This window comes from Corythoichthys intestinalis, chromosome 3 (assembly GCF_030265065.1).
Source record: "Corythoichthys intestinalis isolate RoL2023-P3 chromosome 3, ASM3026506v1, whole genome shotgun sequence".
Taxonomy (NCBI): domain Eukaryota; kingdom Metazoa; phylum Chordata; class Actinopteri; order Syngnathiformes; family Syngnathidae; genus Corythoichthys; species Corythoichthys intestinalis.
In genome coordinates this window covers 33,402,645-33,455,738 of record NC_080397.1, presented here as the reverse complement: position 1 = coordinate 33,455,738, position 53,094 = coordinate 33,402,645, and the positions used below count along the sequence as shown (strand labels likewise).

The window sequence follows — 53,094 nt, the reverse complement described above, 5'->3', positions numbered from 1 at the left end:
ATAAATACATAAATAAAAAACATTTTGAAAAGATTAGAGAGGCCTCTAATTGTCAGCATGGGTAAACCTCAACCATGAGAGACAGAATGTGGAAAAAAAACAGAAAATCATATTGTTTGATTTTTAAAGAATTTATTTCCAAATTAGAGTGGAAAATAAGTATTTGGTCACCTACAAACAAGCAAGATTTCTGGCTGTCAAAGAGGTCTAACTTCTTCTAACGAGGTCTAACGAGGTCTAACGAGGCTCCACTTGCTACCTGTATTAATGGCACCAGTTTTAACTCATTATCGGTAGAAAAGACACCTGTCCACAACCTCAGGCAGTCACACTCCAAACTCCTCTATGGCCAAGACCAAAGAGCTGTCGAAGGACACCAGAGACAAAATTGTAGACCTGCACCAGGCTGGGAAGACTGAATCTGCAATAGGTAAAACGCTTGGTGTAAAGAAATCAACTGTGGGAGCAATTATTAGAAAATGGAAGACATACAAGACCACTGATAATCTCCCTCGATCTGGGGCTCCATGCAAGATCTCACCCTGCGGCGTCAAAATGATAACAAGAACGGTGAGCAAAAATCCCAGTACCACACGGGGGGTCCTAGTAAATGACCTACAGAGAGCTGGGACCACAGTAACAAAGGCTACAATCAGTAACACAATGCGCCGCCAGGGACTCAAATCCTGCACTGCCAGAAGTGTCCACCTGCTGAAGAAAGTACACGTCCAGGCCCTTCTGCCGTTCGCTAGATAGCATTTGGGTGATCCAGAAGAGGACTGGGAGAATGTGTTATGGTTAGATGAAACCAAAATAGAACTTTTTGGTAGAAACACAGGTTCTCGTGTTTGGAGGAGAAAGAATACTGCATTGCATCCGAAGAACACCATTCCCACTGTGAAGGATGAGGGTGGAAACATCATGCTTTGGAGCTGCTTTTCTGCAAAAGGATCAGGACGACTGATCTGTGTAAAGGAAAGAATGAATGGGGCCATGTATCGAGAGATTTTGAGTGAAATTCTCCTTCCATCAGTAAGGGCATTGAAGATGAGATGTGGCTGGATCTTTCAGCACGACAATGATCCCAAACACACAGCCAGGGCAACAAAGGAGTGGTTTCGTAAGAAGCATTTCAAGGTCCTGGAGTGGCCTAGCCAGTCTCCAGATCTCAACCCCATAGAAAATCTATGGAGGGAGTTGAAAGTCCGTTTTGCCCAATGACAACCCCAAAACATCACTGCTCTAGAGGAGATCTGCATGGAGGAATGGGCCAAAATACCAGCAACAGTGTGTGAAAAGCTTGTGAAGAGTTACAGAAAACGTTTGGCCTCCGTTATTGCCAACAAAGAGTACATAACAAAGTATTGAGATGAACTTTTGGTATTGACCAAATACTTAACCATGATTTGCAAATAAATTCTGTAAAAATCAAACAATGTGATTTTCTGTTTTTTTTTTCTTCTTCTCCACATTCTGTCTTTCATGGTTGAGGTTTAGCCATGTTGACAATTACAGGCCTCTCTAATATTTTCAAGTGGGAGAACTTGCACAATTAGTAGTTGACTAAATACTTATTTACCCCACTGTACATGGACATCACATTTTGGGCCATGTGGGACAAAATATTAACATTTGGTATAAAAGTGTGGCCTTCATGTCTGAAAATCCCATGTCCGCCTATTTGAATGCAAGGTCTCAATAATAATATGTGTACTTTAAAAAAAAAAAAAAAAAATCTTAATCATAATTATATTTTTGTTTTGTCATTTTTATATAAGTATTTAATTACTAAATACATTTATAATTTAAAACAATGGTAATATAAACACAATTAATAAAATTAAAATGAATAAAAACAGACATACAGTGCCTTGCAAAAGTATTCGGCCCCCTTGAATCTTGCAACCTTTCGCCACATTTCAGGCTTCAAACATAAAGATATGAAATTTAATTTTTTTGTCAAGAATCAACAACAAGTGGGACACAATCGTGAAGTGGAACAACATTTATTGGATAATTTAAACTTTTTTAACAAATAAAAAACTGAAAAGTGGGGCGTGCAATATTATTCGGCCCCTTTACTTTCATTGCAGCGAACTCACTCCAGAAGTTCAGTGAGGATCTCTGAATGATCCAATGTTGTCCTAAATGACCGATGATGATAAATAGAATCCACCTGTGTGTAATCAAGTCTCCGTATAAATGCACCTGCTCTGTGATAGTCTCAGGGTTCTGTTTAAAGTGCAGAGAGCATTATGAAAACCAAGGAACACACCAGGAAGGTCCGAGATACTGTTGTGGAGAAGTTTAAAGCCGGATTTGGATACAGAAAGATTTCCCAAGCTTTAAACATCTCAAGGAGCACTGTGCAAGCCATCATATTGAAATGGAAGGAGCATCAGACCACTGCAAATCTACCAAGACCCGGCCGTCCTTCCAAACTTTCTTCTCAAACAAGGAGAAAACTGATCAGAGATGCAGCCAAGAGGCCCATGATCACTCTGGATGAACTGCAGAGATCTACAGCTGAGGTGGGAGAGTCTGTCCATAGGACAACAATCAGTTGTACACTGCACAAATCTGGCCTTTATGGAAGAGTGACAAGAAGAAAGCCATTTCTCAAAGATATCCATTAAAAGTCTCGTGTAAAGTTTGCCACAAGCCACCTGGGAGACACACCAAACATGTGGAAGAAGGTGCTCTGGTCAGATGAAACCAAAATTGAACTTTTTGGCCACAATGCAAAACGATATGTTTGGCGTAAAAGCAACACAGCTCATCACCCTGAACACACCATCCCCACTGTCAAATATGGTGGTGGCAGCATCATGGTTTGGGCCTGCTTTTCTTCAGCAGGGACAGGGAAGATGGTTAAAATTGACGGGAAGATGGATGCAGCCAAATACAGGAACATTCTGGAAGAAAACCTGTTGGTATCTGCACAAGACCTGAGACTGGGACGGAGATTTATCTTACAACAGGACAATGATCCAAAACATAAAGCCAAATCTACAATGGAATGGTTCAAAAATAAACGTATCCAGGTGTTAGAATGGCCAAGTCAAAGTCCAGACCTGAATCCAATCGAGAATCTGTGGAAAGAGCTGAAGACTGCTGTTCACAAACACTCTCCATCCAACCTCACTGAGCTCGAGCTGTTTTGCAAGGAAGAATGGGCAAGAATGTCAGTCTCTCGATGTGCAAAACTGATAGAAACATACCCCAAGCGACTTGCAGCTGTAATTGGAGCAAAAGGTGGCGCTACAAAGTATTAATGCAAGGGGGCCGAATAATATTGCACGCCCCACTTTTCAGTTTTTTATTTGTTAAAAAAATTTAAATTATCCAATAAATGTTGTTCCACTTCACGATTGTGTCCCACTTGTTGTTGATTCTTGACAAAAAAATTAAATTTCATATCTTTATGTTTGAAGCCTGAAATGTGGCGAAAGGTTGCAAGATTCAAGGGGGCCAAATACTTTTGCAAGGCACTGTACATTCTCGTATTGGCCACCAGTAACACTCTAAAGTTGTTATTTTATTTCATAACTCATTCACTAATATTTCTTTAGCTACGTGAACCCAGAACTTATTAATAAATAAATATTAGATTCCAATCTTTCATCAAAAAAGTAAGTTGCTACTCTTTTTTGTTCTTAGTTATGAGCAGTTGAACATCATAAACAATGTTGTATATAGGTCTTTGGTAGTGAATGAGTTAACTCCTTGCACTGACAACAATAGATGTCAGTTTCATTTAAACTGGGAGGACTGGCTGTGAATGCTGATCTTTCAATGCCATTGACTGCATCCATTTTGACTGGGAGAGGGTGACAGTGATCATTCGCGGCCAGTCTCTCCTTGTCAAAATGAATTGGATGTCTAACGCCGTTAATGGTAGCCAATGAGTTAAATCAGGGTTGAATTAGTCTTCTTTGTGGTCCGTGTGCAAAACTAAACTTTTTTAAAAGTAAACTTATTCGTTCATACACTATTTTTTTAGATGTTTTATTTCCCATTTGACATTGCTGCAAAGTAGCATCAGGGTGAGCTGTGTGTCAGACGTGACCTGTGCATCTGATGGAGGTTGTTTGTCATCGGCGAGTACCTGGAGCATTTTGGCATTTGTTGTAGGCCGAGGTTATTTAAAGCCTTTGGGGATTTAAACGACTGTCGCAGTGATGGTGTCAAGGATCACTTCAACTTGCCTCATGAAAAGGGCTGAAGTAAGGCGGCCAAGATTGTCCTCCACTCAGTCTTTGTACTGCGTGCACACAATATATCATAGCATGAGAGGTGCTCAGGGAAATGCTGGGACACATAATCAATCTTCTTTTCCTCTTTTTTTGGGAGGGGGTTGAACTCAGTTGAAAGAATATATTATGGATCACTTTAGTTCTCCTAATTACACATTTTATGGAATACTTTCCCATAATTTTTTCTGAACCTTTTTGAAAACTAACAGCCACAACAGTATGAACACTTGGATTGTGCAATTTAACAATACTATATGTAAATTTTGAGTTGTCCGATGTTATCGGGTCGGCTGAGAAAAGCATTTTAAAAATATTTCGGATAATATCGTAGTTAGTTTTTCATTAGTGGTTCTGGGTCAATAGACCCTACACACCTACGTCACAAAATGACGTGTCGCTGTATCCGGCCGCCATATTGTCCGTCATTTTTTAGCCCTATTCTCAATGGTTTCAATTAGTCGTGCAATTTATAGAGCAATTCATGGAAGCCCCGGTGTTATCTGACGCTGTAAACTCATTGGATGCGTTGCATAAAAGGCGTTATGTGGAAAAGCTTCAGTTTATCCATTCGCCAGATCCATATTTGATGCCTAAATCGATGTTTTTCGACCCGCTGTCTTCGCCGTCTCTGCCTGACATCTGCTACCCTGATATTTACAACTATCTTGTCCACAGAAAATCAGCCTATTCTCAGCTTGTATTCTCAGCTTATTTTCAGCTCCAAGAGCTTGGAGGTTTATGAATACTTCGTTGCTGGTTGGGTGAAACAGGTCCTCGTCCATGAAAATTCGGCAGGAATCTATCTTGTGCTCGGGAAGGTGAGTTACGAAATTTTCAATTCAAAATCTTTTGTTCTTGCTAACATCCACTGTCAAGTCTAATGTATTTCATGTCATTTGTCAATGGAGCTAGGGCTTTTAATGTTTATATGGTTTAGCGATAGCACTCTCCCTACATACATATATAAAATGTAATAAATATGAAGTGCGATAGCACTACTCCAGATTGTCCCTAGTTGAATTTATTTTTTGGCTTTTGGCCTCAATAGTGAAATTGTAAATTAACTGTATGACAACTGTCTTATTATCCCCTTATAATTATATATTTTCAGGTAGTTCATTCACAACGTCTAAGTGTATGTTGTCGGCGATTAGCCTAGCAATGATCTTAATTGTGGTTGTCAGCCCAAAACCTTCTAAATATATATTAAATGCATCTTACCAGATATAAAATGACTACTACATAATCTGTGGTAATCGTTTGGAGCCCAGTTTTCTCGTCGAATTGCAGCAGCCCATCATGTCTCCTCTCCGGGTCTCTCGGAATCCGGTAGAACTTCAAGTCTCTCCGTCTATCTTCTCTGTTATTGCAACCGACCGCCACACACACCTTCACCATTTTGATTACTAATGTTAACGAGCAGAAAAACACGCCATAATAGGAGGAATTTACGTGGCGGTAATGCATCAACAGTGACGAGTTGACGGACAATATGGCGCCGGGGCGTGGTTGTGACGTCATGTGAGTAGGGCCTATATGCATATGGCAGTACTGTCATGTCCACATATTGCCTGCCTGTATTTCAGATGTTTTTCGCCTCCTGCTAGTGCTTAGGTGTAATTACCTTTGTTGAGTTCCAGCACTTCTGCCGACGTTATCATATGTCGACGTGAGCTCATTGCGAACAGAGAGAAGTAATTGGACAAGCTAATTTCGGCCGACTGCTGTCTGTACCACAGCAGTTCTGTCATCTCATCACGTTGTTTGTGCCTTATACAAGCATGGTTTGTAAATTATATTGCTCCTTTTTTTTATATTCATGACTGTTGTGTAGTATGCTGGAGATGTGTACAGTGATGCCTCGTTTTGAGTGACCACGATGAGTGAAAAACCGCAAAGTAGCGAATACTTCTGCAGACACCCCCCCCACACACGAACAATTTTTTATAATTTATTTTTTTAAACCTGTCCTGTTCAGCTCTTTGGATACAGGATTTTTTTTTTTGCACGAACAGTACATACTGTATATATTCTTTTGTGTATACAGTGTAGTAGTTTGAAACATGTAAATTCAATCTTGATGTATGTAAACACAGTAATATGCAAGATGAATAAATGTACTCACCGCAAAGATGATCTTGAGAAATGATGAAAAAACTGCAGAATGATGGAGATGAAGGAGATAAAGATGATTTATTGAGAAGCTTCTGCATGAGGTGTACAGCGCACAAGGAACATTGTGATGAGGAGTTGTGACCGTTGTTTTTTCTTCTAAGCAAAGATGCATCCAGTTGACAGGCAGCAAGGATTTGTTTTTGTTCTTCAAAGCTCGAGGATTCGGGGACTTGTAAATTATGGTAGCATTCCCACACATGAGGAGGGTCACACCATCTTTGTGGGGTTTAAAGCCTGGCCTCTTCACTTCTTTCTTGAAAAGGAATGTCCTGGACGGCATCCTCTTCCAAAAAAGGCCAGTCTCATCCATGTTAAACACCTGCTCCGGGAGATAGCCACCTTCAATTATTCATTCATTCATTTTCCATGCCGCTTTTTCCTCACGAGGGTCGCGGAGGTGCTGGAGCCTATCCCAGCTAACTCGGGGCAGTAGGCAGGGGACACCCTGAACTGGTTGCCAGCCAATTGCAGGGCACAAGGAGACATACAACCATTCACGCGCACACTCATACCTACGGACAATTTAGAGTGTTCAATCAGCCTACCATGCATGTTTTTGGGATGTGGGAGGAAACCGGAGTTCCCGGAGGAAACCCACGCAGGCACGGGGAGAACATGCAAACTCCACACAGGAAGGCCGAAGCCCGGGATTGAACCCTTGATCTTAGAACTGTGAGGCAGACGTGCTAACCACTCAGCCACCGTGCCGCCTCCACCTTCAATTAATTTGGGAAATTGGTCCTCAACGTAACGAACAGCTACGTCATGGTCCGCCGAGGAGGCCTCCCAATACAACGTAACGCTGCGAAGGCCAAACCACTTTTTGGATTTTTCGAACCAGCCTTTGCTTGCAACAAAACCGCAATTTTCTTCACTCGAGGCACTGGTACTAGGCTGTGGTTCATCTTCGTTGTAGTCGTCATCACCGCCACCTTTGTTCAACTCTCTTTCAGGAACGAGGCCATCATACAGCGCTTTGGCTTTTGCCCGAATAAAGTTTGTGTCAAGACTTACCTTTTTCCGACAGTCCGATACCCACACTCTTAGTGCATTTTCCATTTTTACAATCCTCTTGTAGCGAGGTGTCACAACCAGTGTTGTTAATTTTACTTTAAAAAAGTAATTAATTACAGTTACAAATTACTTCTCCCAAAAAGTAATTGCGTTAGTAACTCAGTTACCTGAATTTAAGAGTAATTAGTTACTTGGCAAAGTAACTAGTGATAATTTTTATGTTTTGTTTTAAAAAAAAAAAAAAAAAAAGGTCACACAATGAGAAGTTTAAAGGGTTTTTGGGACAATTGACCCTAGCCCAATTCTTTACCCTCCACTTAACTAGACACAAGGGTATTGCAATAACTAGATAGTAACCTTTGCTATGTGTGGAAGTCATTTAAAGTTGTGAATCAACCGTTAAAGTTGTTAAAATTGCTCCCGCTATTGCATTAGTTCCCTTCTGTCTACTTTCGACATGTGTAAGTTTTAAAACTGTTTCATCATTTAAAGATAGATTTAAGTCAAGATTTTGCCGATTTAGGACCATTTTAGATTTTAAAAAAGTTTTTTTTTTTTAAATTGGTTCGCTAGGAAGGATCTCTACAACAGCGCCTTCCTGAGAGGTCTACTGCTTTAAGATGGCGGCTGTTTACTAACGCATGTAGTCCTTAAACATGTTGCCAATGCAGCCGTGTCTAACATTTGCATCTAGTTCTAGTAATATGTGATATCTACCGTATCATGTGGGCGTAGTTTGTAGGCTACAGTCAGGTATTATTTGAGCCACCTAGCATCGCGTTTGCAACGGCGTCTTCCCGACTCCTGCTCTGCTCTCTCGTCTCCGTGAGTCCGTCTCTCTGACTTTTTTTATTCAACCAACTTAGTAACGCATAGTAACGCACGCCTTTCCCGCCTCAGTAACGGTAACGGCGTTGCCAAGATGAGAAAAGTAATTAATTAGATTACTCACTACTGAAAGAAATAACGCCGTTAGTAACGCCGTTATATAGTAACGCCGTTATTAACAACACTGGTCACAACTTTCTTAGTGTTCATGGAAAGCAACACTGAGGGCGTCTTACGGATTTTCTTTTTTTACGAACGGTTGATTTGTTTAGTCCATAATGACGTGCAACAGACACATAGCTTTGGCCAGCTTTAAGCATGTCCAAATATTGAACTTTTATGGTGCACTATCATAATTTTTTTTTCTTCTTGGGTTTGCTAGAGCATTTAGCAGGTGAACGACGTTTTGGAGCCATTTTCAACAACGTGACAAGCACGAGAAGGTGAGCAAGAGTGGTCCCCTTCGATAGCAGCCAGGTTAAACGTCTCGGCCAATAAATTTGCGATATTCCCGAGTGATGCTGGCCAGTGAATAAGAGCGGTGGATTTTGAGTTGGACCGGCTCTCTTTGCCTTCTGCTAGCAAACGGGCAGCTTTTACGCCATATTTTATATATTATATATGTATATGCATATACACTCACCGGCCACTTTATTAGGTACACCTGTCCAACTGCTCGTTAACACTTAATCTCTAATCAGCCAATCACATGGTGGCAACTCAGAACATTTAGGCATGTAGACATGGTTTAAGACAATCTCCTGCAGTTCAAACCGAGCATCAGTATGGGGAAAGGTGAAAAAAAGGTGATTTGAGTGACTTTGAACTTGGCATGGTTGTTGGTGCCAGAAGGGCTGGTCTGAGTATTTTAGAAATGGCTGATGTACTGGGATTTTCATGCACAACCATCTCTAGGGTTTACAGAGAATGGTCCGAAAAAGAAAAAATATCCAGTGAGTGGCAGTTCTGTGGGCGGAAAAGCCTTGTTGATGCCAGAGGTCAGAGGAGAATGGCCAGACTGGTTCGAGCTGATAAAAAGGCAACAGTGACTCAAATAACCACCCGTTACAACCAAAGTAGGCAGAAGAGTATCTCTGAACGCACAGTATGTTGAACTTTGAGGCAGATGGGCTACAGCAGCAGAAGACCACGCCGGGTGCCACTCCTTTCAGCTAAGAACAGGAAACTGAGGCTACAATTTGGACAAGCTCATCGAAATTGGACAATAGAAGATTGGAAAAATGTTGCCTGGTCTGATGAGTCTCGATATCTGCTGCGACATTTGGATGGTAGGGTCAGAATTTGGTGTCAACAACATGAAAGCATGGATCCATCCTGCCTTGTATCAACGGTTCAGGCTGGTGGTGGTGGTGGAATGGTGTGGGGAATATTTTCTTGGCACTCTTTGGGCCCCTTGGTACCAATTGAGCATCGTTGGAATGCCACAGCCTACTTGAGTATTGTTGCTGACCATGTCCATCCCTTTATGACCACAATGTACCCAACCTCTGATGGCTACTTTTAGCAGGGTAATGCGCCATGTCATAAAGCTGGAATCATCTCAGACTGGTTTCTTGAACATGACAATGAGTTCACTGTACTCGAATGGCCTCTACAGTCAACAGATCTCAATCCAATAGAGCATCTTTGGGATGTGGTGGAACGGGAGATTCGCATCATGGATGTACAGCCGACAAATCTGCACCAACTGTGTGATGCCATCATGTCAATATGGACCAAACTCTCTGAGGAAGGCTTCCAGCACCTTGTTGAATCTATGCCACGAAGAATTGAGGCAGTTCTGAAGGCACATTAGGTTGTAGGCTCATCATCTGGCTCGTGAGGTTCCCTTTTCTCCGTAAAAAAAACCTGTCCAAAGACGTCTGTTTTTCAGTAATTTTAGTGTGGGTGCTAATTATTTCCGGGAACAAATGTGATGGGCGACGACCTACGTCATACGTTATTATCTAAGCGCACATAGACATAAAACAAAATGTACTGCTAACAGTCCAATCAATGCATTTCTATGATGATCTCCCATTATGTAGTTGTATATCTAGAGTAGACAGGGATATTGTTGTGTTAAGCGGCACAGGCCAAAGTCAATCCGCCAGAAAGCAGTCGTTAATAAATTATTTATCATTTCTGCGCGGCCCGGTAACTAAATGCCAGTCCGCTGCCCGGTTGTTGGGGACCCCTGTTTGAAAGTACTTACAGTGGCTGCTTCTGGCCGAAAAAAACTTCTAATATCCTTTTCTTCAAAGGTGGTGGCGGAGGCGGCATGTTGTTGACATATATTTCTGTCTGGGCTGTGTGAGTGTGAGCGTGTGTCAAGTCGTCAGCCAGTCAAATGTGCGTTTGAGGGGTAAAAAAATGGACCGGCGCATTCACCAAGTGAAAAGGGGTAAATGTAAGTTTGAACTTAATGAAAATAATTCACTTAATAATGGGGGTTTCAATTCTATTTTTATAACATATGGGAAGATGATCTAAAAGACCCATACAACTGAAGTCATTATATCATGCATATAAGGTTGCTTCAAAGTTGGTGGGGACAATTTAAGCATCCTGAAAAGTTGGTACTGTTATGTCCCTACCGCCCCTATGCAAACCTGTGCCCTTGGTTGGAACTTGTGAGACCAAAATATAAACATTCTGTGACATTTTCAAGTGACAAAAACATTGTAACCTTCAGATGAAAGCACTGTTGCATTTATAACATTATTTGAGTCATTCAGCATGAATAGAAGTGAAGCACTGTTGCGTTTTAATAACATGGCACCTGGCCTTATATTGCTTCCTATGTTTCTTGTGTGCATCTTCTGCTGAATGTAGTGTTTCCACCTGTTGTTCGCCCTGCTTAGCACACCTGAGTGTCTTGCCCATGTGTTCCTCGTTATATCGTCACGTTACATTTAACTTGCGTTCCAAATTGATTCTGATTTCCAGCTGCGCAACTTTGATTATTGTACCTTCTGCCATCAAATGCCAATGAGAGATGATCAAAGCTACTTCTGATTATGAAGTAATGAATTTCAGACCAATAATATTGCCACACTATCTTGGTTGAGAATTGCTGCTGTGTCGCCTTGCTGATATTTTACAGTTATGACTCACGCAATAACGTGATAACACCTTTGCCATCTGCGACCTCACTGCTACATGCAGCTGAATGCAGAGTGTTCCATCAAGACACATCTTCAAATATAAGAGTGAAGCCATACATTTTGCGTTGATAATTTTACATAAAGACAAATTAACATGATTACATATGATGTCTATTGAAAACGTGGTAACAATTCCATCGCAAATATGAGTGTAATAAATAAAGTAGTGGTGTGCTGGAGCAGGTAAGATTACCCGGGCAATGCTTCATTGAATTATACACTTTATGACACGTTTAACCTCTAAAAAATGTCACGTTTTGTAACATACGTCTCCTTGGAATCCAAATATGGTTGTTAGTCTTATTTTATGTCTATGCAAGCTTTGTCAGAAAGGACTATCTGAAGTTGGGTGTAATGAGACTCGAGATTGTTTTATGTCCATATCTAGAAAGAATTCGGGGATTTAAGCATTTATTTACATGAATTTTCACCAGAAAAGCTCTGTTTACATCAGGCGGCCGCTAGTTACATTCACTAACAGACTAGCATTGTACTTTGACATATTTACGTCAAATAAATGCTAACTGCACAGTTTTTTTTTGCTTTTAACCAAGAATCGAGACTGTTTTAAGTCCGTATCTTTAAAGAATTCAGGGATTTAAGCATTTATTCACAAGAATTTTCACCGGGAAAGCTCAGATTACATCAGGCGGCTGCTAGCTACATTAACTAACAGACTAGCATTGTACTCCGACATATTTACATAAAATAAAATGAAGTTTGGCAATAGCTAGCTAACAAATGGAAAGCTTCTTTTACATGATTGTAAATATTTATTCCATGTTATCTCTTCTTGTTTAACAGTTTCTCTGACTGACATGCTTGTGTTAAAACCCATAAAACAAATTCTTACTCTGCAGATTACAAAATCTTATCTGACTTCGCGTTTTGAGTTTGAGCAACGTTGAGCTGCCACATAAATAACACTCAAGACAAACTTTGCTGGAAAGCAATTTCAAGTCACCCCCGACATAAGGCTCTCAGGGGGGAATGATTTCTCCTTCAATCAAGACAAGAGCAGAAAAAAACAATAACAAAAGTGAGTGACAGTCGAGTGACAGTAGGAAGCAAGGGCTAGACATCTTAAAATGGGGGAAACTGCTCATTAGAGGGATATAATTTCCCTGCTGTTCTTCTCAAAGTCTAATATTGATTCTCTGGTGACTTGTCGCCCATGTCTCAAGTGTCAAGTGAACACCTACAGAGCTGCTGGCGCTAACTCCTCGTGGCTGCACTGATGCTGTGCTTGCCGACAGTTTCCACTTGAGACAGCCATGTGCAGGGACAGTGCAAAAAAGATGTTAATCTGCACAAGTAAGAGACACATGAATAAAATGAGGTTGAAAATAGAATGATTTGTTACCATTAGTGAAATCTGGACACAAATTGGGATCGTGGGGACGTTTGGATGGGAACGAGATGCATTAGAGACAGCTGCACGTGGAAAGATCTCATTTTTCCGTGTAACCTGCTGGAGGCTAATCATCAGACATTTTGCACACAATGACAAATGGCAGGCAGAAATCTGTTTGCCCTGTCACAATGTACATGTAGAAATTCTTAATCTAATACCCACCACAATACATTCAAGACAATGTAATATTTTGTCAGCTGTGACTCGCACATATTGCAGACGAAATATCACACATAACCATCTTCCCTGTATGAATTTTATATTTCATACAGAAGAGTTAAGCTAGGTGGCTTTGTGGTTTAGCCAATCTGCATCAAAGTTTTTCAATTCAAGATTCAAGTACTGTATCCATCCATCCATCCATCCATCCATCCATCCATCCATCCATCCATCCATCCATCCATCCATCCATCCATCCATCCATCCATCCATCCATCCATCCATCCATCCATCCATCCATCCATCCATCCATCCATCATATACTGCTTAAACTGGGGTTGAGTCGCGGGAGCAGCAGCTTTAGCAGGGAAGCCCAGAATTCCTTCTCCCCAGCCACTTCAACTAGCTCCTTCGGCGGGATCCCAAGGCGTTCCCAGGCCAGCCTAGAGATAATCTCACCAGCGTGTCCTAGGTCATCCCCGGGGCCTCCTGCCAGTGGGACATGCCTGGAACTCCTCTCCAGGGAGACGTCCGGGAGGCATCCGAACCAGATGCCCGAACCACATCAACTGGCTCCTCTCAACGCGGAGGAGTAGTGGCTCGACACAGAGTCCCTCCCGTATGAACAAGCTTCTCACCCTATCTCTCAGGGAGGGCCCGGTCACCCTGCAGAGGAAACTCATTTCGGCTGCTTGCATCTTATTCATTCGGGTATGACCCACAGCTCGTGATCATAGGTGAGGGTAGGAACATAGATCGACTGGTAAATCGAGAGCTTTTCCTTTCAGCTCAGCTCTTTCTTCACCACTACGGACCGGTGATGAGTCAGCATCACTGCAGACGCTGCACCAATCCCCTTGTCGATCTCCCGCTCCCTCCTACCCTCACTCGTAAACAAGACCCCAAGATACTTGAACTCTTTCAATCGGGGCAGGACCTCATCCCCGACCCGGAGAGGGCACGCCACCCTTTTCCAACTGAGGACCATGGTCTTGGATTTGGAGGTGCTGATCTTCATCCCAACCGCTTCACACTAGGCTGCAAACCTCTCCAACTAGAGTTGGTGGTTTGGCTTGTTGAAGCCAACAGCACCACATCATCTGCATAAGGCAGAGATGCAATGCTGAGGCCACCAAAACGGACCCTCCTCAACGCTTTGACTGCGCCTAGAAATTCTGTCCATAGAAATTATGAACAGAATCGGTGACAAAGGGCAACCTTGGCGGAGTCCAACCCTCACTGGGAACAAATTCAACTTACTGCTGGCAATGCGGAACAAACTCTGACACCGGTCGTACAGGGATCGAACAGTCCTTACCAAGGGGCTCAATACCCCATACTCCCGGAGCACCCCCCACAGGACTACCCGAGGCACACGGTCGAACGGCTTCTCCAAATCCCAAAAAACATGTACACTGGTTGAGCGAACTCCCATGCACCCTCGAGGATCCTGCAAAGGGTGTAGAGCTGGTCCACTGTTCCACGGCCGGGACCTGCCCACACTGCTCCTCCTGAATCAGAGACGGTTCAGCTTTTTACAGTAAAAGTCATTTTCGAACATTTTTAACTGTATCATGGATAAGATGGATGGCAAATGGGACTCTACCCTGATTGAAGTGTGTTACCTGTGTAGTTTTCTATTGGATTGCAAGTGAATTCTTTCTGCGAGTGATACGTTTTGAAAACACGTAATGTACCTCAGGCAACTTGTGCAGCTTGTTCGCCGGCAAAAGTTGACCTCCTTGCCTGGTTCTTGATTGATTTAAAAAAAAAAAAATCCTATTGCCTTTGCATCCCCTCTGGATATCTGAAAGACTACGATGACCTCCAGCTTTGGTGCACCATGTGAGCGTGTTGGCGTTCACTGAGTGAATGTTTCATTTAGGTGGGAATAAGGTATACATATCTAAGCATTTTGTAATGAAGAATTCCCAGGGAAAGCTTGTCTGCTGACTGAAATATACCTGAAATAAGCAGGAGTGTCGAGTCCACATCTGGGTGATGTGTCAGAGTCAGTACACGCATTGCCAACACCCACCGATAAACACTTCCACAAACGGTCGGAGTAAAGCGTTGAAATTTGAAATATTGAATATTCAAATTGGATCCAATTAGATGAATATTAATGAGTATCAACATTTCTGCAGGAAAAGAAACAACTAGAAAAAAATAGCTTTAAAATGAAATTCTTGGCACTTTCAATCCAAATTGTTGTGCAAAACAGCTAAACGCCATCCAAGCTTATAAAAAAAAAATTTAAAAAGTGTTTAAAAAAACATAACTGATTTACCTTGGTTTTGAATGGATGATACATTTTTACATTCTTGTTCTAGAATTTATTGTCATTTAGCTTTTGGAGTAAGTTATTTGGTATGCAATGTATTGACATTTTTTTTCCTTCTGAGAGTCCTAGGTAGCTCAAGCTCACCTTTGACCCGATGGAAAATTGATGAATGGTAAATACTTCTTAAAAGCACCTTTCAGATCAGGGACACTGCATAAATCACGACAATAAGCATGTCAGTGGGGAATGTAAACCTTGAATAGACAAGAGAAGGGCAAGTAGTTTGAAAGAAATGAGATCAAATGAAAACTTGTGCATAAGGAGATAGTACGACTTCAACTAGGTTGGCGGCTGTGCCTGTCTGTTATTCTTAGGCAAAGTCATATACACAAATATGAAAAGGGGGTTATCTGGTGCCTCGACGCAACTGGCGCCTCCCTCCTTCCCACAAAACGTAGACATCTTGCTTTGTCTCAGCAACGTGATCCTACTATATCAGTGTGAGAGAGAAAGGGACAGGAACAAGGTGACCTTTCGTCACACACTAGCGCAAAATTGATTAATTTTAGTATTTTTCACACTATAAGTCGCAACCGAGTATTTGTCGCCCCAGCCAAAAATGTGTAAATGGAGAACAATATACTAAATTCATTGGAGTCTAAGTAACATTTTTAGGGTTAGGGTCATCCGAGACCAAGAACAAACATTATAAATTTCAGCGATCCCTTGTTTTTCGCGGTTAATGGGGACCAGAACTCGCCCCAATAAGTGAAACACCGCAAAGTAGGATCTCATTCCAAATTTCTATCAAATATTTTAAAGCAACATTAGGTAACTTTTTAAACTTTCTAAAATATTTTCATAACATTTGCGATAATATGTCGACTGTCAAAAAGCTGAATGACACCTCTTTTATATCTTGAGGTCTGTATCGCTTTCACTGCCACTAATTCACTTTGAGGAGGGTGGCAGGAACCCTGCCACACACACACAAAAAAAAACTACGGCTTACGTCACTACCCACTTTCCCCATTCATTATAAAGACAGAAGTCGATGCAAACGCTTTCGCATGAATTCTTCAAAGATGGCAGAGCAACAAAAGAGACAAAAAGTTTGTCTGAGGAGGAAAAAAGGGAGGCTACCAGGATATACACTCAGGATATACACTCGCTGGCCTGACACCCCCAAGGTTAGATGGGGTTAGCCACACGGTTGCTACCCGTCATATGCTATCATTTAGCCACAACTGGATTTATTACCTTATTACTACTGATCCTTCATACAACTGCTGGAAACAGACATGTTGTTTATTCCACTAGCAGGCGACCGGGAGAATGATTTTTGATTGATTGATGATTTTACGACACTGTGCGGGTGTGCGCTGGTCCTTATAGCAAACGCAGTCTTCCTTAAGCCAAAACACTACCGTTTTTGTCCACCTGTGTTGCTATGATTGACCAAAACTGAAAAGTTAACAAGTGTTGCTTTAAACTCTTCATCTTAAGTATCACATGTGAACAACTCCACTAACTCTGGAAGTAGAGGGCACACCTAGAGTGCCCTTCTCGTAGCTGCCAGTGTCAAAACAAATCAAGACAAAACATATATATATGTAAGATGCACCTGAGTATAAGTTGCAGGATAAGCCGAACTATGAAACAAAGTGTGACTTACGGTCAGGAAATACATTATACAGTGGGACAAATAAGTATTTAGTCAACCACTAACTGTGCAATTTCTCCCACTTGAAAATATTAGAGAGGCCTGTAATTGTCAACATGGGTAAACCTCAACCATGAGAGACAGAATGTGGAAAAAAAAACAGAAAATCACATTGTTTGATTTTTAAAGAATTTATTTGCAAATCATGGTGGAAAATAAGTATTTGGTCAATATCAAAAGCTCATCTCAATACTCTGTTATGTACCCTTTGTTGGCAATAACGGAGGCCAAACGTTTTCTGTAACTCTTCACAAGTTTTTCACACACTGTTGCTGGTATTTTGGCCCATTCCTCCATGCAGATCTCCTCTAGAGCAGTGATGTTTTGGGGTTGTCGTTGGGCAACACGGACTTTCAACTCCCTCCACAGATATTCTATGGGGTTGAGATCTGGAGACTGGCTAGGCCACTCCAGGACCTTGAAATGCTTCTTACGAAGCCACTCCTTTGTTGTCCTGGCTGTGTGTTTGGGATCATTGTCATGCTGAAAGACCCAGCCGTCTCATCTTCAATGCCCTTGCTGATGGAAGGAGATTTTCACTCAAAATCTCTCGATACATGGCCCCGTTCATTCTTTCCTTTACACAGATCAGTCGTCCTGGTCCCTTTGCAGAAAAACAGCCCCTAGGCATTATGTTTCCACCCCCATGCTTCACAGTAGGTATGGTGTTCTTCGGATGCAATTCAGTATTCTTTCTCCTCCAAACACGAGAACCTGTATTTCTACCAAAAAGTTCTATTTTGGTTTCATCTGACCATGACCATTCTCCCAGTCCTCTTCTGGATCTTCCATATGCTCTCTAGCGAGCCGCAGACGGGCCTGGACGTGCACTTTCTTCAGCAGGGGGACACGTCTGGCAGTGCAGGAGTTGAGTCCTTGGCAGCGCATTGTGTTACTGAGAGTAGCCTTTGTTACTGTGGTCCCAGCTCTCTGTAGGTCATTCACTAGGTCGCCTCGTGTGGTTCTGGGATTTTTGCTCACCGTTCTTGTTATCACTTTGACGCCATGGGGTGAGATCTTGCATGGAGCCCCAGATCGAGGGAGATTATCAGTGGTCTTGTATGTCTTCCATTTTCTAATAATTGCTACCACAGTTGATTTCGTTACACCAAGCGTTTTACCTATTGCAGATTCAGTCTTCCCAGCCTGGTGCAGGTCTACAGTTTTGTCTCTGGTGTCCTTCGACAGCTCTTTGGTCTTGACCATAATGGAGTTTGGAGTGTGACTGAGATTGTGGACAGGTGTCTTTTGTACCGATAATGAGTTAAAACAGGTGCCATTGATACAGGTAACGAGTGGAGCCTCGTTAGACCTCGTTAGAAGAAGTTAGACCTCTTTGACAGCCAGAAATCTTGCTTGTTTGTTGGTGACCAAATACTTACTTTCCACTGTAATTTGGAAATAAATTCTTTAAAAATCAAACAATGTGATTTTCTGTTTTTTTTCCGCATTCTGTCTCTCATGGTTGAGGTTTACTCATGTTGACAATTACAGGCCTCTCTAATCTTTTCAAGTAGGAGAACTTGCACAATTGGTGGTTGACTAAATACTTAATTGACCCACTGTATGATGGGAAAATTAAAAGTCACAGTTCAGAATCAATAGATTGTACTGTACATACCATTTTATATTGAATTTAATATAAACAAAAGAATCTGAAACTGTACAGTGTAAACAAACTCAAGCTAAAATGAAGTACATACAGAGTATATTGACAAGACGGAGGACGAGGATTAATGATGATTAAAAGAGGCCTAAGGTGGAGCGTTTAATCGAATGAACCATGGAAAAGATCAGGGCTCTATTGTGGTAAATGGCATAAAACCTGAGTGGCGTGACGCAGCACTAGAGGCCAGTGTGAGTTGGAAACTTGGAATAGTGGAATAGTTGGAATAGTGCCTGAATCTGATATTCCAGTGGAACTAAGTCTGTCAATATGACACGAGATTGTATTGATGGCTGCACACAAACTGATGAAGGAGGGTGGTTCGTTGTCAAGAGAAAGTGAATGATCAAAATTAACCATCTTTTTTTGCTTCTCTTCAAATATCAGGTCTGCATTAAAACTGCATGAATAAAGATTAAGAAATACTGTCACGCAGTGTGAGAAATAACGTAATTCCATTCCACTTGTTGCACAGATGTTATCGTGTTAGTATGTGGGAAACCATTTTCTGGAAACTATTCCGGCAGCAGCCAGACTTCTGATGATTTTGTGATATCAGACACCTAACGTGAGTTTTCACACCCTTATCGGCCATGAGTGTGAAGTGGATATTGGATTTGAATATTTTAATATTTGTTATTACTCTGTTGTGGATAAAAAAATGAATAAATGTAGTCAAATAACCGATTTGACAACACATGAAAGTAGTTTTTGCAGTGCTTTGTGGGAGTGCAGTAATGAGAACAACATTTAAGATCCTTGAAGCGGACCTTGTGTGCAAATTTCTAATCATTCAATGTCCCCATGGCTCTGCGTGCGCGCGCGTGTCGGGAGAGGAGGGGGGCGCGCCTGGTTGCGCGTGTGCGAGTGTGCGCCACGGAGGAATTGATTATGTAACATGTTCCCAATCACATCGTCGTCAGAGTGCGAGGATGTGAGTGAGGTCGCTTTAAGGAGTATCTGAGCTGCTTTCAATCTCCAGCAGCAGGACACCTCCTCCTACCTTTTTCTCAGACATCACCACTAACTCTCTGGCATTGTGGCTCACCTGGCGACTCCAAGTCATCACGAGAGACTACATCCTGGTAAGAAACAAGAGATCAGTTCTAATGAATTGACTGATATTTATACAACCTTATAACTCTCCATAGTAAAAGTAGAACTGCATTTGTTTTTAATGAACAACTCCTTGTTGGGTAAAAATCTTGTTACTTTGTTATTGGCAAAATTTCAGCCCAGAAGCTGCAGGAAATATTTCAAAGAAAATATTTACTCAAATATATTCTTTCAGGTGAACTGAAATTTTTCCTCAGTCTCTTCTCTCTTACCATACTTTTTGGTATGCTTGGAGGAAAGTGCTGCACTTCAGCGTATATTTTTCCAGTGTCCCCCTTAATGGAGAGTTGTTTTCTGGGGGCAGCCAGAAAAGTCTCCAAGCTGCCTGAGATATCTACCCGACACAAACAGAAAAAATGTTGACTACAATCTACAAACACCCTTAACCAGGCAGGGATGGTGGGCAGGACACGCACCCGCTCTCGAGTGCACACAGATTGCCACTTTCACACTTTTCATCCTGTCATCTTGCTCTTCCGCCACTGCTGTGTCCCATTTGTCCATGAGCAAGTCCAGACCGATATCTGTTGTTGTTTTTGTTGCGTGTGTGTGGGTGCCATGACTTCTTAAATGATGGATGTCTTTTCTCAAGAGATTTAATATAGAATTTACACAAAAAAGTATTGTTCTAAATTGTAATCTTCGTAATGTGCCAATTTAGTCTGTTATCTTGCAATTATAGATTGATTGACTGACAGTCAGACAAATAGTTGACCTTAATGTGCCTTCCAAACTTGTTCCAAAACTGCAAAGCTATTTGTAATTGATTAGAATTGGCAAAATTATACATTTTTTTCTCTCTCTCCATCTTGATTCAAGATCAAAATTTGAGAAGATTGCCACAGAAACCATGAGACATGTTTGCCTTTCAAAAGTCCTTATTTTTTGATACCATGTGAAAATTTGCATCACCAGCCTGCTGCCTGGTGCATTGATTTTAGCAGATCGAATCTGTAATATGGAGAAAACTGGTCGAAATCAGATAACTTCAAGATTTTTATAATGTGTGTTTGTTTGTGCTGTTTTCTCAATACGTGTGTTGAACCTGCATGCTAAAACAAGTTCCAAAACAAATTTTAATCATTGAAGTAAAAGTTTCTAAGGTAAGAATTTTATCATAAATCATTTATAAAATATCACAATCAACTGAATAAAATGTCCAGTTTGCATCTAGAGGCATAGGCAGAGTTTGACTTTTGTGGTGGGGGGGGAGGCAAAAATGTTGATGACCCCAAAACGCAATCTCAGCAATAAAATTTATTTACAAGATATATCCTCGGATAGTAGCTTAGCCATGCTCGTACATACAGGCATCCCAGCAGTGTATGTGTGCGTGCGTGTGTGAGCGCGTTTTTCTGTCTTACCTAGTGGAGAAGTAGACGCCGCATCCATTTTGACTGAATATTACATCCAGGAACATTTATAATAATACGTTGAAAATGAGTGTTTTTTTGTTTCCCACCATTTTTTAGGGTTAACGTCTTTAGTGGAGCTAACTGAAACTCCATTTTGGTGGTGCTCTCCGGCGTTTCATGGTCCACATCTTCATTCCTTGATTCTCGCTCAGTAGTTGTTAATGCTTTTGAAAGCTTAGGTTTGAAAAAAATACGTATATCCATCTCGCCTTCTCTGCCCTTAGGTGTTTTTTTGGGGGGCCAAGCAAAGCAAATGACCAGCTCTCAGGTGCCAGTCACATGATCTGTTTGAAAAATAACTTTAACCCATTATAATTTTTTTTTGTTCATTTCATTCATTTTTATTGTTTGTTTTATTGCTTTACAACAGGGGTCCCCAAACGTTTTCCTGTGAGGGCCACATAACTTTTCCCTTCTCTGATGAGGGGCCGGGGTCAGTTTGTAACAGAAAAAGTGTGACGATTGCAGGAGTGCCTACATGTAAAAAATTATTGTTTTTCAGATAGCCGCAATCAAATAACCCTTTCTGGATTCTTCATGGGACAAAAGTAAATGAAATAAAAATAACCCTCTCTGGGTTCTTCACAGAAAAAGCCAGGAAATAAATAACACAAGTAAAAAAAAAAAAAAAATTGTTCAGGGGGCCGGACCAAATGTGGAGGCGGGCCGTATCTGCCCCGCGGGCCTTAGTTTGGGGACCCCTGCTTTACAACTTTTATAGACATTTTACCAGCAAAGTCTTAATTTTGAAAATTCATATTTTGGAAAGTCAATTATATGCAATGACATTTTCTGCCATCGGGGGGGGGGCTAAGCTCCCTGCCCCCCCTCATAATCTTCGCGTATGTCTACAGGGCATAATACTGTACATCATTTTGACACTCGTTGTCCACCACCTGGTCTAAAACACCTCCAAGCGCCAATCGACATTTGCACTAGTCACAAAAATAGAGCTCAAAGTGTCCGTATAATCAGTCAAATTTTCTGATTGAGGTCTGAAATCTACTTATATTTATTTGCAACGCATTAAACCTGTAGTTGAGGAAAATAGTTTTAAACATTTTAAATATCTCAGAGTTACTTAGAAACTGATCGTGTCCGAATAGCAAGGGCGTAGGTTTGCATAGGGACGGTAGGGACATAACACTACCAAATTATCAGGATTCTTTAGTTATCCCCACCAACTTTTAAGCAACCTTATTTGCATTATATCAGTGGTTCCCAAACCGGTCCTCAAGGACCCCTGTGGGTCCTGGTTTTTGTTCCCACCGATCGAGCACAGACCGTTTAACCAATGAGGTTTCTGCTAAAACAAGCAGCACCTGACAACAATCAACTGATTACACTTGTAAAACACCAGATTGGTACACATGTGTCGTCCTGTTTTGTTGGAAAGAAATCCAGCACCCACAGCGGCCTGTGGAATAGTTGGGGAACTCCTGCATTATATAATGACTTCAGTTATATAGGTCATTTAGATTGTCTTCCTATATGTTGTAAGGATAGAATGGATCCTACCATTATTAAGTGAATTACAGTACTTTTATTATGTTCTGACTTACACTGACCCCTTTTCACTTGCTGAATGTGCCAGTCCATTTTTCCCCCCCTTAAACGCATGTTTGATTGGCTGATGACTAGACCCCCCCGCCACACACACACACACACAGCACATTTGATTTGCTGTTGACTTGAACCCCCCCCCCCACACACACACACACACGCATTTACAGCCCAACAGAAATATGACACGCCGCCTCTCCTGCCCCTTTCAAAGACGAGGATATTAGTTTTTTTTCCCGCCAGAAGCAGCCACTGTAAGTAATGTAAAAACACAATGTTGTGGCGGTGGGGAACACCCCACTAATTTTGCTACTGCTACAGTGCTTCAAGTTGAGTTTACTCACATAGATTTCCTGAAATAAGAAAAACAGCTAGCTGAAAATAAGCTTAACAGAATTATTTTAAGCAAAAAGTTTCTATGTTTAATCTTAAAAGAAAAACTTGTTTGTTAGAAATGTTCTTAATTCAAGAATATTGTTCAAAACATTATTTGAAAGAAATCTTTTCTTGATTTAGGTGAAAAATGACCAACTTTTAGATGTATGGGCTCAATACGAACAAATACTATTTGTTAAATAGTAATATTTATTTATAGTAAGTGAAAAAATCTGAAGCATTTATCTGTTAACTAGCCTTCAACACTCAAAAAAAGATGGAAAAAATTATTTGACTAGATTTAACAAAAATTATGAGATTAAGATGTTATAAATTTGCAGTGTGAAAGTTAGTATAGGTCTATCCAGATTTATTTTGCATTAATCATTTAGCCTATCAATTAATTAGGTTCATATTGGGAAGAAATGTAGCCCTGACCCCCATTCACCCAGCAAAAAGTGTACATGCAGGTCATAGTGTCATATCGTCCCTTCCAATATTAAAAGCAAACCTACGCCCCTGCCGAATAGCTGCAAAATTTGCCCTACTTGAAAAGATTAGAGAGGCCTGTAATTGTCAACATGGGCAAATCTCAACCATGAGAGACAGAATGTGGAAAAAAAAAAAAACTGAAAATCACATTTTTTGATTCTTAAAGAATTTATTTCCAAATTAGAGTGGAAAATAAGTATTTGGTCACCTACAAACAACCAAGATTTCTGGCTGTCAAAGAGGTCTAACTTCTTCTAACGAGGTCTAACGTGGTCTAACGAGGCTTCACTCGTTACCGGTATTAATGGCACCTGTTTTAAGTCATTATCGGTATAAGAGACACCTGTCCACATCCTCAGTCAGTCACACTCCAAACTCCACTATGGCCAAGACCAAAGAGCTGTTGAAGGACACCAGAGACAAAATTGTAGCCCTGTACCAGGCTGGGAAGACTGAGTCTGCAATAGGTAAAACGCTTTTTGTAAAGAAATCAATTGTGGGAGCAATTATTAGAAAATGGAAGACATACAAGACCACTGATAATCTCCCTTGATCTGGGGCTCCATGCAAGATCTCACCCCGTGCCGTCAAAATGATAACAAGACCGGTGAGCAAAAATCCCAGAACCACACGGGGGGACCTAGTGAATGACCTACAGAGAGCTAGTACCACAGTAACAAAGGCTACTGTCAGTAACACAATGTGCCGCCAGGGACTCAAACCCTGCACTGCCAGACGTGTCCCCCTGCTGAAGAAAGTACACGTCCAGGCCCGTCTGCGGTTCATTAGAGAGCATTTGGATGATCCAGAATAGGACTGGGGGAATGTGTTATGGTCAGATGAAACCAAAATAGAACGTTTTGGTAGAAACATAGGTTCTCGTGTTTGGAGGAGAAAGAATACTGAATTGCATCCTAAGAACACCATACCCACTGTGAAGCATGGGGGTGGGAACATCATGCTTTGGGGCAGTTTTTCTGCAAAGGGACCAGGACGACTGATCTGTGTAAAGAAAAGAATGAATGGGGCCATGTATCGAGAGATTTTGAGTGAAAATCTCCTTCCATCAGCAAGGGCATTGAAGATGAGATGTGGCTGGGTCTTTCAGCATGACAATGATCCCAAACACACAACCAGGGCAACAAAAGAGTGGCTTCGTAAGAAGCATTTCAAGGTCCTAGAGTGGCCTAGCCAGTCTCCAGATCTCAATCTCATAGAAAATCTGTGGAGGGAGTTGTAAGTCTGTGTTGCCCAATGACAGCCCTAAAACGTCACTGCTCTAGAGGAGATCTGCGTGGAGGAATGGGTCAAAATACCAGTAACAGTGTGTGAAAAGCTTGTGAAGAGTTACAGAAAACGTTTGGCCTTCGTTATTGCCAACAAATGGTACATAACAAAGTATTGAGATGAACTTTTGGTATTGACCAAATACTTATTTTCCACCATGATTTGCAAATAAATTCTTTAAAAATCAAACAATGTGATTTTCTGTTTTTTTTCTTCCACATTCTGTCTCTCATGGTTGAGGTTTACCCATGTTGACAATTACAGGCCTCTCTAATATTTTCAAGTGGGAGAAATTGCACAATTAGTGGTTGACTAAATACTTATTTGCCCCACTGTAATTTATTTTAATACAATAAGTAGGTTTGGTCAAGTTGAGCTCTTCACTTGATTGAAATATTGCAAAAAATGAAACAGCTTTGTAAAGGGGCCCTAAATCCATATCATTGCCGTGGCTGTCCTTGTAATCCCCACAGACTAAACAGTGTACAACAATAGGACATAACAGAGATAGCCACGAGCAATTTATGTCCCACCTGTCAAGGACAATCTGCGTTCAGGGCGCTTTAAATATAAAAGGTGACGTATTTATTCATCTCAGGTAGATTTAATTTGGTTTACATAGATGATGCGAGCCACACTTTTTGCAGAACTGAGCGGTGGACAAAACAGACTTATTCAGCAGTGAAATTAATATGTACACACACATACAAGCACGCACGCACTTCCATTGTTTTGTTCCATTTTGTTTGTATAATAGACTCTTTTCCAAGCAGCCATTTTGGCAAACATGCACGTTAATGACATTAAAGAACGTTCTGTGTTTATTTGCAGAGCGCTAATGAACATGATTAACCATAGATGTATTTACTACCCGCTTTAAAAGAGCTGGCATGAAAAAACAATGAAAGTATACCTTTTCAATTCTGTCCTTTTCAGCCCTTTTTAGAATTATCGACTGAGTGATGAGGAAAAGTTCATGATATCAATGCCCATTTTTGAATCTTTGTTCCTTCAAAGAGCACATTCTCCCACTCCTGAAGATTGAAGCGGTGAGACATGGTGATTGTCTCAGAGCAGTCATTATCTCCATCATTATGGTGGAAATCACATGCTATTTTAGAAGAGCTATAAAATCCTGATCTGCACAGTTGACTGGGTGATGTGCTACTGCCAGGCAGCATCATAATGAAGACAAATCTGCCGAATGAGTGACATTCCGCGTACATGCAAATGAAAACAAGCTATTCTAGAACTATCATTCTCAGCGGGTGGAGTGATATTTTAATATCTTGGAAGAAGATTCCCATTTAATGATGAAAACTTTTCTTTTTGCCCAGGTAGAAAATGAAGACTACTGCACAGAGGAAAACAGAGAAAGGCTCTAGAGACCTCAGTGCATTCTAAAAATATCCATGTTAACTGGGAAGGCTGGCAGTGAATGAGTTTTGAAGCCAACATAATGGAGCAACCAGCCAACACCAATTACAACCAAGGCTTGTGGAAAGAGATTCCGTGGGATTTCACCGAGGACTGCTCGCTCTCGTTAGGCAGCACCACCTTCCTCATCGTAGCCTACAGTGCAGTTCTGGCACTAGGTCTCGTCGGCAACACCTGCCTGGTATTCGTCATCGCCAGGCACAAGGAGATGCGCAATGTCACCAACATTCTCATAGCCAATCTGTCCTTCTCTGACATCCTGATGTGTATCGTGTGTCTACCAGTCACGATTATCTACACGCTGATGGACCGCTGGATCCTAGGAGAGACTCTTTGCAAGCTCACGCCTTTCTTCCAGTGTATATCAGTCACTGTGTCCATCTTCTCGCTGGTCCTCATCGCATTGGAGCGCTACCAGCTCATTGTTCACCCCACCGGATGGAAGCCCATGGCCAGGCAGTCATATCTAGCGGTAGCGTTCACCTGGATTACCGCCTGTTTAATATCCGCGCCTTTCATCAAGTACAGCATCCTCACGTTTCCTCTCGATAACCTCACTGTCCCATTCACAATCAATGAAAAATTAGTTTGCATGGAGCTGTGGCCGTCAGCTGAAGCGCGCCTGGCTTATACCACCTCTTTGCTCATCTTTCAATACCTGCTCCCCCTTTTTCTCATCATGCTGTGCTATCTGCACATCTATCTGCGGCTGCGCAGGAGGAAGGACATGGTGGATCGCGGCAGAAACACCACACAAAAGAATATCAAAGGCGCCACGAGGATCAACGTCTTGTTGGTTTCCATAGTGGTGGCGTTCGCTCTCTCCTGGCTCCCTCTCAATATCTTCAACACGGTGTTTGACTGGAACTACGAGGCCATCCCAAAATGCCGACACGACGTCATCTTCTCCTTCTGCCACCTCATCGCCATGGCCTCCACATGTATCAACCCGATCATCTATGGGTTCCTCAACAATAACTTCCAGAAGCAGCTCAAATCCACCCTGTTGCACTGTCGCTGCTGGGGTGTCACAGAGCGATATGAAAGTGTGCCGCTCTCCACTGTTAGCACAGAGGTCACTAAGGGGTCAGTCCTCAGTAATGGCTCCAACAGCATCAATACTTAAAGTGAAGCCTTTTGCTGACAAACAAAGGAACTCTTCCTCAGTTCCCGTTTGACTCTTTCAAGGCTTATTTTTTTGTTCAATGCAAAAGCATGGTTGACATTTAAAGAAAGCCCGACAATAACCGTCCACAGGGAAGTAAAGTCACGTCCCCGGAATGACTGCTGCCCTAATTGTTATGGTTCCTGACAAAAAGGAAGTGACAAAATGAAAGAATAAGGGTGGGAGTGACTTGAAGTAATAAAGGATGACTCCAAGACACACTTGACATAAAAACATAGTGCATCTGCACCCTGTGGGAACATAACATATTATTTAGAGCCATGTTTTAATGCTCAAGTCATTGTACTTTGATATTTTGCAGCTCGCTTTACAAACTGTAATTCTGTATGTCGGAAACCTCAAATGACGTGACAAGAAATAGGTGGGTGTATTGCAAATGCTGACAGTATTGATGACTAAAATAGTGTGACCGGTGATGTGTTGATGATTATTGACAGTGTGGGCTATTAACAAAGTTGAAAGGGAGATTATGACATTATGTTTTGGCTCTGGGCATTTACAGTTTGTGCAGTATCATTATGTGTTATTACACAAATTCACAAACATTATAATAAACCTCGCAAGCAAAGACATTCTTTATTGTTGCATTGATTTCTTAAAGGGATCCATCGATAGAAAGACTTGTAGTACTTAAAAGATAAACTTTATGAGTTAAAATAATTTGATATTGAAACCCCTCTTGATGTTTTCGTTTTTATACAATTTTTAAAATTAGTTTAACTGGTAGGTCGCCTTGTTGTTGTTAGGTTACGCTGCCGGTATTCCAGAGTATGACTCTAGCGACATAAACATGTCATCTGTTCAATTCTTTCAATTTGAACCCGAGAGGACCATTAATGAGCGTGACAGCACTGTCGATTTTTCACAAAACGAGCAGCTAAAGCAAAATGAACAGGAAAGACGGGATGAGACGAGAGTATGACAAAACCCGTGTTCTGCCAAAATGTGCTACACCGGCAAAACATTCTACAAGAGGCAAATCTGACAGCCGGAGTACTACCGTGCGCTTTCAGCTTGATTTGTTTAGATGCATACCGATAGAACATACTAAAGATGCCTTAAGAAAATACTCAAACATAGTTATATCAAATAAGGGTGGTTTAAATATGCTACGTGACTAATGTGGTCAACAGATCAACAATCTGCTTTAAAGCTACCACAAGAAAACATAATGCTTAAATGTATGAGAGGGAAACACATGCAAAAACTATTTTGAGGCAATGAAAAAGAATAAAAGACTCAATAAAAACACAAATAGTATATACTCGCTGCTTTTAAGTGATCACCTTTCCACATAGAAGGAATTGCAGTAACCCGGTAGTGTTCGTCTAGTGAAAGTAACAAATTACGTCATCACCCCGAGCGTCCATTGCGTGCATAAAACATGGCGACCTCCGTAGGTCAAAACATGAACTAAATATTATAGCTTTTTAAATCAATGGCAATATTTTATGTTATTCTAATGAAATATTTTAGTAAAAGATATCAATTGAGGCTTATTAGAGCCTACAAGTCTTTAAGTCCAAGGTTCCCTTTAAAAATACATTGTCCCATGCAACAATCAAGTGCCCCTAAAAAGGAAAGACAAAGAAAAATGGGCATTTTAGGCCAAGCTATGATTCCGAAGCTGTATATAAGCCTGCTAAATGAATGTATGGCCTCTATATCATATGAGTTTAATTTATTGTGAGTTTGACCAAAAAAACAACAAAAAAAGCATTGTGTAGCACAGCAGTAAACATGTTATTTTTGCTTGTGGATTGAATTAAAACATTTACTGTTATCTTGAGTGATGCATTCATTTATAAATTTGCAATGCCATATCATTTATATGGCATAGCTAGATGTTCTTTTATTTATTGCATTGTTTTTCAATGTCCAGCTAAAATCGATCCATTACAGCATCTACCTGCTAATCAGTCCTTTATTGAAGGCAAACTAATACAGCCAGCCCTGAATGAGTATTTTCAACCATCTCTAGAGATTAAACCTGAGCTGTTTGCTTCATTCCATATGTCAGCAGTATGAACATGATATCGAGACACGTTGTACTATTGCACGGCATTGTTTACAGTTGTAAATACATTGGTGTTTACAAGAGTGCCATTTCTATCAAACCGAGCAATTTACATCCATAGAAAAAAATAATGTATAAGTACAGTCTCTTGGAAATTTATCTGATTGCTTATTTTAAGAAATACAATTTAAACTATATTTACAGTGGGAAAATGCTATTGTTCTCACGTCCTGAAATGAGACTTTACTATTAACTAAATTAATCACAATGCTTTAGAAACAGTGTATGTTTATATTTTTGTTACACAGCTTATACTATGTAAACTTTATTTTTCTTATTAAAGAAAAATACCTTAACACTCACACTCACTGTAAGTCATATCACAGTGATGGACAAAATGATTTTCTAGGAATTGTGTAGAAAGGTTCATTTGAAAATATAATCACTGTAGCCCATCTCTTTATTTACTATCAGTCAATCACACATAATCTTGCTTTTAAAAAGAGTCGTGACCCCTTTCCGAGCACAGTAACTTCGCTGAAAATCCATGTGGTACAAAGGAAGCTATTGCCTACATGCAGACCCTCAGCAAGCCATGGCAAGGCCAATTGGTAAGTGAATTCAATTATTTTCCTGTGTAACTGATGAGAGGGCATTAGAGTAAAAGTATAAAACCTATTAAATATTTCTGGTTGCATCACTCTGTGCTAACATGAAACTAGCATAAATGCTAGGTGGCTATATTTCATCTAATTGCCAATTAAATGTTAAAAACTCATTGCTGTTTCTTTCAGTCCTGATACTAAAATGATTCATTTCAATGAAATATAAAGAATGACGAAAAACGGAGCGAGAGAGCACCTTCATCCTCCCCATAATGTGTTTAGCAGGAAATTGATTTCTAAGTAAACACCCAAGATGCAGCCCTGTAGCTCTGTCGATATCTCTGCGAGTCTGTAAATCAAGAAGTCTGCTATAGCTTCATTAAACACAATGAAGTGTCTACCAAGAATTGATTGTGAATATCTTTCCTCCTCTTGGAATAAGTGACTTGGCTCAGTTAAGGCACAGATAAATGAGCTGAAAACACAGATTGGTCAGAGAAATTATCATTTTTATTTTGATTCTTCAAAACTAAAGTCAAATACCAAAATAAAACAATTCCTATCAACAGAATGATTAACCTCAAAACAAAAACCCTATAGATAAGTTTCCTGCTGGCCTGATCGCAGTAGGAAGGAGATTTTCACTCAAAATCTCTGAATATATGGCCCCATTCATTCTTTCCTTTACACAGATCAGTCGTCCTGGTCCTTTTGCAGAAAAACAGCCCCAAAGCATGATGTTTCCACCCCCATGCTTCACAGTGGTTATGGTGTTCTTCGGATGCAATTCAGTATTCTTTCTCCTCCAAACACGAGAACCTGTGTTTCTACCAAAAAGTTCTATTTTGGTTTCATCTGACCATAACACATTCTCCCAGTCCTCTTCTGGATCATCCAAATACTCTCTAGCGAACCGCAGACGTGCCTGGACGTGTACTGGCTTCAGCAGGGGGACACGTCCGGCAGTGCAGGGTTTGAGTCCCTGGCGGCAAATTGTGTTACTGATAGTAGCCTTTGTTACTGTGGTTCTAGCTCTCTGTAGGTCATTCACTAGGTCCCCCCGTGTGGTTCTGGGATTTTTGCTCACCGTTCTTGTTTTCATTTTGACGCCACGGGGTGAGATCTTGCATGGAGCCCCAGATCGAGGGAGATTATCAGTGGTCTTGTATGTCTTCCATTTTCTAATAATTGCTCCCACAGTTGATTTCTTTACAACAAGCATTTAACCTATTGCAGACTCAGTCTTCCCAGCCTGGTGCAGGTCTACAATTTTGTCTCTGATGTCCTTCGACAGCTCTTTGGTCTTGGCCATAGTGGAGTTTGGAGTGTGACTCACTGAGGTTGTGGACAGGTGTCTCTTTTACCGATAATGAGTTAAAACAGGTGCCATTAATACAGGTAACTGTCAGGAATGCGGGCAGGCAGGTGGTGTGGACCCAATGCAGGAAAAATGAAGCGAGGCAAAAAGGTGGCGCAAAAATGTTTTAATTAAGGCTGACAAAAAACAAAGTACAAACCAAAACCGAGGTGATCCCAAAAACACAGTAGCAAACAAAACTCAGGTTACTAACAAAGGCTGGGTATCAACAACTTACTGAGGCAGAGAAACACGAGGGCTGTGATGTAGGAACGGGCAAGAATTGACGCTGGCATGAACGAAGACATTGACATTGACAGAGACTCTGACATTGACATAGACATTGACGATGACGCAACAAGGAGTGAAAAGAAACTGGGTGCTTATATACACACACATGCAGACAAGGGGCAACGAGACAACGAGGAACAGCTGGGTAATACAGGAGAACTCACTAGAAGCAGGTACAACAGGTGAAATCAATGGGTAATCACAGGGACAAGTCACACTAGGAAAAAACCAACACAAAACCTAACAGGTAACGAGTGGAGCCTCGTTAGACCTTGTTAGAAGAAGTTAGACCACTTTGACAACCACAAATCTTGCTTGTTTGCAGGTGACCAAATACTTATTTTCCACTCTAATTTGGAAATAAATTCTTTAAAAATCAAACAATGTGATTTTCTGTTTTTTTTTTCCACATTCTGTCTCTCATGGTTAAGGTTTACCCATGTTGACAATTACAGGCCTCTCTAATCTTTTCAAGTAGAACTTGCAGAATTGTTGGTTGACTAAATGCTTATTTGCCCACTGTACTATTTGTGTTTATATGTACTAGTACTTGTGCGATGAGCTCATAATGCCATAACTATAATCTAAACAGATGAACAATACCCTGCAGTATTTTCTTGTAACAGAAAAATCTGTATCAGCCTTTCTGCAGTCGGCAACTGTAATATTTTTTGTAATTTTGCGCATTTTGGTCACTCAAGTGGCCGGCGTATCAATCTACACCTCATGTTAACACAGGCTGCACAGATTGTGAGAATTTTGTCCACGAACGATCAACGAAGTGAAAAGAACAAAGTAACGCTCAACACAGAAAGTCCTGGCGCTTCATCTATGTCTTGCTGAATCAATTTTTGGAGATTCCGTGGGTTCCTCAGGTTTGATTTTGCAGTTTTAACTTTGAAGTACTACTGAGACCAGGCTTTCTGACATTGGCCAGTACCTTTCTCTCTTGAATACCTTGATACCCTGCAGATTTCATTTTACCCGGTACAGATTCAAGACACGCTGTGCCAGATGGAGCAAGCTGCACAGGAACATAACAGAGCCTCCCCCACGTTTCACAGTAGGGACAGTGTACATTTCTGTGACCACTGCTGATTTAAGAAAGAGGTACAAACATTTATATGCAAAAAGTAGATGGATTTGAGTGCAGTGTTTAAGTTGAGCACTTTTTAAAGTGTATTTCAGGCAGTACAGCATTTTGCAAAATCAAGCAGAAAAAAATAAATTAGAGGAGATAACTCAAGGGCCCTCGAGGAAACAGAATGGATGGAATTTGTGTGCTTCATTGAATGAAATGAGGAGAGATTTAGAGAGCAGTCCAGGAGTGTATCTGAGATTCCAATGCGGCCCGCCAAGACGTAGAGATTCTGTCGAAAGCTGCACTCAAATTGAGGTGGATGAGGTTGGTTGTCCAGAGTTATTCGTCAATAGGACGGGAACTAAAATCACGAAACAAGAGATTTCTATTCTCTTCGAGTCTCGGGCAGCATTATGCAGCATGTTTGTCCTTTTTGTACAGCATACAACATATTCATTAGAGGATGCTAAATCACAACAATGCCATTTTAAAAATTATGTAAAGCTGATTCAGGATGACAAGATGACAAATATCAGGAGTTTTCATACACTTATTGGCAAAGGGGTGTTTAGCGATTCCCATTATCATTAATTGTGATTTCAAATTTATATCTTTGGTGAGTTGCGGAAAGAAAAAAATAAAAAGGAATACACGTTGACTACCTTAAATGCATTAAGACTAAAGTATCTTTAACAATAACTTCAAATGCATTCTTGCAAACTTTCAAGATTGGGTTGTTCCTTGATCTGAAAACTCTTTCTTCCAAGAGAATATTTCAAAATTAAAATGCAGCGAGCCAAGATATTATTTTTTGGAATAACCAAACAAAGTGGGAGTGTCAGATCCTTAGAACTCATTAGTTCTCCTGTGTCTCATTGCACAATAATGACCCTAGAATCCCTCAACCCCTCTCAGTGTTTACTAGTTTAACAATGTAAGACAGCTCTGTAGAAATTGTTTCTAGACGTCTGCCTCTGGGCCCCTCATCCTGCCTCTGGGGGCAGCAGAGGTCAGTAAATGTCAATGCAGGCCAAGGCAAAGGATGCACGCAATCATTTATGTCGACAAGGCCTTCAGAGGGCTAATTTAGGAAGCTGCTCTAGGAAAACATTTGACGAGTTGTGAGAAGCACTATTAGCAGAGGTTAGACATCGGTGTACTCTAAAATATTCCTGTTATCCATAGCGCTCGTTTTCGCCCCGAATAAATTATAGGTTTAAATGTTTGGTTTTTTTTTTTCTCTTTTTTTTAATGGCGTTTATATTATCAAGTGCTGTAAGGCAAGGCAAGGCAAGGCAAATTTATTTATATTGCACAATTCAACACAAGGCAATTCAAAGTGCTTTACATCACATGAAGATCATAAAAATCACATTAAATCAATAGAACGTGAAAACAAAGACAATCGAAACAGGAAATAAAATTATACATAAAAATCACATTTAATCACAAATTAAAAAAAAAAAAAATCTAATAATTATTGAAATCAGCAATGGAGATAAAGCACAAGGGGAATAGAAAGCAAATATATGAATGAAATATATGGATAGTTATGGATACGTTGTGCTAAACAATTGCATTTTTAGCCCTGATTTAAAGGAGCTAACAGTTTGAGCATACTTCAGACCTTCAGGTAACTTGTTCCAGAGGTGAGGAGCATAACTAAATGCTGCCTCACCCTGCTTAGTTCTTGTTCTTGGAACATACAGGGGACCGGTTCCAGACGACCTTAGGGGTCTAGAGGTTTCATAGGAATCTGACAAATCAAGCATGTATTTTGGTCCAAGGGCATTAAGTGTTTTGTAGACGAGCAGTATTATTTTATAGTCTATCCTTTGACTCACTGGAAGCCAATGTAAAGATTTCTAAATCGGTGTAATGTGGTCCAGATCCCTTGTATTTGTGAGGACTCTGGCTGCAGAATTCTCAACTAGCTGCAGCTTCCTGACTGATTTTTTTTTTTTTATCAAGACCTGTAAACATACCGTTGCAATAGTCCAATCTGCTGAAAATGAATGCATGCATAAGTTTTTCCATGTCTTGTTGAGTCTGAAGCCCCTTAATTCTGGCTATGTTTTTTAGGTGGTAATAAGCAGATTTAGTGACGGACTTTAGATGGCTATAAAATTCTAAGTCTGAGTCAATAATTATTAGGGGTGTAACAGTACACAAAAATCTCGGTTCGGTACGTACCTCGGTTTTGAGGTCACGGTTCGGTTCATTTTCGGTACAGTCAGAAAACAAAATGCAAAATATAAATGTGCTAGTTGTTTATTACACAACTTTGTGCTTTCAACAATAGGAACATTAGCCTATACAAAGCTAGAATTCTGCTCAAAAAGTAGCGGTTATTTAAAGATAATCCAACAACAATTTTCCTTTCAGACCCCGCGTATTGGTCAGTTTTCTTTCTGAAAGGCAGAAGAAAAAAGAAGTCCTGTGCTAAAAAGAAAAGCAATCCCAATGACAAAGATTTTAACATGTATTTTACAAATGAAATGCCTCAATGAATCTTTTTTTTTTCTTATGAACGGTTTTCAAAAGCTTTATTGGTGGATTTTGTCAAGTTAAAGCGCCACACAGAAATGAATAAATTTAATTGTGTAAGCAGGATCTGTGTATTATTCTTATTATTTAATTACAGGTGTTTTAGCTCATTTCACTGTATTTTATTTAAAGTGCCTGTGACACGAAAAAGCATGTTTTATTTCATAATACACGCGGTACTTTATGCTCCTGAATGAAATGGACCGCGTGGACGTGCGGTCAGGGGAGGCAGGTGAGGCAGAGCCTCACCTGTCATCATGACAAAAAAATAATTATAGCATCAAATTTATATTAATATTTGTCCATTGCTCTTTATGTATGACTCATTTCAAACATTTTTATCGTCAAAATCGCTGAATTTGCCAATTTCCTGTTCAAATAAAGAAATGAAACGAGAGGTGCGGCAGCAATGAGTAAAGGCTCACCTCTGAATGCGCAATCCATAACAAACTGGGTTGATACATGGAATTGGAGCGTGCTGGTTGCCGTACATTTGCATGTCGCCATTATAATGTTTCCAGATACGTTTATTTGACCTGATTTTCCAGTCTGGCTAATGTCTTTAACCCTTAAAGTTTAAAGTTTGTTAGCGACCTATTTAGTTTTGCTGATGGGAAATAAAACCACAGTGAAAAGGCACAGGTTGCGGCAGATAGTACTCTGCCGCACTGAAAGGGGGCGTACGTGAAACTGGACTTTCCGTCAAAAGTGGACGCGATTAACACCACACCGGAGCTAAAAGGTTTGCTTCAAACTGCGGGACAGAAGATAACTCGCGCTTTTCAATTGGACTGGTACACCCGAAAAGACTGGCTATGTGGCTGTCCTTCGAAAAATCGCCTTTGCTGCTTTCCCTGCCTTTTCTTCTCAACTTGTGCCAATGTCTGGACTAACACGAGATATTGTGACTTTAAAAAACTACCACGAAGCCTCAGCAAACATGAGAGCTCGACCACTCACATTCAAAGCCTGATTGCTTTAAAAACTTTTGGAAGCTCAAGGATCGATTTGGCTTTGACGAACAGCGGAAGCTCAACGGTAGCAGCCACAATGCTAAGGTAAAAGGAAAACCGAAAGAGTTTGAAAGACCTCATTAATGCAACCTGTATCCTAGCTAAACAGGAGTTAACATTTCGTGGTAATGATGAGCGTGTAAGCTCTTCTAAACGTGGCATATATGTAGAACGATTACATGGTTTTGCTGAGAAAGATGAAAGGTTAGCTAGACATTTGGACACATCCACTGTGTTTTCTGGCTTGTCAAATAGAACACAGAACGATCTAATTGAAGCAATCCTCTCCACTGAGGCGGAGATCTTTTTTTAAAGTAAAGGAAAATAAGGAAGACTTTTACAAATAGGGCGTAGGTTTGCATAGGGATGGTAGGGACATAACACTACCAACTTTTCAGGATGCTAAAATTGTCCCCGCCAACCTTTAAGCAACCTTACCTTTTTTGCATGATATAATGTTCAGTTATATAGAGAATTTAGATCTTTCAATAGTTCTATATGTTGTAAGGATAGAATTGACCCTACCATTATTACCGGGTAAGTGAATTATTTTCATTATGTTTATGTTTGCTAATAAAAACCAGACATTTATTCAGGAAGTTTTCAAAATGTTTCTTTAGTATTTTTTGAAAACAAAGGTTTGAATCGGACAGTGTATCATCTGAACCAATGCACGTAAAAGTTATTATCAGTAGATAAGGATTTATTTTGCATTGATCATTTTGCCTATTAATTAATTAAGTTCATATACATGAGAAATGTGGCCCTTTGCCCCCTTCATCCAATCTGTTTGGTCTTATTAATGTCCCGTCCCCAGCAAAAGTGTACCTATAGGCAGGTTATGCTGTTATATCGTCCCTACGAATGTTGAGACCAAACCTATGCCCTTCCAAAATAACGCCGGTTTTTGTGGTGAAGGACAGGCGCAAGACCACAAACAGTTTTAATTTCAATCTTATAAAAAAACAAACAAACAAAAAAAAGCTTAGACTAAGAAAAATACAATAGAATATTTAAAAACTAAATTTTGGCCTTAAATAAAATATTCTTTGTTTTTCTTTTCACACTTTTTGTTTAGCAATCTGTAATAAATTGATTAAAGTATCAGAATTAAAAGTTTTAAAAACAACTGAATATTTCACTAAAGGTCAGAATTGAATTCTGTGGTTTTGTACACCACTCTTTACTCTCATTTATGTTGCATGGATTATAGAATTGCGACAGCCAACACATTGAGTGTGTAGAGCAAATACATGTTATTTTCTTACTTTTACGTATCGATAATATGTACCGTGTGTGCGTGTTTTGTGAAGAATGCTGATGAGATATGAAATAACCAGTAGCCAATTGAATAAGCTACCCTTTTTGGTTTATATATTTGGAAATCTGACACTAAAGGAGTCAGTGCCTCCCCAACCATGAACCTCACCGCACGTCACTGGCGTGGATGTGTGTGGAAGCGTTTGCTTTATTTAGTTAGTTTTTTTAATCCAGCGCCATGAAAATGAGTGACTTCCGGCAACAGTCTCGAGTTGAGAAAGAGGGCGCTGTGACGTGTACGGAGGAAGGAGTCCTCTTCACTATATAGCCGTACTGTTGTATGAGAAGGACTGATTCAGCTGATTTTGCGGATTAATACGTTTATTTTTCGCATCACGCCAGCCAAACGGCTGCAGAAAAATCTTGCTCTATGAGGGAGAGGCGTGTGCGCCTTTTTGGGGTTTCAAAAGGTTCCCATTCACCGGTGGATATTGGCCAAAACAAGCCCTACTACTGTGGAACAATGGGACTTACGAGGAAGTGAGTAAACATCGTGTTTTGTATTATGTCAAATGCTTGGATCATTTTAATATGTAGGTGGCTTGCATTTTGTGGCTGACATGCATGCGGGGCGGCTATTTTTCGGCACAACACCGGCGGCTTGTCGCACATCCCCCTGCTGGCAGAGCACTATACTCGGCTTATTGTGCTCATGTGCCCGGTGTTCTGTCAAATTTTCTGACTGATCAGGAATTGCAACTTTAAGTTAAAAATAGCCGCGAATACAGCGATTACAAAGTAAACACTACAAACTTTCTATGAATAAAGGACTACATAGGTTTGATCAAGAATGGGCATGTAAAAAGCTCTCCTCATACACATTAGCAACATTGTCCAGCTGCTTCCCTGGCGAGCTCTCCTCTCCGTAGTAGGGGAACGAGCTGTTAATTGCTCTCCGCCGGGCGGTTTGCCGATCGGCGCTGACAATCGACAACCTTGTCGTCATGTGAAATGATACGGGCTAGTTATGTGTGATTTTCCACTTCGAAGACTTTGAAACATCACTCGACTCGGGTTAGCATGTCGGCTAGCTGTCACGCCACTTGGTTTGTTTACATTCTCCGAAGACGGGGATGGGAAATGACATAAGCCCGATTTAGGTGGCATAAAATATCGTTCGGGAGGTGCGACAGTAAAGGTGAAGTTGACAGTGGAGTAATTTTGCCATGTTGTCTTGAATAAATGGATTTTTATTATTTCATATTCTATTTAGCATAAGACTGTTATTTGTCATGACCATGCCATTTATTTAGCTATTGGGGAAAAATACTTGGATAAAAAATAATATCCTGTAAAAATATTGGAGTAGACAGACTGAAACAATGACATTTTGCGGCTCTCTTCGTCACGTTTGCCTCGTTCTGAATAATTCCCCCTCAACGGGCTGACTGATCCTTCTCAAGCCATTTACTTAGCTATTGGGGAAAATACTTGGATAAAAACAATATCCTGTAAAAATATTGGAATACAGAGACTGAAACAATGACATTTCGCGGCTTTCGTCGTCCTGTTTTCCTCATTGTGAATAATTCCCCCTCAATGGGCTGCATACTAAATCAGATGAAATCGTGACTCCGCTGACGTCATCCACCTGTTGGGGACGCTAGAGCCCTATAATGGTAGGCGTGGCTAACCGGCAGATTAAAAGACTAATTTCTCGTCATCTGCGCTTTGCTAAATTGTTGTATATAGTCGAATCGTCTCAAAATATGATTCTAATTCACATATTAATCCTATTTGTTTTTTTTTTCTCGCGTCGTACGCACTTTAAATGGGCTATTATTTATTTTATTATGTGTTTATATTTTACAAATTTGACGTAGTATTCATTTATATTGTATATTTTATGTTGTATAACTTTAGTTCCTAGGTGAATATTAGTTCCTACTTGTTTTGTTGTGGTAGAAGGGTTTTGTATTGAACACGGGGCCCTGTTGGTTATTATTATAGCAGAGAAGACAGCAGTAAATCAACAATGACAAGTCAACTGTGCCCCGATCTACCACTGAAGAGATCTGATGGACTCAAAAAGTGCATTACGATTGCATATTAGTTTGAAAATCGACCGGATCCACCATATTTTTACACGAATGACTTCCGGTCTGCCCAATCCTAGCTACCGGTAGTGGTATTGGGTCGCGTCTCGCGTCAAATAATAAACTCTGTCGTTCTTTTCGCATGCATCGTGTTGAGCCGCTTCTGGGACGTGTCTAACACGCGGCCGCACTGCGACTGGTGTGCATTGGTTGATTGACTTTAACGCCCGCGTTTCACTGCGTTCTCGCGGCGGCCACGTTGTCGCGCCATTGACGTTCCTGGGTTATTCTGTCCTACCGTGTTGGTCCTCATTATAGTAGAGAAGACCGTAAATATAATCTACACAAAGAAACTGTATCTCGATCGACTCGATCACAGCCTCAAAAAGTAAGGGTTACCTTACGTCAGAAACTTGTTCGGTACGACTCCGTTCCGAACCGAGCACCACGTACCGAAACGGTTCAATACAAATACATGTACCGTTACACCCTTAATAATTACACCAAGATTTCTGACTTGATTTGTAGCTGTAAGTGACATTGTGCTAAGGTGCCTGCTTATCTTTGACCTTTCCTTTTATTGGCCTAAAAATGATCACTTCTGTCTTCTCCACACTTAACTGGAGAAAATTCTGGCACATCCCTTCACTGATTTGATGAATGCATTTACTCAGGGTGACTAAGGGACTATAATCGTGTGGGGACACAGAAATGTAGTTGTGTGCCATCTGCATAGGTGTGATAGGAGATGTCATACCGCTCCATAATCTGAGCTAGGGGAAGCATACAGATGTTAAATAAGAGTGGTCCAAGAATTGACCCTTGAGGGACTCCACACGTGAATTTGGTTTGTTCTGGCTGATGGTTTCCAATTGACACAAAGAAATCCCTATCATGTAAATAAGATGTGAACCACTGAAGAACAGTGTCAGCAAGCCCTACCCACTGTTCCAATCTGCTGAGTAGTATGTTGTGATCAACGGTGTCGAATGCAGCGCTGAGATCCAATAGTAGCAGAACAGATGATTTGCCTGCATCGGTACTCCGACGAATATCATTTAAGACTTTGATAAGCGCGGTCTCGGTGCTGTGTTGTGGCCGAAATCCAGTAAACGAAATGAGTTAAAAAGATTGTTTTGCATCATAAAAACCTGGATCGGTTCGAACACAACCCTCTCGATAATTTTCCCCAGGAATGTCAGATTTGATATTGGCCTATAATTACTAATGGCTGAGGCATCCAGATTAGGTTTTTATTACTGCAGTTTTTAAAGTCTGTGGAAACTCTCCTGTTTGGAGGGAGGTATTTAAAATTTGAAGTATGTCTGGAGCTATGCAAGGAAAAACAGTTTTGAAAAACTTTGAAGGAATGATGTCAAGGCAGCATGTTGTGGGCTTTAATTTAGAACACAATTTCTGTTAAAGTGGCATAAACTAAGAGGCTAAACTGTCGAAGATTGACGTGGGGGACATTTTGGGAAACATATAGTGAAACAGTTGTTAATCTGGAGTTGCACACAGTCTGTCTAATCATTAGTACTTTGTGTGTAAAGAATGCTGCGAAATCATCACAGGGCACCTCAGATGCCAATTCCTGAGGTACTGATGTTTGTGGGTTTGCCAGTTTGTCAATAACAGAAAATAATGTGCTGGTATTGTTGATGTTTCTACTAATGATCTCTGAAAAATATGACTGTCTAGCATTTTTCAGTTCCTGGTTGTATTTGTGACCGTAAATGCTATAAATACACCCCTAATGTGTGTTTGAACTACTTCTATATCATGGGTTGTTCTGGAATGTTCCAGGATGATGGAAGTGGGATTACAGTTGACCTTTTTGGTACACTTCTTGTATTGGATCATACGTGTGCTGCAGGTGTACCTAATGCAGTGACTGGTAAGTATGTGCCGATTTGCGTTCTCGCAGCATGAATATTTAGCACAATTCCCAATGAGCTCTGAGTTGAGTGTTATTTTTTCCTCCCCGCACTATTTAACATTGCAGGCACCAGCTGCAACATTGATTTACTCTGCATCTAAAATGCTTTGTGAGCTGAGAATCTGCAAGACAGAGAACAGGCTTTGACTTGTGATTTTAAAAATATGTTTTATTTATACTTTTTTTTTTTAATGGTCATGCACAGTACAGTACAAGATGGCTGTCCCAAATAAAAAAATATTTCATTTCATTGAATACGATCTATAACTAGAGATGTCCTGATCGATCGGGATAATGTCCCGATCACGTCATTTTCAAAGTGTCGGAATCGGCAAAAAAATATCGGCCATGCCTTTTTAAAAAAAATTTTTTTTTTTTTGATTAAATCTTTTTCTAATTGTATTTAACGTTACAGATATAATATGTTACACTCATCCAGAGTCTTTAGTTTAGGCTTAAGGTAGGGTTATCAAATTTATCCCCATAACGGCGGTAATTAATTTTTTTTAAAAATGTATCACGTTAAAATGTTTAACGCAATTAATGCATGCACTGCACAACCCACTCACGCATTGTCGCGCTCAATCTGTAATGGCGCCGTTTTACCTATATAGAGAAATAAAAGGCAGCGAAAAATGAGTAGAGTGAATTTTGGCAGCCTTTGGAGCCTTGTTTTAATTGGCTAAAGCCTTACAATCCCTCTCCCTATGATTAGAAATATCATGGGAAGCAATGTGGGGAAGCAAGGTAGCAATTGATCTTTTTCTATGTTATTTCCCAACGCAGAGAAGATATATCAATTGGTAGCACTACGCACAATCATGGTTCCACTTCCCATCATGCATTTGGGCATGGCTACAGTATCATTTACTGAAAGCTCAACAAATACACTAGATGGCAATATTTGGTCACAATATACAAAGTCACAAGTCTTTCTATCCGTGGATCCCTCTCACAGAAAGAATGTTAATAATGTAAATGCCATCTTGAGGATTTATTCTCATAATAAACAAATACAGTACTTATGTACTGTATGTTGAATGTATATATTCGTCAGAGTTTTATTCATTTTTTTCTTAATGCATTGCCAAAATGTATATGATCGGGAAAAATTATCAGGAATGATTGGAATTGAATCGGGAGCAAAAAAAAAAAAGCAATCGGATCAGGAAATATCGGGATCGGCAGATACTCAAACTAAAACGATCGGGATCGGATCGGGAGCAAAAAAACATGATCGGAACAACCCTATCTATAACGATAAAAAACTAATGATTCTATAGGCCTGTTTGGATTTAAGTTTATCATAAGAACTTTCAATTCAATCTCGATTTTAAGATGAACCGAAAGGACATGGAGTAAAGGTCGTTCAAATGCTTAGGAAAGATACCCTAAAAGAAAGCTTTTACCCATAGATTACCTTCAACCAACTTTTACTCACAAAAGGAGTTATTTGTTACCCATATTTAGAGGTGGGTAGGGTAGCCCAAAATGTTACTCAAGTAAAAGCAGTTGTCCGAAAAATCTATTCAAGTACAAGTAAAAAAGTATTTGGTGAAAAATGTAATTTTATTTATCAAACACATGTTTATACTGAAGTGCCACGTCCAATTTCGTTGTTCGCCATGTTCTGTTGTGGACAATGACAATATAGACCTATTCTATTCTATTCTATTCTATTCTATTCTATTTTATTCAAGTAATGAGCTCGTAGGATTTTTATTTATTTTTAAACAATATTTTTTTTCTGAGCACAAAGTCATCTATATGGACTGTTGTTATAATGATACTGTACAATAACCCATTACCTAACCACATTAAATTAAAGAAATACAAAAAAAAAAAAAAAATCATTGAATTCCGACAAGAGAAAAAAAAAAATTACATAAATGAAGCATTATTGGTCCAAAGAGCATGACTGCCCTCTGGTGGAGAAAATAGTTCCTAGTTTGAATAGTGAAGAGTTCCTTCATAATTACTATTTTGAAATTAAAAGGATCATATCTCCAGTTTTCCGTGGTCAATCGGTGCCCCCCCCCCCCAAAAAAAAAAACAGAGGTTAAAATCCGCACTTTCAAGTTATGTTGAGGGCTGCTGTATCAAGTACTTCCTTTTGTACAGTGCTTTAAAGACATGACAGGATTGAACAGGCTGTCGTGAAGATAGAACGGGAAGCTTGCGTCTGATTGGTATAATGGAGTCGTCATTACTGTTGCGACGTTTCAGTTGTGAAATTGGTAGCGCTACCCCGGTAGGGTAATACAACGTCTCTTGGCATCGCTGGCAAAAAAAAAAAAAAAATATGTAGAATAAAGACGAAAAATGTATCGACTCTTGTGTAGCCCAAAGTAGTGAGTAAGAGCTTTTTTCTTCACATATCTACTCAAGTAAAAAGTATTAATAAAACTACTCTTAGAAGTACATTTTTCTCAAAAAGTTACTCAAGTAAATGTAACGGAGTACATGTAACGCGTTACTAACCACCTCTGCCCATAATCCTTCACAGCGGCAATAAAACAACATGCCAGGGTCAAGTTGAGTGATTCAACACCAAGGTGCTTAAGCGTTTCAAAGGGGACACCTTTTCTTGTTGCGTGGCTCCAGTGACATTTTCACACATACAAAAAAAATTGATTTCATTATCGGGTGGAACCCTATGACCCTTTATTGATCAGCCCCCGCTACTGTCATGCCTGATGGTGCAAGTGTGACCGGAGATCAAATCCTGTCTCATTTCAACATAAGGACTAAAAAGGGGACAAACATAATCAGGCTGAGAACACTTCTTCAGTGCATTTGTAAATCCATTATGGAATATCACATTCGTGTTGAACCTACTGACTAAAAGCGACTACTTGCCATTTGCCAGGGTGTCATTTGCCAGGCTATGCCATGACAACCAGTTGCTAAGCAACCAGCAGAGACTCAAGCAAGTTACTAGTCTCGCGCAAAGCCATGCTTCAGTGTTTGTTGTATTGAGCTGGTAAGTGGGAGTATTTGTAAGAGTCAAGGGCAGTTTAAACTGACAGCCTTTATTTTATGCTGACCAACGATTCAATTCGCCTATTTTACTGGCATACCCCAGAACAAAAAGTCATACTACCGAAGAAAATTACTTTCAAAGATGATAAGGAGAGAAAAGTGTACAGTATTCATTCACATTGATTCAGTTCTATACTAAGAAGAAAACTATTTCTCTATATTTGGTTGGTACATTATTTAAGCACATTTCCCCAAGTAGGTATGTTATCCAATTATCTTTAATAATAAGAAATGTGATTTTAAAACACAGGCTTTCAAAGTTTCGCATAACGAGGAGGTTTGTACGTATGCAAGATGCTGCAAGTATGACCTAGTGTTCTGCTTCAACTGGTCATCGTGTCGTGACTGATGTAAATGACAGTAATTAAGACATAATCCAAAGCAGTGTCTCTCTTCAGCAGGTAATGTCTGATTAGAGCGTTGTTTAAAATCGTGAAAGAGTCCTTGTCTTAGATATTATTTAATCACCTGGCTTGTTCCACTTTATTCCATTTCAAACATCCAGAAATAATTAAATATGAAGAGTGGGTCTTGCTGTTTGGGGCCAGTTTTTTCTAGGAATAGACTTCATTCATTGTGAATAACTTGAAGCTATAACCGGCTACAGTGCAGTAAAAGGTGATATATACGTTTGAATTGTACACTTGTCAACCCCTAGTGTGTACTTTTAGGTATGATTTTATCGTGGTACCAGTGTCTGGCTGAAGTGAAAAAATCTTTTCATAAAATTGTAATAACCCTGGATTAAGAGACTGATACCACAGAGATGCTTGTCTGCTATGAAATGGGTTTAATGGCACAAAAGACAGATTTCAATTCATAACATCAATCCAACAAATATTTGAAGTCCAACATATCTCTCAAAAAACAAACAGCTGTGCACTGCTGCTTCATGATTACATATTTCACTTTATCTGAATCTTGCTACACCGTTAATCATATGATCACATCATTTTGTTTTCTTAATTTTTTATTGATGCATTCATTCTTTGTTAACTAAATATTAGAACTCTGAATACATATCCACCCACTCTCAATTAAACTTCCATTACTTTGCCAGATTCATTACTCTGTGTTTTTATATTGTTTGGCTTCGTCAGATACTTTTCATTGATGCATCATTTATTCTGTTGCATAAAGCAAAAGCTGTGATTCTCTGCTTGAGAAGTAGGAGAGGCCTCCATCGACTTCAAAAGATTCCTTGATCTTGCCTTTTTATCCTGCAAATACTTCATTAAGGGAGTGGCTGCATATCCTTGTTTTTGGGTTAACTGGTTATGTTCCACTTCTGGAAGGATGCCTTTCAAATTCTCGAGAGTTGTTACATCCAAGCAGTCCAGAATAGCTATCGATTTTGTAATAGGCCTACACCAGTATGGCAGAAAGTAGAAAGTATCGTGACCCACTTTGATAGATTTTCATTTCAGACATTTTGATTGATATATTTCAGATTTAAACAAATTATCCGAGGACACCAAACATGTTACAACTGTTAGATGCCTGAATTATTTTTCAATCTTCATATTTGGGTTCTGTAATACATAAACAATCTTTCAAGATTTGAAATTTCTTATGTGGGCTGCATCTAAAACGGTACTAACTTTGCTTGACATTGTCTTCCAAGCTAAAAAGCTGAAAGAATGATGGGAGTAAGTAACCGTTGACCAATAATCAATAAAATTTGTACTTTTAATGTTACAGAACTACAATGTAAACACTGGAAATTACGATATGTACTCGGACAGTGGGTAAGCTGTTTTTTTGTTTTGTTTTTTTAACCTTGCCGCGATAAACATTCCAGCAGGAAAACAACACTAAACATAAATTCAGAGCTACAACAGATGAGTTTGAAGCAAAAATATAGTAACTGTTAGAAAAATTCCAAACCTACAGTTCTGGCCAAAAGTATTGGCACCCCTGCAATTCTGTCAGATAATGCTCAATTTCTCCCAGAAAATGATTGCAATTACAAATGCTTTCGTAGTAATATCTTTATTATGTATTTTGCTTGCAATGAAAAAACACAAAAGTAAATGGGGGGGAAAAAAGAATTATCATTTTACACAAAACTCCAAAAATGGGCCAGACAAAAGTATTGGCACCCTTTGACAAATCATGTGATACTTCTCTAATTTGTGTAATTAACAGCACCAGTTACTTACCTGTGGCACATTACAGGTGGTGGCAATAACTAAATCACACTTGCAGCCAGTTAAAATAGATTACAGTTGACTCACCCTCTGTCCTGTGTCCTTGTGTGTACCACATTGAGTATGGAGAAAAGAAAGAAGACCAAAGAACTGTTTGAGGACTTGAGAAGCTAAACTGTGAGGAAGCATGGGTAATCTCAAGGCTACAAGTCCATCTCCAAACACCTGAATGTTCCTGTGTCTACCGTGCTCAGTGTCATCAATAAGTGTAAAGCCCATGGGCACTGTGGCTAACCTCCCCAGTATGGACGGAAAAGAAAAATTGATGAGAGATTTCAACGAAAGATTGTGCAGATTGTGGATAAAGAACCTCAACTAACATTCAAACAAGTTCAAGCTGTCCTGCAGTCAAAGGGTACAACAGTGTCAACCCGTACGATCTGTCGGCGTCTGAATGAAAAGGGACTCTATGGTAGGATACACAATAAGACCCCACTTTTGACCCAGAGACATAAAAAAGCCATGCCGGAGTTTGCCATAACTTACTTGAGCAAGCCAAAAACGTTTTGGAAGAATGTTAAAGCTTTTTGGGAAAAGGCATCAACATAGAGTTTACAGGGAAAAAAAACTAGGCCTTCAAAGAAAAGAACACGGTCCCCACATTCACACATGGCGGAGGTTCCCTGATGTTTTAGGGTTGCTTTGCTTCCTCATGCACTGGGCTGCTTGATCGTGTGCATGGCATTATGAAGTCTGAATTACCAACAAATTTTGCAGCATAATGTAGGGCCCACTGTGAGAAAGCTGGGTCTCCCTCAGAGGTCATGGGTCTTCCAGCAGGACAATGACCCATAACACACTTTAAAATGCACGAGAAAATGGTTTGAGAGAAAGCACTGGAGACTTCTAAAGTGGCCAGCAATGAGTCCAGACCTGAATCCCATAGAGCATCTGCGGAGAGATCTGAAAATGGCAGTTTGGAGAAGGCAGCCTTCAAATCTCAGAGACCTGGAGCAGTTGGCCAAAGAAGAACGGTCTAAAATTCCAGCAGAGCATTGTAAGAATCTCATTGATGGATACCGGAAGCGGTGCAGGTATTTTGTCAAAAGGCTGTGTGCTACCAAGTATTAGGCTGAGGGTGCCAATACTTTTGTTCGGCCCATTTTTGGAGTTGGGTGTAAAATGATAATGATTTAATTTTTTTTTTCATTCTCTTTTGTGTTTTTAAATTGCAAGCAAAAATAAATAAAGATATTACTACCAAAGCATTTGTAATTGAAATCCTTTTCTGGGAGAAATTGAGCATTATCTGACAGAATTGCAGGGGTGCCCATATTTTTGGCCAGCACTGTAAATCAAATTAAGAATCTGTGGCAATATCTGTAAATGTCATTCACTAATGTTCTTCATCTGAGTTTGACGTTGTTTTGCAAAGAACACTAAGCAAAAATGTTACTCTCCAGATGTGCAAAGCCAAGAGTTGCAGCTGTAATTGCAGCAAATGGTCTTGGGTTCCAAAAGGTATTGACTCAAGGGGGCTGAATACTTTTGCACACCACACTTTTCAGTTTTTTATTGGTTATATTGCATATAACAAGATTAAAACTCTGCGATGCACTGAAGGCGTGAAAGTTGAGCCACAAAGTAGCAAGAGATCACTGTATAATAAAATAATACCATGTATAACTTTCTACTCCACAACTGTGTGCTACACTGTGTTGGTCTTTCACATATACCGTATTTTTCCGACTATAAGTCACAGTTTTTTTTTCATAGTTTGGCCGGGGGGGTGCGACTTATACTCTGGAGCGACTTATATGTGAAATTATTTACACATTATTATATGATTTCACATGTTATTTTGGCGTTTTGGTGTGACAGTGATGGTTTGGTAAACTTGTTAGCATGTTCTTTACGCTATAGTTATCTGAATAACTCTTAATAGCTATGTACTGTACACTTATTCGGCATGTTGTTCTCTATTGTATTTTTATTTTAAATTGCCTTTCAAGATGGCAAATCTGTTCTGTGTGTAGGATTTTATCAAGTACCGTATTGGCGCGAATATGAGACGGCCCTGATTATAAGACGACCCCTCTTTTTCAAGACTTAAGTTTGAAAAAAAGACTTTTTGAACACCAAATTAATTTTTATACAGAAAATTAAGGTACATCTGAAACAAATTATTATAACAATATATTTGAGAAAAAAAGCACGTTATTTCGCCTCATTCAAATCTTAATATCTCAACATTTAAATATGTACACTAAAGTGCAATCACATTCGTAAATGAATGGCTTCTGGTTTTTGAAATGTAAATAAACCAATCTATTGTGATAAAATAACAAAAATGCAATAACTGCATTAACCATCAAAGTGAGGTCTAACTAACGGTAGTCTTGAAACAATCTAAATAAGGAAAAACATTGTAATAAAATAATGCAAACTGGTTAAACTTGAGAGTTGCTGAGATCTCTCATGACAGAACATTACTCCTCAAGTTCAGTATTCGCTTCAATGATATCTGGCGCCATCTGGCGTCATGAATGGGTATATTGTCTAGAACCAGAATATAAGACGACTCCCACTTTTTCAGTCTTATTTCAATGCAAAAAACACTGTCTTATATTCGGGCCAATACGGTAAATTTCCCCCAAAAATGCGACTTATACTCTGGTGCGACATACAGTGGGGAGAACAAGTATTTGATACACAGTCAATGGGAAAACCCATTGCCAGTGTATCAAATACTTGTTCTCCCCACTGTATGTTTTTTTCCCCCTCTTCATTGCGCATTTTTGGGCTGGTGCGACTTATACTCAGGTGTGACTTATAGTCCGAAAAAAAAACTGTAACATAAAAATATATTTATGTTCTTGGTTGTAACGTGACAAATGTGGAAAAGTTCAAGGACTTTAAAATAAACCACTGTAGTAGTCACATTGTATGTGACTGTCTCACGAGCAGTTCAGGGTGTGGTCTGCCTTTCGCCCTATGCCCAGTACCCTACTGACCCTTGTGAGGATTAGTATGAAAAATGTTGCAATGAAATTAATTGTCTTGTTGTGGGGCGTACGCTACAGCTCTATGTTGCAAATTTTCTTTCCCCACTAAATGCTTCAAAGTGTCCTCCTTTTTGGTGTTGTGAAATGGCCACCCTAATCCCAGTCTCTTCCTTGACAAATGTCCTGCCATCTCACTCTGATTCCAAACTGGTGCTGGTAAACAGTGAAATGAGTCTTTGTCCTTCCTATCTGTATTGTTGCAGTAAAACACTGGAACTGTGTACAATAGCCTGACACAGCTATTTTGGAGGTTCACTATCAGCCTTACCCAAAAGCTGAATAAGAATTGAAGCAAAAAAAGTATCTTGAGAAGGTGAATTTCCAGCGCCTTTTAGTGGAAGAATATGAAACTACAGCTAATGTGGGCAAACGGTCTTGCACACATATATTAGATTTTGTTAAAATACAACATGAAATGTTTTATAACCAGTGAAGAAAATTATATTCTACAGTATAACCAGGAGGGATGTGGGGGATACCTTTTTTAAGTGGTTAGACCGACCATTTCAATAGTGGATATTAAGAACTGTAGTGCGAGTATAAAAGCTAATGCGTGGATGAATAAATTATTTAAAATAGGGGAGGATGAGTTAAAAATGACGGAGAATGGAATAAAAGCTTAACCTGCTTTAACTTTCTCATTCCTCTTGAGAGAATGGCATGATAGTGGGTGGGCCACGATAGCAAATGATGGATGGACAATGATCCTGCATCCGCCACTAGTGAGAAATAAAATTATTGGAAAAGGACTAATATCTTTAAATGGGATGGTGAATAACGGGAGAATTTTTTTTTTTTTTTAATGGACTTAAATAAACATGTATGGTACATGACTGGCAAAAAGTAGAATGCTCAGAAAGGTAGATGGGACTAGAATGGAGATAAACAACAAGGAGAGTGAAGCGATGGAGAGATTAAGACAGAAATCATAGAAGATGAATGGATGTGAGGCACAGAGGGAGAATTAAGGAAGATAAATGAGAGGGAAGGATCGATATCTGAGAGATAGGCATGGAGGGTTTTTCCTGTGCGCTATTCCTGCTCTTTTCCCCTTTTATACCTCACAAGTAACACAAAGAACAATGCAGATATTAACATTAATAGCACAATCAAATGATTTTAAAGTTCTTCATCCAGATTGCCTGTTAGCAACATTGCCCTAAAAGGAAAAAAGGCAACAATTTACAACAATAATACAATATAGAATGTTCGGTTCAATTACACTCAATTAAGGCTTAAAATTCCCATTAAATCACATCTTTTTAATTTCTTGTTTCATTTCGAATTTTATCGGTGTGGTGTTTATTTATATTTTCAATTATTATTTATATTTTCAATTATAAAAAAAAAAAAAAAAAAAAAAAACATAATATCTCTTAATTTTTATGCTGATGACACGCAGCTGTATTTGACCCTGAGACCCAACGAACAAACTGCACTCACTAAATTGTTGGAGTGCATTTCCGAAGCAAAGCAGTGGCTAGCACAAAACTTTTTGCATCTTAACGAGAGCAAAACTGAATATATTACTTTTAGCACACACTCCATGATGAATGACCTTGAGCCCTACCATGGTGCTCTGCCTCCCTTTTTTAAGACGCACATTAAAAATCTTGGAGTGATATTTGATAGCAAGCGCAACTTTGAAAAACAGTTTAGTTCTGTTGTAAGAGCAAGTTTTTTCAAGCTCTGTCTCTTGGCCAAAGTGAAGCCTTTTCTTAGTCGCCACGACCTTGAAAAAGCAATTCACACTTTTATAAGATCTACTGGACTACTGCAATGCACTTTATGTTGGTCTTCACTCGATTTTTAACCGGTACACCCAGACGAAGACGAGAGTAGGGGGGAAAAAAACTGTGTTTTGCCAAAATTTTCTACACTGGCGAAACGTCCTACAAGAGGTGAATTTGACACTCAAAAGTACTAACGTGCGCTTTCAGCTTGTTTTGTTTAGATGCATACAGACTAACCATACTAAGGATACCTTAAGAAAATACTACGTACAGCGCTCCACTGGCTTCAAGTTAATTTTAGAATTGATTTCAAGCTTTTACTGTTTGTTTTTAATTCTATTAATGGCCAGGCTCCTTCTTATTTATCGGAGATTTTAACCCTCCATAACTCTGGCAGCGTTCTTTGTTCTACCAGCCAGCTTCTTTTGCAAGTTCCAAGTTCGAGACTTAAACAGTGGGTTGACCAATCTTTTCCAGTTTCTCCCCTCAGGTTGTGGAAAAGCCTGCTACCTGAAATCCAAACCATTACAAATCTAGGCCTATTTAAATCACGGTTAAAGACCCACAATTTTAGACTCGCTTTTTCTCCAGACTAGGGTAGCCTGGTTTTTATTTTATTTTTATTTATTTTCGGATTTTATGTTTTATTTGCTGTTTTGACTTTAATAGCGATGCGTTGTTTTTGTTTTCATTTCTATTTCCCAATGTCATTGTGTAATATTTTTTTGCCTTTTATTTTTCACTCACTATGTTTGTCGTTGTTGTAAAGCTCTTTGAGGACCTTTCCGGTTTTTGTAAAGGGTTATAGAAATAAATTCTATTTTTATTTATAATATTTTTTACAATTTATTATTAGTATTACATAATGTCTTTACATTTTTAAATGTGGCTCATGCAGAACTTACATAAAGTTCTTTCACCCTGCAAATTTTGGAAAAAGCCAAGAAGTCTTGACATGCCAGAACACAGCAAGGCTTGTCCAGTTGTGAAAAGAAACCGGCCACCTTCAAAATGAAAAACACATATAGATCCATGAGGAAAAATATGTAATTGAGCACCATGCGACAAGTTGCTACTTACATTGGTTTGCTGAAAAGCTTGGAGCGCTCTTTTCCCTCCAGGGTTCAGTCCGTAAGACCAGTGCTGACTAAAGATCACTTGCACTGATGTTGACAAAATCAGCCACAGCATCCAGGACTTCATTGTCGTGCTCTGCACAAGAGATTAGAATAATATAAAAGCTTGAAATCACAGATTTGAAAATGTGAATTCACCTTTGTTGAGAGAAATAAATAGATTTTCCTTGTCTGTTTAGTCTACCCTCTCGAGTGTCATCCAAGG

The 53,094-nt window shown here is 39.8% G+C and overlaps 2 protein-coding genes across 3 annotated transcripts in view; one reads left to right on the top strand and one right to left on the bottom strand.

The window, feature by feature from the left end:
* The first annotated feature begins 19,569 nt into the window (after positions 1-19,569).
* On the top strand, positions 19,570-29,340 carry npy8br (neuropeptide Y receptor Y8b). 2 transcript variants are annotated; one of them, XM_057832154.1, is made up of 2 exons: positions 19,570-19,771; positions 26,276-29,340. In XM_057832154.1, the coding sequence occupies exon 2, from the start codon at positions 26,373-26,375 to the stop codon at positions 27,495-27,497; it is 1,125 nt and encodes a 374-aa protein (XP_057688137.1). In that variant the 5' UTR covers positions 19,570-19,771; positions 26,276-26,372; the 3' UTR covers positions 27,498-29,340. The 2 variants fall into 2 exon arrangements, with proteins under 2 accessions (XP_057688137.1, XP_057688136.1); XM_057832153.1 differs by having other exon boundaries at positions 26,272-29,340.
* A 23,617-nt stretch (positions 29,341-52,957) lies between these two features.
* kctd9a (potassium channel tetramerization domain containing 9a) overlaps positions 52,958-53,094 on the bottom strand; it is a 10,918-nt gene continuing 10,781 nt past the window's right edge. Inside the window, exon 12 of the mRNA XM_057832934.1 lies at positions 52,958-53,094. This exon is cut by the window's right edge and continues 2,739 nt beyond it. The gene's annotated coding sequence lies outside the window, so the exon portion shown is untranslated.

Coding starts and splice junctions, on each gene's coding strand:
- npy8br (XM_057832154.1), top strand. CDS start 26,373: ATGAGTTTTGAAGCCAACATAATGGAGCAACCAGCCAACACCAATTAC.